Here is a 71,023-nt window from a genome sequence, read left to right as displayed (position 1 = left end):
ACTGCAGAACCTGGAGCACTGGTAGATGTCTGAAGGATCATTCCTAGACCACCTGAAAATCTTTTTGTTTTGCTTTGTTTTTCTAAAGAGACCAAACAGAATCACTCCACACCACTCCATCCCTATTACCCCTTCAACATCGTATAACTTAGCATCCAAGATTAACCAATTCTGGGGGAAAAGAACACCTTACAAACACTTTCTGTGCTGTACAGTCAAAATTATCAAAACATGTTGGAATCCCTACTTCATAAGCATGCCCTGAAAAGTCTGAAAAAACACCATTCTTTTACTGCTCTGGCTGCAAGCTTTACTTCCTAACCTCAGATGTGGGGAGTGCGGTTTCAACGGGGCCATGCTTACCAAGTGGGGAAGCAACACACGCTGTGTGCTATTGCAAGCATGCGCTGCTGTATCGAGGGCTGAGTGAGTACAGGAAATGAAAACAGTTCCTTGTTTAAGGCCAAGTTTGAGCTCTGCCTTAAATTAAGCCCCAGAGTACCCTGTAATATTAGGGTGGGCAACTTGAGGCAGCAATAGCTAATGGTAAGAGATCACGGGAGCTTTAGGTCAAAACATTTGGAAGGCCATAATGTGTCCACCCCAGCTATAACATGTGACACTTCTGTAAGGCATACATGCTACCAGCACTGTATGTATAAGAACCTCATGAAATATTATTACCTCTCATCAGATTCTGTTCCTTCCATGTAAAAGTCAGATTCGGACTTCTCCTGCAGAAACCTGTCCCAGCATTCTTTCTTAGCCTGCGAAAGCGTGTGCAGCATGTCTTTGGAGGTCACTTCCTGAGACAAACCCTTTATCCTCATTAATCTTCTCTCTGGTGAAAGCATAATAATTTAGAATACCAAAAACAAAGGAAAGAGGTTCCCAGTGACAACATGAAAACAAGCAGCCAATTTAAACTAAGGCATTTTCCACCCAACCCTTTATGTGGGCTCACTGTAATCATCACCATACAATAAAAAGTGGGGAATGAGTGATCCTGTGAATATTGATAGGCTACAACTCCCATCAGTCTAAGCCAAGATAATCAGTGATGAGGGATGATGGGAGTTGCAGTTCAATAATATCTGCAGCACCATTATGTTCCTCCATCACTGATTCAAAGCATCCATTTTATCGTTATGTGATATCTGGAGAGTTCTCCTTTATATCCTGATTTCTGTTCAGAGACTCATTTAAACAGCAAAAGTGCATTTTATCTTATATTTTATCCTCATGCCTACAAATATTTGAAAAATGAGCATTAATGGAGATCATTGCAGGAATAGGAATTGTTTGTACTCAGGTTCTGAAAATTCAGTTGCATTTGGAGAAATGACCATTTTGCTCTTTCTCAGCTGGATGATAGCTGAATTGAATTCCTCTCTCTCTCTCTTTGCAATTGAGTTATATAGCTTTCAGGGTTTTATCAAGGAACAAATTAGATAAAATTGGGTAGTCTAACATTTTTTCTCTTTCCTTCACATTGTCTGTTAAATCTCATGAGGTGGTGGTGGTGGGGAGCTTTTACCAGTTCAGTATTCTTTTAAAAAAGAATATCGAATCTTTTTGAAGTCTCAAAACTGTCTGAAAATATATAGAAGAGATGGAGGTGAAATGAACCAAGCTCAGAGAAATATTTTCATTCACCATGTCTGCCAATTTGTGGATTGGGTCAATTGCCTTTAAACAGATTACTTTGGAGTAAATAAGTTGTACATTATACCATTGCCTTTAGTGCTTCACCATGTAAGTAACTGTCAGTAGCAATAAATACGCATGGATGAAATACTTTGTTTTCAGTTGTAAATGAGTTACACTCATAATCTGATGCTGTACTCTTCTCCAAAAAGTTAAAACACCCTTCCTCAACCCAACGCCTTCTAAAGTAGCAGACAAGCAGCACGTTGGCTAGGGAGAGCACAGCAGGTTGGGGGACGCTTGGCCTGTATACTGATAGCCACAACTCCCCCAAATCCACAGTCCCAATTTACTTACCTAAAGATGCCAGGTAGACTTCTGAATCCCTTAGGGGTGCCCAGGGTTTCAGGTCTGTTTGGAACGAGTTGTCCAGGACTTCATTCTGAGGCTCTTTGTGAACGTAAGAATCTGCAAAGGAATCTGCAAATGCCCTGCTTGACTCTTCATCCTGGTCCGGATGCGGCAGGGATGAGCAGATTTCAGCCCAGAGGTCCTGGCTGGGCATAGTGCATGTGGAGTCAAGGCTTTCGATCATGATCATGACGGAGAAATCCTGAAAAGATGCACAGTGTGGCTTATGAGCTGCATGACACAGTTGCCATAGTGACCTATTTCCTTCCTTTTAGCCCACAAAAATGAGATGTCTGCAGAAATTTAATGCTTTGGCAGGGTTTAGGGGGGCAGTTAGTAAGAAGAAGAAGTTCAGTTACTCAGGCAGCTATGGAGCATCCATAGAAATCCAAACACCTAAAAACGTTGGCCAAACTACCATTCGGGCTGCTGCAGAGGTCAGTTGTTCTTTCTAACTCCTAGAAAACCTTGCTGGCAGATTTGAGGATAAGGCTGGGCAGGCCAAGAGGAATCAATGAAACTCACTGAAGCCCTCTGTCAACAGAGGAAAGTAACTGGACTTCATCCTATGTATTTTCCCAATTGTTATAGTAGTAAAGCTCCTAGACAGTATTAGTGATTTACATTTCCATGTTTTGTATGGGAGGGTTTAATAAACCATTCATTTTAAAAGAGTAACTTGCACATTATGAGCAGAGCCGGCTGGAGCCCGGGGTCAGACTAGATGGCCTGGGAGGCCCCTTCTGACTTGCTATGTTTCTAATACCTGCCTATGAAAAAGGAAACAGGAACTGATTTCTTCTTTAATTTAGGACTTTACTTCATAATCAAAGGTTATGATTATGTTAAAATAAAATTCTGATTAATGCCACTGAATGTATGAGTTGCTATATTATAGCAAATTTCTAGGGAAGAACTACTATTTGATCCCATGATTGCAGTGAATGGCAAGAAAGAATTATTGCAATATGGTATAAAAATGAGATGGTCTCAACAGTATTATTATTATTATTATTATTATTATTATTACATTGCATTTCTATCCTGCCATTTTAACTCTGGTGAGGAACCTGAGGTGGCTAACATTTTATCTTCACAAGATTGACCCTGTGGGGTAGGTTGGGCTGAGAGTCTGTGGTTGGCCAAAGACAGTCAGTGAGCTTCATGGCACAATGAGGACTAGAACCCAGATCTCCTGACATTCTAAGTGCCACACGACACTGGTTTTCAACATGCAATTATTATTACTATTATTCCTTCAAGACTTAACTAACACATCATGCAAGTGACGCTATCAATGTGTTTTGGCAGCTAGCATGTTCGGTTTGGTTGATATGCCTGATCAACCATGAGCAGTAAGGCTGGTGAACAATCCATAAGCAGGTTGGCAGGTTTACTTAACTGATACTAATAGGGAAGTCATACTCTATGGATCCTTCAGTAGCCCAGTTGTCATCATCTGAGCACAAAGGGGAAGCACCAGCAGTCTTGAGGAGACCATGGGGAAAACAAAGCAAGCCTAAATGGATTTCAAACCCTAACTTGAGAGAGGTCCGCCTGGTGCTGTCGTTATTTGTTTTTTGGCGCCAGGCGAAGACCTTTTTATTTAAGCAGCATTTTAAATGTTAATATTATTGAATTTTATCTGACCAGGGCGGCTTATTTTATATGGTATGTTTATATTTTATTCTAATGTTTATATTTTAATTTATGATTATGATTATTTAACTTGTTGTTGTAAGCTGCCCCGAGGCTTCGGTGAATGGGGCGGCATAAAAATGTTTTAATAAATAAATAAATAAATAAATAAAATAACTTCACATCTCAATGAGCTCACAGCATGCTGGGGAGGAGGAATGGAGTGGAATATTGTGGCAATGGGAATGGCTGACTCCACAGTACAACATATTGTGCCACTTATATTGCTGTCTATATTAGGAAGTCAGCACTAAAGACAGAATATCTCCCTTTTCAAAAGGATCGAAAGAAATTGGTCTAGATAGTCACACGACAGGCCACTTTAAGGGAGTAAATGTCTTCATTATCCAGGTTCTCTATAAATGTTTATTCTCATATGGGTCACAGTCAAATCAGTAAATTACGGATGATACAGTCTTTCCATTGTGCGAAGCAGCCCTTATAAGCTGTTTCAGGGGGAAAACACAATCAGGTCTACTTCTCTAGACACGGTCCCAGCCCTTCGCACAATGTTTTGGGGTCAAGCCTTCCTCCGCTCCGTGAGACCGGACAGACATCCTTCCAAATAAACCAGGCAAGGGTCAGCCCTGCACCCCTGAAAGATAATGAAGACGAAGTCCGAACAGGTAAAGCCATCTCACAGTCGGCTGCCATCCAGAAGTGTAGGGCTGCAACTATCATTCCTGGGAATGATGGGGAGTGTAGTCCAAAACACTTACAGGGCACCAAGTTGGGAAAGGCTAAACTGGAAAACAGTTTTTTAAAAAGCAGAAGGGGTTTTTAAAGCAATGGACAAGCACATCCAGTTCCCCGCAGGCTCGGGGAGCTGGGCCGAAGCCGCTGGTGCTCTTAAGAGCAACGCTCCGCACAAAGCTCGAGAGGCCGAAACCGACGGACGAACAGGCGGGCTTTAATGGGGGCCTTCACGGGCGGCCGTCGGTGGGCATTCCTCTGCGCCCAGATGGGTCCTCCCGTCCGTCGGGCTCCACGAGCCCCAACGCACCGACGTGCTCCTGCCCGCCTCTGCCCCTACCTGCAACAGCGAGCCCGGCCTCGCCCCCGCCTTCGTCTGTAAGTGTCCGGCAAAGGCAGAAACCTCCGTTAGCCCAGCGTCCTCCCGAAACGGACCAATCCACGAAGGGGCGGAGCCTTGGCCTCCGCTTTTCGTTACTATTGGCAGAAGGACGCATCAATCGCCAACATGCCCGGCGGCGAGCAGGGGGTACAGAGTTTACTGGTTCTCAACTAGACTTCCGGTTTCGATTCGCCTTTGGGAAAAAAAATCATCCGTGTGAGGGAAAAGAAGGGTGGAAATAAACTAGTAATAAAAACTCAATCCCAGTGGTATTCTAGAGAGTCATGAAAAAGCAGGCTTATTCGGTGAGGAAAAATTCAGCGGAAAAGGAGAGCGGGCGTAATTATTCCAAACTTTGTCTCAGCTTCGCTATTTTTTTTTTCTTATGGAGATAATTTCATCAACTTGTCTATTTCTAATCGGAGCCGGAAGTGCAACTGCCGTCTTTCTTAAGTTTATCTCTTTGGAAAACAAGAGACGGCTTCGTGTAGTTCAATGAGACATCTTAAAGCCGGGCGGAAGTTGTCTCTTTTTCGTATGACACCAAAACAGCGATTTCCCTCCCTGCCCTCTTACTGAAAGCACTAATAGGGAGCGGCGGCTGCGAGGGGAGGGGCAGAGCGCGCTAGCATGTGAGTCCAGAAGGACTGGGTGGAACTGCGCAGGTGAGTCCGCGCTCTCAGTCCTTGGTGGCGGGCGCCTTTTCCTGGCACGGTGCTTGGGAAGCGGGCAGTGGCGGTCCTGCGCTGAGTCACTTTCTTGGAGCTGGCGGGTGAGTTCGCACGACACGAATAAGCTACGCAGTGCTCCTGGCAGATGGTCTGGCTTATCGTGGGTTATCCTGCCCTTTCTCCCTTGGTCCACGGACATTGACAAAGCAAGGCTGCAAATACGTTGATTAGTTATTTTGCATTTCTTTAGACAGTTTGTCCTTTTATTGCTAGCAAATGAAAGCCAAAGTAAAACTGGTGGAGCAAGGCCTCAAGCACTTTGAGAAGAGAGGTTTATCAGGACCAGGCAAAGGTTTGCAGTTTTGCTAGGTGGAGGTGCACATTTCTGAAATAGCATCCAAAAATAATAATTTAAAAATGCACACATTAGTGGCATCTTAAATGGTAAACATAACAAGGTGGTGAAGCTGTACTGTCTGCCCATATGTGCTGCTTCTGCACTTTGGAGCACTGTCACTAGCTGCCACTGAGAGACATTGCAAAAAGAATGGAAGAAAAGGTAAAAAAATATATGGTGGGTCATAGCTGGAGTGGAACCGGTGAGCCAGTGATGCTTTAAAGTACCACTTGGACAAAAGTGGAACAGCCCGTTAGAGGCTTATTCACTGCTTCCTTGACCCACAATGAGATTGGCTTTCTGCATTCAGATACCATGAAAACCCATCATATGGTTATTTCCTAGAACAAACCAAGGTATTAGGGTAAAGGGTGCCCTGAAAACTGGTGATCTTGCAGGAAGCAATCCAGGTTGGCATGACACAACAACCCCCATGACAATTTGCCAATTTTGGGTTACTGTATGAGGTGGTGGTGGCTGTATTTGCCTTGGCAGTCACATCCCCCCCCCCCCCCCCCCCCAGTTTCACTAAGCACAAAGAGAAGAGTGGTCAGCCTGGCTAACAACACTCCTCCTACCATAGTTACACATATGGGTTGGAGGATGGAGGGGCAGAACCTCTGGCATGTGGGCCTAATGCAACCCACTGCCCTGGCCTGAGGATTCTGGGACTTAAAGTCCAACTCATCTGAGTGGTAACAGGCAGGGGAGGCTGATACAGTAGTAAAAGAACACCTCATTGCTGCTGCAAGGGGCTCCCAAGCGCAAAGTGGAACATGCTCCCCAGAGGGGTTTACCTGGTGCCAGTGCTTCTTTCCTTTCAGTGTCAGGTGAAAACCTTTTCATTCTCCCAGTATTTTAATTGTTAACCTGTGTTGTTTAGTGGTTTAATTTTAATATTGGATGCTGTGCAACAGTTATTCCAATTTTTATTTTATTGTATTAGTTTGTTGTAAACTGTCCTGAGATGTCTGTGAGGGGACGGTATAGAAAAGTTTTAAACAAACAAACAAACAAACAAAATAGCCTCAATTGATTCTGCCACCTCTCTCCCTGTGGCCCTATACCACAAGTACTCAGTATGCTGTTGAGGTAACTGACAGCAATGCCCCTTTCTTTGCAAATAAGTTGACAGAACTTTAATCACTGTACAGCATTCTGAGTGTCCATGAAAGAACGGTTTATAAAAACTTTAAATAATAAATAAATAAACTTGCTAGCATACCACCAGCATCCCAAATTATTAGCCCTCCCTGTATTTATTTTTGTATCGATTTATACTTGTCACCGTAATGACTTAATGTTTGTATATTTATTTACTTACTTACATAGCTTATATCCTACACTTCCCTATAGACTTTTGTTCCCAGGGTTGGCTAACAATGTAGTAAGAAACAAGTATGCAATAATAATAATAATGCAAAAGGAAAATACTAAAAGAGAGTTTACAAACCTCAAACTGAAACAGCAACAGTTCAGTCCAATAGTATATCTATGTTAAAAACAATTAATGTTAGCGATCTTTAAACCTAAGCAAATGGAAAATATGTAGGCCTGGTATCTATTTGACTCCAACAGGGATGCCAGCAGAGACTCCCTGGGAAGGATATTTCAAAGGCCAGGAGCCAAATATGAAAAAGCTGTCTTGGCAGCCACTCACACTTACTGCACTTCAGATGGCAGGAGTACCTGCTGAAAGGGTTAAGTTATAAATCACAGTCAATGAGAAGCCCAGCATGATACAGCAGTGCAGCATGAATTTGGGCTGTAAGCCAGTAGAGTTTCAAATGTTAAGCCTGTCTCTTTACGTTGGACTTGGAAATTTAATGGGAGACCTAGGTTTGATCATTTCAACACAGAGAAGACAAGAACTCTTGTCGCCTGTCAACAGACTTGCCACTGATCCATGTTGTCTTCACAAGCATCCATACATAAAATGTGTTGCTGTACATATATTCCCCCCCCCCCAAAAAAAACCATCCCTCGCTAACATCATGTGGCATGAATGGCATCTGATGTAAACTAGTCTATTTAGATTTTGTTAAGGAAAAATGTTCTTTCTGTGAACTCCTCCTCCTCCTCCTCTTTTTTGCATTTGTGCGTCTATTCTTAAACTTGGCTGATTCTGCTTGTGGGGCATTTGGTTTCTGTTGGGTGTTACATGATCTTGCCCTACAGAATCTTTTTCTCTTTGCCTCACCATGACTGGCTGGTCAGGCCTGGGAATCTCCTGTACATTTTTGTGTGATGAGCCATACTCTGCCTTTTGCTGCTTTGCTCATGGGACTATTGCTGACACGAACCATGGCTTGGACCTCAAGTGGGAAGACACATGCTGAACTGCTCAACAATCTTTACAGTAAGTGCAGACAGTAGCCTACACCCAGGCTCATTTTTAGCACAGCTATTGAACTATCTGGATATTGTGCATAATTAATCATATGCCTATCTTTAAAAAATCCTAAAATATACTAAATCAAATAATACAACCCTGTAATTCTAAATGAGTGGGAGTTATGTAGCAGATGATCTACCACGTTCAAATCCCTGCCGGCTTGTTGCACGGGGTGTGGGGGCAGAGATGGGGCTCCTTGAAAGGATGTATACTGGATTAGACCAAAGACAGTGCCGCATGCTGTGAACACAGTGGCTGGCCAGCTGCCTCTGGGAAGTCCACAAGCATGACGTGAGCTTGATAGCACCCTCCCGCTCATGTTCTGCAGCAACAGGTACTGACTCGGATGCTGGGAATAAGATGCAGCCCTCTTGATTCATAGCCAGTAGCACATCTTCCATGAATTTGTCTGATTTTCTGTTAAGGCTGTGCAAGTGGGCAAGCATTGTCATGTCTTCTAGTAACATATTGCACTGTTTAAGTAGGTGCTTCCTTTTGTCTGTCCTGAATCTCCATTGGATGATCCCAGGTTGTAATATTGTACAAAAGAGCTGAAATACTAGTACCTGGAGTCATCCAATGAAGTGGAATAATGGGAGATTTCAAATGCTGCATTAGTAAATTATTGTGCAGCTGGTGAAGGGCTGCTCCCTTGGGACAGGACTGATCCCTGCTTAGTTTCACCCAGACGGATGGACAGCAGTTTTTTCTTACTGACCAGCAGTGCAGCCACTGCTTGTTGGCAATTGGCCAGATGAGCAGGTGTCCATCTTAGGGTAGACATGAACTTGTCCAGTTGCAGTTGTCTTATTGTCTTCTTTCTCTTTCTTTAGAAAATGGTGTAATTAAGTCTCAACGTGTCTATGATGTGTTGTTGGCCACAGATAGAGCCCACTATATCAAGTATTTCCCCTATATGGACTCTCCTCAATCAATTGGTAAGAAATGTCATTGGTTGTTGCCACTTAATAGAGAAGTTACTGCACTGTGTGTAGCCTTACTGTCTTTAACCCCCAGATTGGTGCTTTGGCACTAAAGTAACTGAAATGGCTTGCAGATAGTAAGACAGACTCAAAGCAGGAGAGTTTAAGTCTTTGTTTTGTTGAGGTAGACTGAGAGAGTAGGACTTGTGATGTGAAAAATGTCAGTAGAAAATGCTAAAATCATTGTAGTTCTCAACATGCAAAACAAACTTATAAATGGATTTCTTTCAGGATACAAGGCTACAATCAGTGCACCTCACATGGTAAGGCATACTTACATTTTTACTTTTGACATCATCTTTTAAGCAGCATAGAAGGACAGTTACACCTTCATAATGCTCAGCAGAGAAAGTACAAAGGCCACAAATGGATAAATTTCCCTCACCCCAAGTCTCATACCATTGGTTCAACCAACCCATGACTGGCAGGTCTGCTTTTGCAACCTGAGAATCTTTGAACTGAAGATTCGAGAACACTGAAACTGGAGCTTTATATAAGCAAACCACATGCACTACCATAAGCATCTTCTCCCCTCCTTAGAAGCATCTCTGGAGATCACAGCAACTTTTGATACCATTGACAGTGGTATCTTTCTGGATGGGCTGGGAGTTGGAGGCACTGCTTTGCAGTGGTTCTGCTCCTACCTGGCTGGCTGATTGCAGATGGTGTTGCTGGGGGATAGCACCCAGGCCCCGTGGCAGTTACGTCATGGAGTGCTGCAGGGCTCCATCCTGCCTCCATGCTGTTCAACATCTACATGAAGCTGCTGGGAGAGGTCATCCAGAGGTTTGGGCTGAAGAATCATCAGTACACTGATGGCACTCAGCTCTACTTCTTCTACACATCTGATTGAGATGAGGTGGTATCAACTCTGAACTGGTATTTGAGTGGGAATAGACTAGATGAGGGATAATAAATTGAACCTTAATCCAGACAAGGCAGAGGTGCTATTGGTAGGTGGAGCTTCAGTCTGGGGGAGGATATTCAACCTGTCCTGGATGGAGTCATACTCCCCTAAAGGACGGAGCTTGGTGGTGCTCCTGGATCCCTGGAACAGCAGGTGGCATTTGTGGCCAGTAGCACCCTATATCAGATGCACCCCTATGTTTTGTGCTCTAGATGGACAGAAAATGGCAATGGTAATCCATGAACCGGTAGCCTCACATTTGAATTACTGTAATGTACTTTATGTGGGGCTGCTAACTGGGACAGGCCAGTTGAACATATAGCCCTGTTCCTTGTCAATTACACTGGTTAGCAATTGAAGTCTGGTTTTGCTTCAGGGTGCTCACGTTGACATATAAAGCCCCAAACAGCTTAGGTTCTGCATATCTAAAGGAACCCCTCCTCCCATATATACCTGCCCAGATCCTAAGATCATCTACATAGGTCCTTCTCCATGGAAGCAGGGATGGTGGCTACAAATGGAAGGGCCTTCTTGGCTGTGGCACCCCATTTATGGAACCAGCTCTCCAGGGAGGTATGCCTGGTGCTGACACTTTATACCTTTTGTTGCCATGTCAAAACCTTTTTTTATTTTCCTGTAATTTTAATTGCTGAACAGATGATGTGATTTTATATCAGTTTTTATTCAGATTGTTATTGAATGGGTGCAGTGGATCAATATTCTGTGCTGTATATTATTATTTTATTTCCTGTTAATTGTGGGTTTTATCTTTGAAATTATTGTGATTATCACAGATGTTGTTGTGGGGATAAGATGGAGGAGGAGAATGATGTAAGCTGCCTTGAGCTCTTTGTAGGAAAAAGGCAGGATATAAATCGGGAAAAAAAATGTTATTGTTGTTACTGTGTTTTATGTTGTAAATTGTGAGAGTGTTTCCTATAGAATGGTCTATAAAAAACTTTAAATAAATGAATAAATATCAAGGTGCCGCCGCTGCTGCTACCACAGTAACAATGTCCTGTCCATGTGAGTGGCCGAGGTCAACAAGAAACCTTGTCTGTGCCCATCACAAATTAAGAGCCCTGAAATTCAGGTGTGCAGGAGAAATTTCTTAGCTGAAATGTCTGCTGAAGCCGAGTTGAGAGAGAGAGACCTTTATTTGTACTCTGAGAGTAAGACCACATGAACTAGGGATTTTGTAAATTTAGCATGTAAACAAGGAGTTGAAATTGCTGGCTCTTGAGTAGATTTGCATATCTAAGCATGCAGTTTGGTGTCTTTGGGAAAGACATCACAAAGTTGGCTATATAGGAAGTGTAAGAGTTATTTCTTTGTTTTTATAGCATGCTCATGCCCTTGAGTTACTGAAGGAACAGCTAGTGGAAGGAGCAAAAGCATTGGATGTAGGATCAGGAAGTGGATACCTCACAGCTTGCTTTGCTAGGATGGTAAGCAGAATGCACTGTGGATTTCTGTGCGGACTTTTGGGGAGGAGAAATAGTTGGGGGGTGGGTTGCCAAACGGATTCTCTTGTGAAGCTTTTCTGTTCAGAACATACATTCCTTAAACACGATCAGCTATCCAGAGATGCAAGGAATGGACGGCATACAAATTTTAAGAAAGTGAAGCGAACAATCAGGTATACTTGGCACTATTTCAGCTGAAATAGGTATTTGGCTACTGTACAATACTAAATTCAGTAAAGGAAAAGGGATTCACTGAGGGATATTTCAATTTTAACAAAGACCTTTAAACGATGAACTCAAGAAATCCTTCTCTAGAAAATTCTGAAACTGCCACCCATCTGGCATTGCAAAAAGGCACTCTGGGGCCACAAATCCTGGAAGTACGTCCCATTGAATGTGGGGAGACTTACTTCCGAGTAGGCATTCATAGGGATTGTACTGTAGTCTTTTATTGGAAGAGGCCAGTTAGCATATTCCATGATTATGAAGAATGCATGATGGGTTCAGTTGTAGAGAGACTAGCCAATGGGTATTCATTTTCGAGTAACTATGTTACTAGGTGTATCCTTCAGGCATTCTAAAGCAGGCTATAGGGGTAACTAAATGGAATTAGGCATTGGACAAGACTCCTCCTAAGGGAAACCCGCTGTCCTCTTTATAAAATAATGCATTTCTAGCAGTAACACTGCCTGAAATTCATGTGGATGTTCCTACAGGTAGGTCCCACAGGGAAGGCAGTCGGCATTGAACACATTGAAGAGCTAGTTCACGAATCCATCAGAAACGTCAAAGAAGACGATCCAACTTTGTTGAGCTCTGGCCAAGTAAAACTTTTAGGTGAGTTCTCCAGTCTGAAATCTTTAAGCAGATTTCTGTACTGGTAAGCTGGCAGTCCTTCTCATTTGTGAAAACTTCTTTTCCTTGGCTGGGATGGAGCTGATCTAGCACAAACACTAAGATAGGTTGTCTAAAGATACAACAGCAAATTATTCTTAAGTATTGCCCCGTTAAGGATTCACTCAAACTTAATCACCAAATTATTTTTATGATAAACTGAACCAACACTGTTTACCATGGAGAACGCCGCTGCCCATTTGTGCTTTCTCCCATACCTGGAGATCATCTGTGGGGGCTTCCTCATATTACCTTCTTTACTGGAGGATAGACTGAAGAAAAGAAACAGTGCCTTTTATGTTATACCTAATTTCCACTGTTAAATAGCTCAACTCTGGAGATGCTTGCTTGGTGAATACACTGGCTGCCCCAAACTGGAGCAGCACAACAGTGCCTATTTCAGTCCCAGCATCACTCTTCATTGCTCCAAATCTTTGCATGTACACTGAAATGGAAGAACATGAACATACACACAGGGAAGGCTAAAATGAGTTCAGTCTACTGACCCAGTTCAGATTATTGCAGCTCAGTTTGATAAAATGAGACATGAAAAGTATTTTGCCCAAAAGTGTAATCCTTTTCTTTGTGTGGGCTGCCCTGAAACTTGAAATCAGCCATTTTTATCCAAACCAAAAAATTAAGCTAACCAGCTTCAGAATGTCAAGATAGCAAAACAACCTGTGACTTAATATCCTGGATTGTTCCAAAGTTCTGGTAGCCATAGTTCTCTGGTCTTGATGGAAAAGGAAAATAATAAATTTCATTTCTTTACTGTCCAACAGCCAAAGCTTACAGATACAAGGGTGGGCAGCTTTTTTCCTTCTGAGGACCACACTTCCTCATGGTCAAGAGTGGCACATGGGCAGTAGTAAGCTGACCTGCAGATAGCAGTGGGCAGAGCCAGAGGCAAAAGTGGACGGGTCATCCATTTTCTCCTCCTGCCACCGCCTTCTCTGTTTTCCATTTCCTTCCCATGCAGCAGTCTACCAGAGACGGGCATCTCACGTTTGCCAGAAAACTGGTTTCTTCACGTTAGGCTTCTTACTGTGGCTTCTATACCCCGTTTCAGGATCCCCAGTGCTAACATGACCTGCATACAAGTCTCACCTACGTGTAGGTTTCAAGTGAAAGGGGCAGAGGAGATCTATTTAGGGGAAGCTGCCGCCTTCACCACCTTCACTTCACTTTCTGTTTCTACAGTTGGAGATGGCAGGAAGGGATACCCTGAAGAAGCCCCTTATGATGCCATCCATGTTGGAGCAGCTGCACCCACAGTACCAGAGGCGGTAAGAAAGAAACATGCCCATCTGTCTTGCCTCTTGATTCTGACTGGATTCGGGATGGCTTACACAAATAAAATTCCAATACATAACAGTATAACATAAATAAATTAACGACCCACTCTGGCTGCAATTAAAATATGGTAATAAAATTCAATATTAAAACTTGTTAAAATATTGATTAAATAAAAAGGTCTTAACCTGGCGCCGAAGAACATATAATGCTGGCGCCAGGCAGACCTCTCTGGGGAGCACATTCCATAGACGGGGTGCCGCCGCAGAGAAGGCCCTCCTCCGGGTACTCTGTCTCCTAACATCTTTCACAGAGGGTTCCTGGAGGAGGGCTTCTGCTGCCGATCTCAGGGGGCAGGAGGGCAAATAGGGAAGAAGCGTTCCTTTAGGTATCCTGGTCCCAAGCCATTTAGGGCTTTATAGGTAATAACCAGCACCTTGAATTGAGCCTGGATTTCGATGAGAAGCCAACGGAGCTGATAGAGGACTGGGGTTATATGAGAATAACACCCAGTCCCCGACATTTATCACATTGTTAAGCTTAGAAAGCAGCTATGAAAAATATTTGATATTACCTTCTGATCTTTATCATAAGAGCAAAAATAGAATCAAAAAGGGAGAAACTTCTGTGGCCTTTTATTGGTGAACTGACTCCCGCATTCTGTCATGCAACTCCTGCAAACAATATTTCTCTCTTGCCAAATTTCATAGACATCGTCAGCAAGCAAAATATGTAGGAGAAATTGGGTTAGGGTCTTCCAACTCTCTTAAATGCCATATTTTATTCCTTGAGTGTCCTACAGAATTGGATACCTATGGTGACCTTTCTTGCAAGAATAATTTCACATTTTCCGAAGGAATAGAGCTAGATCTGCTCAAGCTTTGGGTCAAGCATTGGAATCAGTTTGACTGAAGTTAGTTGGGATTAATTTAAGACCTCTAAATTTCCGTGTGTCTTCATGAACTATGATTAAAACTAAATCCAATCCATTGTTTTAGTTTGCCTTTGTATTTGATTTTTTTTAAAGACAGGATTCCTTTATTTGCATTAGCCACATACCTTTGCATAGATATTACAAAATATAAAATCAGAACATTAAGATCATAAAGATAATACATGTATACGTACACACTATATATATCTATATATCTATGTATATCTATATATACATACACACTAACACACCAATGTCAAAATTTGAATGAGTCTGTAAAAATCACAATTATAAAATCATATTTGACCTGATTTTAGTTGCTGCTGCTAAAAATTTACCGGAGTGTTTAAAATTTAGCTGACTGTTTAAAACTAACCCTAAAATTTTGCTGACCTGGCACCTGTTTATCCTGGTCTGCAAGAAGAAAAGATACGTAGAAGTCAGAACTGCCTGGTTTCTTAACCATTGAGGGATAAATAAACCCTTTATGTGCATCTGAATAGAAAGAGCAAAACACCAGTACATGGGCAAGTGTTTCAACACTATCACCACATGGGCATATGTGATTTTGTAATGGAAGTCCTATGATATGACTCTCAAGTAACATTGAAGGCATGACATTAAGACACATGTAAAGCCCCTTCTATATTCTGGAACAGTTAGCACTTGCAAATACCATCCCGTTGTTTTTGGACAGCTTGTTAAAATGCACTCATACCAAGGACAGACCAAGGATTTTTCAGTGGCAAACAAATTGTTTTGATGTTCAATATTGTGCATGTGCTGCTTTAATGAATGTCTCACCTTGCCTTAACCAATGGTCAGTAATAGATCAGGTGACAGTACATCTTTTGGACTTAATATCTTTCACCCACTTATTCTCATGAGAGTTCTCCATAGCAAAGGAAAGCAGATTGGAAGGAGCTAAATTCAGCTGTAGCCAAAAATCAAATGTCCTGAGCCAGACCTGTGTAGATACTGAAGGAAGACCACTTTCAGAGAAGCATTTGGAACACAACCTGGTACAGCAAATATTGCCTAAGAAACTTAGACTGTGCAATTTCTATTGATTTTAAATTTGTATTAACCCAGAGTAGAATCCTGTATAGCATCTGAGCTAATGGCTTGTCTCTATACACTTCTAGCACTGCTAGTATAAAATTATGTCCTTTGATGTGGAAAAATTGTCTCAAGATTCTTATGGTATGTGAAGCCTTTTGTACAGCATATTCTTGTTGAGCAGTCCATGTTCCTGATGCCTGAAAAATCATGCCAAGATATTTAAAGACTTTGACCTGTTCAATTGGTTGCTCATCCAAGGACCATTTACAGTCTAAAGCATCCTGAAAATACCATTACTTTGGTGCTGCTGTAATTTACCTCAAGATCTTCCTTCTGGCAATAGTTTGAAGGTGCCTTTAGTTGTCTTCTCACATCCACTTTAGTTTGAGATAGCGATACAGCATCTTCTGCATATAGTAGCACTGAGATGGATTTGGGGGCTAGGTTGTGGGCATGAAATACTGGAGATGTCAAATGCTCGACAATATCATTCACATATAAATTGAATTCTTGCTTTTTCCCTTTTGGTCTCACCAGTTGCTGAATGAGCTGAAACCAGGAGGACGACTAATTCTGCCAGTTGGGCCAGAAGGTGGAAACCAGGTTATGATGCAATATGACAAGACAAAAGAAGGGCAGATTGTGGAAAAGCAGCTGATGGGGGTGATATATGTTCCTCTGACAGACAAGGAGAAACAGTGGCCTCGGTAAAACATTAATATGCTCCTACCTTTCTACACTAATGAAAAACATCCTGTCCCAACTTTGTTGTGGGTGTTGCTGTAATGAAACAGTTATTGAAAAGTATAACTGTCTTTCTTGAAGATAATGTCTTGAGAATCCCAGAAAACAAAGAGGAGTACTTCATAAGGCTATATTAACCATATCTTGCCTTCTTACAATTTAGCCAAAATCGCAAGTCTGCCAAAAAGGTTGCATCTTGTTGGTGTATCATATGTGTGTGTTCATTTAATGCTGTGATCCCATGCACATTTGCAAGTGTGCCTTATTAAACACAGTGGGACTTAGTTTCCAGTGAGCATGCATGAGGTTAGACTGCATACATTCTGCTCTGAATCTCTCCTTCCTGAGGCTGTAAATGACAAGCTTTCAAAAGTATTATTATACTTTTAAAAGGTAACTAAGAACTAAGAATGATTTAGTTCGGATGCTCAGTTCCTGGATTACTAAACTATAATTCACTTGTCAGGAATGAGCTACAAGAATACATGTTTCCCCCTTGCTCCTCCCCTGACTTATTTGCTGCTTATGTCCTGTTTTAGTTAAACCAAGGTTGGCAGTTACGTTCATCATTTAATGTTTAATGAGAACCCATAGCTTGTTCTAGGGTTGTTTAACCCACAAAGGTTCTCATTATCCCTTGGCTGAACCTGACAGGGAGATTTTATTCTGGGTAGTTGAAAAGAGTTACAAAACTGCTTAGCAAGAGTGGCAAATGCTCCTGCCACTTGCTTCCACAATCTCATTAGGGACTGCCTGTTCTGTCCAAATGGCACTTTGGTAGGACTCTCACTTTTCCTCCATTTGTAACATTTTTATTTCTGTTTATTTCATTTATTTATTTTACTTGTATTATTTGTTTGTTGCATTTTGGGGAATAATGGATGTTGCGGAATTTCTGAACTTGCACTGTTGGTCCTTTGTAGGTATGCAAGTATGCACTTATAGCAATGCAGCAGAAGATAGGACTGCATACAGGCTAATTTGCACACCATTGCCAGAGTCTAAGTGCTTAGCTGTCAGTGAAAAAGCACAACGTAAAGGGCAATAAACAGAAACAGAAAATTCATCAAAAGAGGTTGGGGACTAATTATCACCCTCCCGGTAATGTAACACTATTGATTTTAAATGCTGAACTGACAATTCTCAGTGGCCTCCACCTTTTCAGTGCTTCCTCCAATATGCAGCTACTCTAGAAAGAGGGGATATTAACCCCCCCAAAACGCTTTTGGAGCAGTTGCTGCAAGTGAGCAAATTTCTTTATCCATTTACTTTCATTAAATCTATAGGTATTTCTGTATTGTTTTAATTTTCTGCTTTGAAAAGGAGCTGCATAAAGCAAGGGCAAGGGAACTGGTTACTGTTTCCTCTTCTGGAGTAGCTGGAAATCCAGAAGTATTGAAAAGTTGGAGAGCACTAAAAATTGTAAATTCAACTATTAAATTAATTTAGTACATTGGTATTTATTACTTATTTATTACTTATTTCATTTATATGCTGCACCTCTTAGCCCAAGGATTTCTGGGTGACTTACATAGACAACAGTAAAACACTCATTAAACAATTCAATTTAAGCAATAAAATAGTAGCACAATAAAAATATATAACACAGTTAAATAGGATAACAATAAAATTAAACAGTCAATTGATAATAAAAACCATTTAAAACAATCATTTTAAATATTGTCTAGCAAGTAAACTCTCAGCAGCAGCAGCAAGCCATTATAAAAACCAGTTCGCTCACCAAAATGATTACAAAATAGAAATGTCTTCAATTGATGTCTGAAGGAAAAGTGTGAGGGCGCCTGGTGGATTTCTTTTTGAAGTAAATTCCGGTAGTGGGGAGCTACTAGAGAGAAGACCCTTCTCCTGGCCATCTCCCCATTCATTTCATTGTGGGGAGGAACCTGGAGAAGGGCCTCTGATGAAGACCTTACAGAGCAGGCAGGAACATGTGGAGAGAGGTGTTCCCTCAGATATCCTGGCCCCAAGCCTTTCAGGGCTTTGTATGTTTACATCAGCACAAAGGTAAGTTTGTGATATTGCTGCTATCCCATTTTGGTGCAATTATTTTCCTTGCTTTTTACTAGTGTTTTTCAGTTGACAACTAGGAAAATCACAGCTGGCAGTGGTGCACAAATTAGATCATATGCAGTCACGCCTGGCCCTCACTTTGACAGCTGAAACAGACATGTATATTGACCAGGCAAGAACTACACATTCTGAATAAGTGTACACTTGTGCACCTGCAAATAATCTACTAAATAAATAAATGTGTCATTTTCAGGGGCCAAAAAAGAAAGACCCCAGTTGTTTACTCTTGAGACTTTAAAAAGGGCAGCAAAAAGGGTGGTGAACAGAGCAGGGAGGGTGTGTCAGCTGTGGAAGACCCTGGGATACTGGCTGGACAACCAAAGGGACAGGGGAAGGGAAAGGTGAGGATGAAGAATCTTCAGTGAGCTTGATTGTTTGCTGGGTGGATGATAGGTTCAGGAAACCAACCCTCTGATGCTTATTCACAGGGTAGCTTGGTGTGATGTGTGAATTTACCTGTTATCTTTGGGAATATTTTTCATCTCTCTAGCTGTAGGTAAACACTGGATTTAGGAGAAGATTATTTTCATGGTTAGTAATGGTCAATTCTTTCTCTCTAGGGGTGAACTTTAAAAAGACTTAAATCACTTGTAAAGGATCTTTGGAAAACCTGTGAACTACGTTTGGAAGGAATAGGTATTCATATGGCATATATGCAAACACATGTATAAGTGGACCTTTTTGATACTGCCTCAAATACAAGTTTGGGAGAATTTTTTCCACTAGCCCAACAATTTATGCAGTACCTCTAGCCCTAAGAACTCTTGCAGTTGAGGGGAAAAGCAGCACAATGAGTTCAAAAGACAACAGCTAGTATCAGTCTAACTGTCTTATTTCATAGATGTGTATGCACAGGGTTTTACTTGTAAGGAGGAAGAAATTTAGCAATGCATCTGTGCGCTTTCTGTGATAAAGCCTATTTGGTTATCTGAAAATTGGAAAATACTTTCCATGTAGTCTGCTTCTACTGAAAATATACCAGAAATCAATTGCATTTGTTAGAACGTAATAAAATAATGGATTTTGCTTTCCTTCTTTGCATTTATTGTTACATTCATAAGGCAGATTTTCTTTGCCAGATTAGACTGGGGTTTATCTACTGCAGCATCTGCCCTTATCAACAGTCCCCCCACCTGCCTCAAGGTGAACACAAATAGGTCATGATCCTGATAGCCCTCTTCCTTTTGCCTTAGACATTAGTAGTGATAGTATCTAGACATGGTGGCTTCATTCATCTGTTTTGACCAAAGTGAGAATATTGATACACACACTCAGTAAACAGGTGTGTGCCTGCACTTTGCTGCTTGTTAATTCAGGACAACCAAAGGCAGTTCCGCACCTTGTGCTGTGCCAAAACTTTAAAGAACTCAGTGTGTCAGGCACCTACTCTAAGCTTATTGTGACGGAATTCTCCCCGAGAGATTTAAAAAGTTCTGAAGGAATTGCTGATATGTAAGGCATACCTTAGGACAGGAGTGGGGAGAAAACGATCAGGTTGTATTGGTAGATCTCTGGGTAATTTGCAGTAGATCTGTTTATGGCAGTTGCATCTGACAGCAACAAGAATGTTGCATCACCCCTCCTCAATTAACTTACTGAAAAAAGAAAGGCTGGGGTGGAAGAGAATCAGGAGTGGATTTGCGAACAGACTGCAAACTCAAGTCCCGAGCCCCATCCTCGGAGGTGCCCATTCTGTAATTTTGGGTGTATTTTTGCCAAGCGCCATTAATTTGCCCTTGACTCCAGTAGATAGATCTTGAGATCTAGCAAACTCCCCCTAAAAAATAGCAAAAGAGCACATGTGGAATGGGTTAGAAGCTGGGTTTTTCATTGCATATTTAATTTGTTCCAGTTTTGTTTCGAGTCTTGGGCTTACTATGGTTGGCCGCCATGAGCAATATTTATTTTCAGGAGGGAATAGGAAGGAAACCAAAGGGCCTGGTTCGTGCCTCCCGAGCGCCGGGCGAGGAGGGAGGCAGGTCTTCCTGTCGCCCCGCCTGCTCGTCACGGAGGCCGAGCGCGCGATTGGCAAGCTGCGCACCGTCGCGGAGGCTGTCGACGCGGCGTGGGTGGAAGTCGGCGGGCCATGCGGCGCTTCTTGCACCCGCCCGGGCAGCTTTGGCGAGTGTCGCGCTTGGGTGAGGCGGGAGCCTGGCGGTGTGGCTCGCTGGCCGCTGCAGCCTCTTGCCTGGGAGGCAAAAGCATGGAGGAGGCTCCGGTCCCAGAGCTCGGCGAGCGCGGGAGCTCCCTTCCGCCGGCCAAGAAGCCGCGGCTGCTGCTGGAGGCGAAGCGCGAGAAGCGGGCCGGGCTGCCCGAGGAGGGCAAGGGGCGCTACGTGCCGCCTCCGAAGAAGCGGAATCCGGGCGTCAGCTTCAACGAGGTTCACTTCGCTGAGACCAGCTACTACTTCGAGGGCGGCCTTCGCAAGGTGCGGCCTTACTACTTCGACTTCCAGAACTACTGCAAGGGCCGCTGGGTGGGCAAGAGCCTCCTGCACGTCTTTGACACCGAGTTCCGCGCCCAGCCTCTCGAGTACTACCAAGCCGCGGCCAAAGCTGGCCGCCTGCGGCTCAACGAGCAGCCCGTGCGGGACCTTAACGTCATCCTCAAGGTGAGGAGAGGGAAGACTAAGGAGGTTTGCTACACCGACCATCCCCAGCCTGATGCCCTACGGATGGATTGGACTACAACTCCTAGCGTTTCCAGCAGTGCTGAGCTGGTGCAGTGTAGTAGTTAAGAGTGTTGGATCTGGACGCTAGCTTCCACTTGGCCACACACCTCACTAGGAGACTTTTTCGCCAGCCGTTATCATTCATCCTCACCTACCTCTCAAGGTTGTTGTGGGGATAAAAAAGAGAAGAGGAGGAGAATTGTGTGAGCCACCTTGAGTTCATTGAAGAAAAAAAGGTGGGATGTAAATACTGTGCAATATACATAAGAAATAAGTCTCATCCAAAGGTCTTCAGGCTGGGAAAGGCAGAAGGGAAATGCTGAAAGCTTATTGGGCTCTCTGCCACTTAAGACTGTGCCCGTTGTATCTTGAATGTACCCAGAACAGCCTATTGATGTGCAGCGTTGGCATAGAGGGGTGACACGGGTCGTGGGGAGGGAATGGTAGCATGGCTGGACAAGGAGAAAAGAAAAAGGCGGGAGATCCAGGTAGAACTGTCTTATTGTCTGGGCAGATTCTTTTCTAGTTTTAACAGCAAGTACTTTAAACAACATTCAGAAATGGACATAACGTTTCCATAATAGAAATAGCAGCTGTCCATAGAGATCAATGAAAAAATAAAAATATGTAATTGGGATAGGGCATGTGTCAGGCCCACCCCCCCTAGAAAAATCCCTTCAAAATGGTTAGAGAACTGCAAAATGGATAAAGAATCAAGAGCAGTTGGAACCTTGAACAGAAGCACTCTACACTGCAGCATTTTGTTCCGGAGTCCCCTGTCTATTACACAAATACCAAAGGACATCATTGCTTTAGGACACAATACTGCAGTTGTTTTAAATTCTAAAAGTCTAGGTGGCTTTTAATTTCATGTCACTTTGAATGTTTCTGTTATGTTTTAGAACTAAGTATCTTACTTCAGAGGTAAAGATATGAATTGCAAGCCCTTTCTTGACCATAAGCAATCATAGAAATTTGATATCTAAACACCTTTACCTGGTGGATAATAACACATTTGTAGATACTACACCAAAATCTTCCCAGTGTGTTACTAGCTTCCTAACCTGAATATTAAATGCCTCTTTTTTTATTATTAGTAGAGATCTTGTCATAATTCTTTGTAAACAGGCTACTTGAGAATTCTCTGCTCCTACTAATGTATCATAATTGCTTTGCTTGCAGAATAATGACTTTCTGAGGAACACAGTACACCGCCATGAACCGCCTGTCACAGCACAGACTATTGAGTTTCTAGAAGAAAATGATGAGGTTGTGGTTGTAAACAAACCTTCATCTTTACCAGTCCATCCATGTGGCAGATTCAGGCATAATACCGTCATCTTTATTTTGGGTAAAGAGCATAACCTGAAGGAGTTGCACACCGTCCATCGGCTCGATAGGTTGACATCAGGTGTCCTCATGTTTGCCAAGTCAGCTGAGGCATCCAAGAGGATTGATGAGCAAGTGCGACAGCGGCAGGTAAGATCAGAGAATTTTTGTTGTTGCTTGCATTGATAATGTACCCTTCTCCCAAGAAGCTCAGAGTGGCTTGGGAGGCTAACCCTAGGCTAACCCTAACATTAGAAAGGGTTATTCCCCCTTTCTGTATCTTTACAGCTGTCCCATGCTAGACACAGAGGTAGACAGAGAGGTAGGTCAGTTCACCCAAGTGATTTCCTGGTTCAAAGAGATGTTCAAACAGGTCTCCCCAGTCCAGTTGAGATCTATATCTCAATTTTCTTTTACTTATTTTTTCTTGTTCTACAAATTGAAAATATGGATGCAATAAAATTATTATTAAGTCACTCAGTCTTTTCAGGTCTTGTTTCAGACTCTTTGCAGACTGCATGCAATACCTTTTGTGAGTAAACAGCTGCTTGTAGGCTCAGAAATTTGCATAACTGAATTCTTGCATATTATAGGAATAGACAGCCTGGTGCCCTCCAGATCTTTTGGACTACAACTCCCATAAGCCCTGGCCAAGCAATGGTCAAGGATTCTGGTCACTGCTGTTGAAAATATCTGGGGAGCACTATATTGTTCACCCTTGATATATTACAACTTTCTACACTAAGCAAAAATTATATTTGTTGATTTCTTTATCAACCTTTTTGCATGTTATATAATCAGTACTTCATGTTTTCTTTTCTGTAAACATGAATATGAAAAATCTTAAGCTTTTTATTAAATGCAAAGTATTTTTTCAAACTCTTGAGCACTGCAAGGAAAGAGCTGTTTGCATGTGGCTTGGAACCAGAGAACAGACAATACTGATCATCCTCAAATTTAAAAAAGGCCTTTCTCAGCTTGCTTTTGATGAACTTTCAGCTCCTCTACTTGCTGGGTAGACTACAGACTTCAAAACTGAGGTTCTCAGAAAATTCCTTTATGCAAAAATATTATGTATTAACCTTTGAAATGTATAGGCTCCAGAGGTTGAAAAGAGAAACAATTGTTTATTGGGATCTTAAATTTAATGTGCCTTCAGATCCTACCCTGTGTACATGTCTCAGCAAAGTTGCTACATCTTTTCAGGTATAGAAGCTCTGTCTACACTCCCTAGACTTCCATGATGGAAGGAAGTTATAAATGAAATAAAAAGCTATAAAAGGAGCTATAATTGGAATACACAACCCTGCCCCAGCTTGGTGCCCTCTGAATACATTGGACTACAGTTCCTGTCTCTCCCATTCATTGGCATCCAGCACATATAGGGGGTACCAGACTGAAGAAGTTCTGCTAAACTCTGGAGAGAGATGTGTTCTTACCTGTTGACCAAATTAGTATTGACCTCTGTGAAATCTTCTTGACATCTGAGGAACTTCAGGAACCAGTTATGAGTGTTGATCTCTGTTCTTCATGTTCTAAAGTTTTTTCTAGTCTTGGTACAGATTTTCAAACAATGCAAGGATAGAGTAGCATGAGGAAGATAAGCAGGCTGTGCTGAAAAATCAGCCTTCTCCATCTTGATGCTCTGTAGATGCATTGGATTATGAGTTCCATGATTCCCAAAATGATGGTTGTTATAGTCCAATATATCCGGAGGGCTGTAGGTTGGTGAAAGATGGGTTGTTGTTGTTGTTGTTAGCAATAGTGGGTAACTTCCTGTCGTTCTGACACACTTATCTCTTTTGCTTTCTAGAACTGATGTTGATTTTTATTTTTCTTCTCCCTTTCCCCAATAGCTGGAGAAGGAATATGTATGCCGTGTTGTTGGAGAATTTCCTGAAAATGAGGTGATCTGTGAAGAGCCCATCATGGTTGTATCTTACAAAGTGGGTGTCTGTCGAGTGGACCCTAAGGGTAAAGTGTGTAAAACAGTCTTCCAGAGGCTCAGTTACAATGGCAAGACTAGTGTGGTAAAGTGTTACCCTTATACAGGACGAACCCATCAGATCCGTGTTCATCTACAATTTTTGGGACACCCAATTGTGAATGATCCTATCTATAACACCGATGCCTGGGGTCCTGAGAAGGGCAAAGGTGGAAATCTCAATAAAACTGATGAGGAGCTGCTTCGGGCATTGCTGGAGGAACACCTTTCGAAACAAAGTCTGAGTATCTTGGACATTGCTGAGGAAGACCTGAAACCTATCACAGAAGATAATGTGCAGGAGAGTCCAGGGAATTGTGTTAAGCCCAGACAGGCCACTCTTGTAAATGTCAATTCTGGCAGTACTGAAGCATTGAAGGATGTGTCTGAGAGTGAAACATCCGTGTGTTCTCAGGACTTGGTCCCCCAAGTCCAGATGTGCAGGACAGAGAGTGGTGAAATGTGTTCAGCTGAGCAGCCAGATGATAAGGATCCTCTGTGTGCAGAATGCAAAGTAGTGAGGCCAGACCCATCACCCAAAGATCTGGTGATGTATCTCCATGCTTTACGCTACAAGGGAGCAGAGTTTGAATACTGCTCCCAGATGCCTGACTGGGCACAAGACGATTGGGAAGAAACCTGAGATTTTCAAAATGTTTTGTAAAAAGAAGTGTATAGTGTATATTTGAGAGAAAACGTTTTCCCATCACTGTTCTTTTTATCATCAAGTGTAACTGAGGAAAGCAGACCTTTGAATTAGTATGAAAAAGCCATTAAAAACTAAATGCCTTGTTAGGTAGCTTTTACATATGTTTTACATATTTAGGATCTTTTTATTGCCAACAATAAGCTTTGAAGATGCAAAAAAAGAGCTTCTTATCAGACAATACTGCTCTTAATTTGAATTATTATTTCTAAAGTACTTAAAATGTAATGTGCTGTACAGAGATTAAAAAACTTATCCCTCCTTGAAGATTGGATTGCAACAGATTGTAAATAGTAAATGTGGATGATTTGCTCTACATCTGTAGTTGGCAATTGGTGTATTAGCTTTTCATTAACATTAACATTTCTTAGCTATACAAGAATGTTAAGATCTCTGAAATTTCTGATTTTACTTTGGCACTTTGCTATTTTTATAGCTATTTATTTCTGTCCTCCATTGATACCTTGAATTCTTCTCAGTCCCATTTACAAATTAATAGTACATTCACTCCCTCTAGTAATATTTGTATAGTGGCCTTCATATCCACATTGCTGACCTTTTTTAATGGGTTTGATGATAGTTCACATGCACATTCAGCACCAGTCGTGTATAAGGCAGAGGAGAAAATGTGGCCTTGTTCTTGGCCAAATGGTTTAGGGTTAGAGACAAGAATGCCACACTGTTTACAGTTGGCATACCCAAAGATCTGTATTCCCATCCTGTAGGCAACTTTACTGGAACTTCTTGGAACTGAATGATAGAAAGCATAGGAAAAACATAGAAATCAGGAAAAAAAAACAAGTCAGAAGGGGCGTCCTTGTCCTGTCTTCATTAAAAACCCTCACTGATAGGGGTGGCAGAAGAAGGAGGCTGGTGGATTGTTGCTATGCAACAATCTAGCCATGTGCTGCAACAAGCAACCTGTTCTGCAGAAGCAGGCCTCAGGGTGAATGATACATCTGGTACACAGGCAACATCAATACAAACAGAGACAACATACTCTTACCACAAATTTGTAGAGCAGATCTGTCAGTACTGCATGTTTCTAACTTCTTCCTAGCTTATTTTACAGTGATTGGCTGCTTGGGTTCCACTCCTTGATAGCTTCATATAAACATTGCAATAAATTAATTGCACAAAGGGACTCATTAAGCAATTGTAATTATATTTAACCTGTGGAGCAGAATTGTCTTTCATGGCCTATTTAACTGCTTTAGATAACAAGTGCAAAGATAAGAACTATTTTGGCCTCTTGGAAAAATAGCATCAAATGGAATTGCCATTAGGGTGATTTCTGTTATGCACATATTAAAACATATTTTTATGATTGTTTGAGCAAGGTCAGCGTGCTTGGAAGTACCTGAAGGGTCCTGCAAATGCATTAGGATTTTCTTGCTTGATGAAACAATATAGCCCAAGCATGTGATTTCTCCTGTACATTGTTTCTCCTGTAACAATGTACAGGAGAAATCACACTTTTCAAGGACTAAAGTGCTGCAGTTAGAGTGCTTAAATACAGTATATGAAATGCCAAGTAGTACTAATTCTGTTTAAAAGAATGGGAAAAAGTTGTCCAGATTGTACATGCAATGGTATATTGTGCAACGGAACCAGAAAAAAGGGCTTTGCAGGCATGAACTGAAACCACAAAATGCCCTCAGAACTGGTGATTGGTTAAAGTGGTAGGAAATAGAACACTTCTCACAATGAAAAGGGAAATGTTTGAAGATTCCATTGGGATCAGTACTTTTTTATGCTTCCATAAATGAGTGGAAACAAAACTAATTGAGTTTACTGGGGATGTTTTGTTAAGAATATTAAAATTCAGAGCAGACTGTAGGTATCCAATAGTTTCTGTTTAGTCTGGGTGACTGGAAAAGGGAATGACAGGTGGCATTCAGTAACCCTGTTTGTATGAACAGAGCATGCCACCATGGTTTAAGTATGGGTATATGCTGAGCATTTTAAAAATACTCAATCTATGACTTACGTCACTTGAACCCAGGAGACAGAGATTGTGCAAAACAGACCGTAGATTATAGAAGGGCCATCTAACCCTCAAATAACTCCTGCCACCTGGGTTCATGCAATGTGGCAAGCTGGACATCATGCAGAGAAATGGCATCCATGGGTGTGTGGCATGGCATGAAAGCCCCAAAATGAGTAATTCAAGACGGGGGGGGGGGGGCTACCACATGGTATGAACCAGCTCAATAGGTACTATATATGAACTACTAATAGTTTTTGAAGAGGACATTGCATAAATGTATTGTGGCAATTTAAAAAAAAAAGTAGCTACAGTTTTGGTAAACAGTAGGAAAAATACAAAAAATTGGAGCCCAAATATCACAACAAAAATTATATCACTCTAGATATGTTATTTACCATACTATATGCATTTCTGGTCAAAACACCCCCTTAAAATGTAAAGACTTGCTGGGTTCAGACAACACTATTAACCCACTCAAGGGCTGAGTATGGGTTGTTGAGACATGGATTATTGTATGCATCAAGCCACAATTACAATGGTTTGTTGACCACAAACAAGCCACAAAGAGAGTATTTGCTGTTTGGAATGCTGAGTTACCTAATCTACTTATTTATGGGACTGGTTCAAAACTCATGCTTAAGAAGAAAAGCAAACTTTTAGTTTTATAGCCAAAGCAATAATAGTGATGTGAAACTGATGGCAAACTTTCCTGAAGGAAAATGAGCATGAATTTCTGTGACAGAAAATATTTATTTATTTATTTTTATACTGCCCAATAGCCAAACAACTGGCAGAATCTAACACAGAGACCTCCAGTTGCTGATCCTTCTAATACTGCAGTTTGTATGTTTGAACCTAGAAAAAGGGACACAGGAAGGAATTCTCTTCAATTGTCTACAATGATTGCCAGTGGCTCTCCAATATTTCAGGAAGGAAGCTTAATGCAGCACTGTTTTAAGAAAGTAGTGGATTAAAGCCTATTAAAGAACTTAGTTACAAATCTATAGCCCTTCCCTAGCATGAAATTCAAATTTTAAGATCATAGAAGCAGGTTGCTGGGATGGATTTTTGTGGTTTTATAATCCCCCCTTCATATTTTTCCTGAACTCTTATGCTGCATAATACATGAATGAAACTCCTTTGTACCTGTAATTGTTGTTGTATTCAAGGATGGGCAGGGAAGAGGAAGAGCATGGAAACAAAAGCATCAAGCTGAGTACAGGATAGAAAATTTCTACTAGCTGAATCCACTTATGGGATAATTGGATTCAACTGTCACTCTTGTGATGGATACATAATGCACAAGTATTTCACATTAGAGGGTACTTTGAGTGATTGTATAGATGAGAGCTGGGATGAATGCCAGGGATCCGAAATGCCCTTCAGACAAGTTTTAATAACAACAAAATACTGTTTCTAAATTTTCTGCCAAAGAATGCTTCTGTTCCTCTAATTTTCAGTGGAGCAGCCTTGGTAGCCTGTTGCAACAAAAAGCATTTGGCACCTTAAAATTAAACAAACATATAATGTCATAAAGATGAGGTGGACTCGAATTCAATCCATTTCCTCCTGTAGGATCCCCCCGCCCCCGCCAATAAACATTTGAAGCATTATGCCTTAGTCTTTAAAGCTGTAGTCAGATAGCTATGGTATTTCCCTGAGAGTAGCTCAGTGGGGTTTCCGTCTGAGTAACACAGGAGAATATGACACAGTTTCGTATGATACAGAAAGTTATGCTCATTGCAACGCTAAGGTTGTAATTCCAAGCATGTTTAGACAGAAAAGAAGGCCTATAATTCCCAAAAAGTCCCAGCCAGCATTGTGCTCTAAGTGTGAGTCTCATATATGAGAATGGGTGTATAAATATAGTTACGTGTGAGTGTGTGTGTGAGAGAGAGAGGGGTGGGGGGATAAGACTGTAAGTAGAATGTCTACTAACATGACTGCTACGTGGATTATTACATTTTTTATGAGTTGAAAGTTCAAGTAGGAAAAATCCTTGCAACTTTTTGATACTAATTTTCTACATTTGGAATAGTTGTGCACTTGCAAAGAACACATCTAAGTCTGATCTAGGAAAAACCCCCCATGTTTGCTTTGTTTTTTAAATAGGTGCTAGAGTCTTTACCAAAATAAACTTGCGCAGTTAAGATGCAAAGTAAGCTGCCTGTAATCAGTTAATGAAGAACAGTGTCGGATAGAGAGTAAGAAAAGACATGCACATATTAAATAATTTGCACACCAGGCAAAATAACGTTAGCGATACCAACACGATATTGATATTCAGTTAAATGCTTATGGATTTGAGGAGGAAAAGCTTACGACGAGGATGGGATTCGAACCCACGCGTGCAGAGCACAATGGATTAGCAGTCCATCGCCTTAACCACTCGGCCACCTCGTCACAGAAGTCTTCTCTGTTTCCAAGCCTACAAGGAACTGTTCCAGTCCGATCCCCTTTTCTCAATATTGGTCTATTTATGCGAATATACAGTGGCCTTTAAGTAGTGACTTCACAATATGTGCTGCAACTAATATACTGATAAAGAATCACGGTTCCGAAATCGCTCTGTTTGCCCTCGTCTTCGCTACCACCCCTCTGCGGCTGTTCATAGAGCGGTGCAGGCTTCCATGTTGTACGGAAGGAGGGCGCTGCCATGATTTACTGTGTAGAGGCTCGCGTTCAGGCTCTTCTGTGTCGTAGTCAGCAGCGAGGCGCATGCGCGCAGCCTGGCGGTTACTTTGAATCTAGTGGCCGCGGCGGCTACCTTAGCGGGCCGGCGGCAACCGGGAAGTGCGGGTAGGGGTGTCTCCTTCAGCTGTAGGCCGCGGTGGACAGTTCTGACGGAGGGTCTTCCGACCAGGTGAGGCGGAGCGGCGGCGGAGTGTGCAGCCAGGGAGCGGTGGGCCTGGTCTCTTGCGGCAGGCTGGGCGGCAACTTCCTGCGACCTCCCTCGCTCCAGCTCTTTTCCCCGCGGTTCTGAGTCGACGCTCGGGGCCCTGAAGGGGTGTATGCCGCGCACTCCTGAGGAGGTCCTCTTCTCGCCCCCGAGCTGTCCACCCCTCTGCGCTCGCCCTCTGCTTTTCCGTGCTTCGGCTTCCGCCTTGCAGCCCCTTCCTGTGGTGGCCTTCTCAGGAGTAGGTGCCCGTGAGCTAAGTAGGCGAGCGCACTGGATGGCGGCCTGCGCTTTCACAGGTCTGCTCATGAGGGCCGCTTTCCCTGCCTTTTCTCTTCATCGTCGCTCTTTGCTGCAAGACCAGTCTTCTAGCTCGGGTGGCGGAGTGGGAGGCGGGCGCCAGACAACCGCAGTTTCTCTGCATGATTTGGTCTTGATACTTTCGCCTTGACCGCTCAAGTCCCCTGCATGTTTACTCGTAGGTACTCGAGTAAACATGCAGGGGACTTGAGCGGTCAAGTGCGGCGGCACTCACACCCTTGCTCTCTTGTGGGAAATACAGTCTCCGGGTTTCCAGATCTCAGTTCTTAGACTGCGGTGCTTGAGTCGTATCCAATGTTAATCCTACTTAGAACAGAGTAATTGAAATGAATGGGAATGAGTTAAACCAACCTTCCCTAACTTGGCGCTCTGCAGATGTGCTGGACAACAGCTCCCACCCTTCTCCTAGCCAGTATGAGCAATGGCTATCCTAGGTGGGGATAATAAGAATTGTAGGCCAAGGCATCTGGAGGATATCAAATAAGAGAAGACTGAGTTAAACAAACGTTGACTACAACCCATTGGATACAAACCCATAAATTATGTTTTATATAGGGATAATGCACACTTTCAAACTAATGCTATGTGATAACTTGGGAAGAAAAAAATACATTCCCAAGAATTGTGGGAGGAGTTACTTAACATTTATTTTCTTTATGTTTGTCCCAGAGAACCCCAAGGAAACTTCACAGACTTTATTGTTGCACGAAACCAAGTTTTCCAAAATGGACACGATTTTTTCTGAAATGAGTGAGGAAAAGTAAGTTGAGCTTCCAACACAGCCCTTTTCTAACTTGGCAGTGTATTTTTGCTTTTTATTACATGGTTTTAAAGTGTCTATATTACCTAGTTTGTCAGAATATTTGAAGTAGTTTTATGCAAATTATATGTTGTCTGTAGCATTATTGAATGCAATTCATGACAACTGTTTGCCTTTAGAAAAACTCTGACTTATTTTTGAACCTTTTTAAAAAATGTTGATTGCTTTCAACTGTAGAGAACTTTGTCTCGATGTAACAGCACAATGTGGTGACAAATTATGGTTTAATTGATCCATGAATTCAAGGGTTTCTTCCATGATGTCCAAGCTGGTATTTGGAGTTGTTCATGGTTTAAGCAAGCCAAGATTTAACTTGAAGTTATTTAACTTCTGGAGTTGTTCAGAAGTAATAGAAACAACTCACAAATCGGCATTCGAAGGGTGTCACAGTAAACAGGAAGCTGTTTGTGTCCCTGCCATTTGTGGATTAATTAACCCATACTGGGACATCTGAACAAACCCTTTTATAAATAATGAGAAGGATTAGGATTTTGGTTTTCATGCTGAGTATAACTTTTTCCTTTTTTTTTTTTTAGAGACATCACACATAAAAGAAGAGTTTCTTCAGTAAGTTTAAATTGGGAATGATATCTTTCTATTTATTCCTTGTAAAAACAAGCAATGGTATTCATCCTGACAGTGTTTACTTGTAAAAAAGATAATGTAGTATAACATGTAGACACATTCCAATGGACACATTTGCACATCACTAAACCCCTCACTGATAAGAGCCACAGTGCATTGGTTGTCACATGAACAACCTACAGTGAACCTGACAGGTGCTCAGGCTCTCATAGGTTATCCCCCCCCCCCCATCTTCCCATAGGCATCTCAAGGGACACTGTTAATGGACTGAGTTTTCTATCCCTATTTACTCTGTTTGCAACCCATTTCAGGCTCACCACAGTTTTTTCCCCTTTAAACTTTTTTCCCTGGAGATTGCAATCCCTATTCTCAAAGTTACACATAGCACATTCAGGGTGCCCTGGCAGCCCCTTGGAGTGGCCACCTGGGGTTGCTCAAAATTTTAAAAATATTATCAAGAAATATTTGCAAATACTGCTATAAAACATGTATATCTTTATATTTTTTGCCCTCACATATGCAACTGTGAATGTTTGCTTTTGTGTTGTTCAGGAATGATGAGCATGTTTATTAAAACATACACTTAAAAGTTGCTTTTTTCTTGGTGCTGTAGAAAGTATTTTCTGAACTATACCTACTTCCCATTTAGATTTTAAAAGCTCCCCGAACTCCTCTTTGTGACATTGGAAGTGGGAATGAATTAAATCAGGTAAGAACTAAATCTAGGTGTTTTACAAATGAGGCCTGTTTCCAGTCTATGGTAACAGCCAAAAATTCCTGCTAGATTAAAATGGTAATTATATAAGAGAACAAATAACTTATTCTCATATTTGTAGAGAAGAAATCCCAACTCAAATCAGTGAGGCATTCTTGCGTGTAAGTGTGTTTGGGAAAAGGATCCACCCATTCAGGAATATCTTCATAAGGTTTATTTCATATTACGATTTACATTTCATATTCTATCTCCATGTTCCTTGGGCTATATTTTGTGTATTTTATTCCTATCGGAAATATGTCATTTTTTCATCAAGAAGCAGGGTTCTTAGACTGCCATACTCAAACAATTTTTTTATTTCACTTGGGAAACATCCAGATCAGTTATCTATAATGTTAAATCTCCAGCCTCTAGCATGATATGTACAGATTTTTTTTGCAGATATATAGAACTTCCAGTGTTGCACATGATTTCAGACATCCTCATTAGAAGCTTTCATATAAAATAATTTGATGCCTATGAATTTAATATCTGTGTCATATATTCAGGATTTCAATATTGAGAAACGTCAGAAAAACTCTAGGCGTGTGAGTTTTGCAGATACCATAAGGTGAGTTTGCATATCACCTATAAATTCAGTTTTGAATGCAAAGAAATCACTGTGATACTTCATTATGTTAAACAAGTTAACAAAAAAATTCTTGACCATAATTAACATAGATTTTTTTCAAGCAACTAAATACTTACAGGTTGTAATTCATCTTGCAAGGAGAGATGAATTATTACCCTTGCTTTTTGTAGTGCTACTGTTGGCTATATACAGGCTGTAGGCTATATACAGGCTGGTTGTGGTGGAAGGGAGGATGCCTTTTCTTCCCTCCTAAGGGCGAATACCATGCCCCATTCATGGAACTTTATGGAGGATCTAGAGCACAGTTTCTTCTACCTGTAAGTCTCCTATATTTTCCACCTGTGCTTTTGTTCTTATAAAAACCAGTTGAGGAGGAGAAGGGGAAACAGAATCATATCAAAATGTCTTTTAACTAGTAATTTTTGGAGCCTTCTGTCTGCACAGACCTTTAAAATTCAAGTTTGTGCACTTCATCCTGTAATGATTATTTTTGTAGAACTATCCAGTACAGTTATAGGTTTGATTAACAGATTTTTAAACAAAACATACAGGCAGATGTGTTGTTAGAGAGGTGAAGTAGTAGAGAAAAAGCCCAATGTAGAGGGTAGGAGTAAGAAGTAAGCCTTTTATTTATTTTTTATTTACTTAGACTTGTTTTAATTTTTAAGTAGGAAAATTGGTAGCAGATTTAAAACCTACTTAAAAGCATATGCATTATTTTTTAATGTAATGCTTTTAAGGCATGGCTTTAAAATGTGCTTCTTACACTTTACTCCCTCAATATCATTTCTAATAACAGTGTAAGGCAATCTATAGTATTTGATCATTGCAATGGTTAAATGTGCTCCCTTTGAGTTGGGGGTAAGCAGCTAGCCTACTTAGCAGTTGCAACTTGCAGTCTCACAGGAGTGTTCAGTTCCTATTACCCCGTGGCAGCAAGAGCAATCCTGTTTCTGGAGTGGGGAGTCATACAGACACCAAAATAAAGGCTGAACAGTCATTGAGATCAAAGAGGTAAACATAAGCCATTAGGTTCAGATAAAAATCCAACTAGGATCAGTCAGGAGAAAGCAGATAGCTCTCACACTCTCTCAAAGGAAGACCTGTTGGAGCATGATGCCATGGAAGTAGTTCAAGTTGGGATCCTTGCCAAGAAGCCTAGCAGGAACTCCAACTCTCATATAGAATTTTTCCCGCAATGATCATTTCAGACTAAGGTACTTCCCATTGATCTGTCACTGGTCTGAGATCCTTCTGAGATCTTCCAAAGGATTATCTAATTGGAGAAAGGTATGGGGGTAAAGAAGGGGCAGGATCTTGTTGGAATAACACACAGTCTTTATTTTTGTAGCTTGCTTTCAGCTTAGGACATTTTTTCACATCCAACTCAGTCTGGTCTTCAATTCTGCAATTTCATTAGTTTTTAGCTGTAGCTATTTCTTACACTCACAGCTTCATTTTTAGTAGGCTTAGAAAACCAGTTCAAGTAAGTATTACTACTTTGAGTGTATTCAGTACCTTATGGTTTTAGTTATTGTTTCATCAGCTGCTAGATAATGCTGATTCAGAAGAAGAGATTGTTTCCAAGCCCAAACAATAGAAACAGCCCTTTTATATTCTATGCTAATGTTTAAAGTGTTGCATTAGGACTGGGGAGACCCAGGTTCAAATCCCCACATAGCCGGGGAACTCAGTTGGTGACTTTGAACTGATTACAATCTCAGGCTATGCTACCTCATAGGGCTGCTTATAGAATAAAACTGAGGTTGGGAGAAGTATTATATACCCAGCTTGAGGTCCTTGGAGGGAAAGATGGGCTAGAAATATAATCAACATTTTATCACAATGATGTGGCTTTGGTTTTAGCTCTATTTCCCCACCCCATCTTCCTGATTAGCACAGACCAAGGTACATTTGGTAACTTGGGGTAAAGCAGCTTGCTATTCCATCTGAAACACTGAAGTATATTTGTAATTATTGTTTAAATTAAACAAAGGCATTCTTATTTTGTACTGTGTTTATGCACAATGCAATTTATTTTTTTAAAGCAGTAAACTTAGCACAGAAAAAAGAATATTGCGTATATTTCCATTTCCCCTGCAAATTTCAAGCCACCCCCCCACCCCACAAATATGAGTTTAAAGAATTTTTTTCCTAGGGAAGTACATACAAGAAATCACCTGGATTTGTGAGGTTCATATGCAGAGGAATTTGACTCTGCAAGACCTATATTTAGAATATATTTGGAAAGACCTATATCTAGAATAAAGAATGTAGTCTTACCCTAAGATCACATCTGTTTTTTGGCAGAAATAGTTTTGGTTAAACAGATAATCCATTGCTGCCTACATATTTTGAGAGAACCTTTGAAACAGGAAGTATGTCATAAAATGCTATCATAAAAGGAAATTGGGAGAATGTATGTGTATATGTATAAGAGACCTAAGCAATGTGTATGGGGCTCTTTGGAGCTCTGACAAAATATTACTTTGTTACATAACAGATTTTTCTAAGTTAATAAAATTGTCATTGTGTATGTATTTTAGAGTGTTCCCACCAGATCTCCAAAACATTGTGGAATTAAAGCATGGAGGTGAGAAGCTTTGATTGTGTTTATGTTCTTAGTTGATCAGAAATGATTATAAGTCTTATTGTATACTTTACCATTGCCACATGTATTCATCGATAGTCTAAGATTTGTTTCACATTTTGTTTTTTTAATTTTAGAAACTGCAAGAGAAGTAAGAGATCAAGACCCATTTAATAAGTAAGCTGGAAATGAATTACCTAACTTTACAAAATACCCAATGTAAAATTTTACAAAATCTCTTATTCTGCTTATTCTCTTTTTATAGCATCACCAGTGTTAACTGCTTAATGTAGAGCCTTCCAAAGTTCTGATTAATAAGACTACTTTTTATTCATTGAAATTTCAAATGCACTTTACTCATGTATTCTAAATGGGATTTTTCTAGAAGGTATGGATTGCCAGCAGAATTATATTCTTTTAAATTGTCATTTAGAAGAATACAATTCTGCTGCATCTGGAATGATTGTACAGGGGTGCCTTGTAGTTTGAACAACTCTAATTTTGAACAATCCAGAGTTTGAATGTTAGAGACGAGATGAAATCGCTCTGCAGCATCTAAATTCAAACTGTGAGCAAAATGAAAAAAAATGTGGTCACAGTGATAACATCATTGTGCACCCAAGTTAAAACCCTTGATGTCCTGAATCGATTCATTTTGAATTGAAATGTCTTGTCTTGAATCAATTTGTTTCATCTTGACTTGAATCGATTCAGGACATTGAGGCAGTCATGACAGCACTGGGGTAAATGTGTTTGAAGCAAGAGGGAGTATTTTGAGGGAGATTGATGACAATGTTTTTTTTACTGTAATAATCTTTTTTAATTGAAACATTCACTGTATTTTTTAATCACACCTTATATATAACCTCTAACTTAATTTGTTTCAGGAGGCCATATTTGCTGTTTAAGTTTACCGAACTGGGTATTGTTCTGGTCTGGGAATGGATAAATTCACTTTCTATTATTTCTAATGGGGAAAATTGCTTCGGACTTCGAACGATTCAGAGTTCAAATGGCCTCCAGAAATGAATTAAGTTTAAAGTACAAGGCACCACTGTATATATTTCTTTTTCTTATTCCAATTCAGTGTGCCTACCAGTACACAATTTGTACATTGTTGGCATACTGAAGGTGTCTACTGCATAAGAAACTTCATTACATAGCTTTGGAATTGGAAGGCTATTTCAATGATAGAACATTTTGGTGTATTAATATTTTTAACAAAATATTTTGTTATCCAGACACTCAAGTTTCACTATGATACAGGTCTAATTGCAGCACTTATAACTTTCTGTTAATGCTCTTTGATCATTTTGCTGAGCTAATCTTGATAACAATTAAGTGCTTTGTTTTGTTTTTTAAAGAAATGAAGACCCAGAAGATGTGCAGTGTGAGATCACTGGTAAGTATGAAAGTAATTCATTTTTAAATATTCAAAACTTCATTGTTAACTGTGAGTTGAGCTAGAAGAGTATTAAAATATTTTTGTATAATTTCTTTGCTTTTTATGCAATTATTACTAGGCAGTGATATACATTGCATTGGGTGCGTCGCAATGAAGCCTCTGATTCCAATGCACTCAGACTATAAAGTGAGGTAGAGAGTTTGACTGGTAAGAGGACTAAACGATTTGCAGTCCAGCTTCTGTGAAGCAGAATAAAAATGTCAGCTGGATTATGATTTCGGTCTTATATAGACATACTGGAGACAAGGAACAAGTCTTGAGACAAAGGGCCCAGAGAAAAGGTAGCTGAAGGAAGAGAGCACAAGAAGGCAATGAACTGAGAAGGCAGGCCTCTATGCTACATAAGGCAAGAATGAAGCTTGAGAAAAAAGAGAGAGGAAACCAGGGACTGAAGTCAGAAGGGGCTGTAAAAGCAGGAAGGGTCAAACTACTGTAGGAAAGGCAGAGGCTGGTCAAGGGGCAGGATAGCTAAAGGAAGTGCAACTGTTGGTACCAAAATCTGGGGAAACACTGGGCAGAGATGATATGGTTTCTCTACAGTTTCAAAGAGAAAGTAGAACTATGGGCAAAACGATGCATATAGGGCTTGTGGATGTGAAGGGCTATGCGCTACTGGCAGAACGGGAATAGACAAAGAAAATTCTCCCTTTCGTAAGCCACCCCGAGATGTTTGTAGTGGATGACCTATAAAAGCTTTTAATAAATAAATAAAGATCCAATGGACTTGGGGCTACTCCGTCTGTTGTTGTCGAAAATCTGACAAGAGAATTTTGTGGCCTTTGGGTCCTACTGTCAACTACAGTACAGCGAGGTATCAGTCCTTTAAATTGTTGTAAACTGCAAAAGGTATTGTTTGTGGTGGGGCTGGAAGTCATGTATTGATTTGAACTAACCAGCCAATGCTTCAGACTTGTGGATTTAGTTTGCGTCTGTTAAAAGTTGCATGTTACACTACGTAGCATTAAACATTTACCTTTTTTTTACCTTTCTTAAAAGGAATGAATACATTACTTCATGCCCCCATCCAGACGCATTTGCAACAAATTGAGGTAAATATACAAGGTTGTCTTCCATCAACATTATCTAGAATATCTATTTCTGAATCCTATATTAGAAGAGTAAAGAAGATATAGATCCCCAAAAGGAAGTTACTAGATCTTCCATAGACATGTCACCTGGAGAAGCAGAACTCTGTGGTACTGGTAGCATATTCTTTTAGTGTTATTCATTGGCTTCATTGTGCATTTTCTCTTTTACAGATCAGTGATAATGTATAAGTAAACCCATTTTAATCTAGTACTGTTACACCAGTCTCAGTGCTATAAATCCAGAAGTTAGGTGAAAAATAAGGTCTACATTGTTAGCTGGCCTTGCCCTTTCAGTATTTGTGAAACCTGTGTTAGAGATAAGTAGTTCTTAGAAGTGCCAGTAACTTAATTGCTGTTGTTTTTTATAGTGCCCTGATGCAAACACTGGTACAGAATGGAACAAAATGGATAGAACAGTCATATTTTCAGAGGAAAATGAAATGGATATGACATCTGGTCATACCATATTGATTACCCATGACATTGGATTCTGCCAAGAAACTGACCAGCCAAAGAAAATAGATTTCAAATCATTTTCAACTGCGTTAAAATCAAAAAAGGAAGGGTCACAGCTGAACGAATTCAGCTTCTTCAGCTGCCCTATAAAGGCAAATGAGACCTGCTTATCTCAACAGAAGATGAAAACTGAAAACATACAGAAAATTAACTTCAATGACTTTTTGAAAAATTTGAAGTCCTCTCAAATGTTTCCTACTCCCACACCTACTATTCTTCATTCTGAGGCTCCAGAAAGAAACATTAACTCTTCAGACAGTAATGAATATTCTCACTTGCAAGGCAAACGATGCAACAGTACTGCTGCCTTGGGAGAACTTGATAATAAGGAAAACTATATAATGCTTATTCCATCTGATGAGAAAGCTGTTGCACCTGCCTCAAATCAGTTAGGAAGTAAGGAAATGACTCTGGTTTGTAGAGAGGGAAGTATGGATGCAATGACTGCCAATATAGAAAGAGTTTTACCACACAAAACTAGTTCACTTAATATGGTGGATCAGCAAGGGAACCTCAGAGGTGATTATTCAGTCAATTATAACATGCATAATGATAGATCAGAGCCTTCTAGTAATCAACTTGGTGTTCAACAGGACTCAAGTATGTGTACTAATGAACTAACTGTAAGCAGTAAAGAAGATGTTGACAAAATGCAGGCTGTCAGGTTAATTAATAGGGCTGCCTCACTGGCTTCTTTTCATAGAACCAGTACAATACCTGTACCCACTGGATCTGCCACTTCTATGCCTATTCTCCATGGTAATAAATCTGCTTTCTCTGGTTTCTATACAGATAGAGAAATTAGTAAAAGTTGCACAGATTTAATCCACCAAAGAAATTTCAGTGGACTAGGCAATCCTATTCATGGAGCTTCTGAAAAAGAGAGTTATCATATCTCCAGGCTAACAGAAGAAACTTTGTTTAGAGAGGACCATATGGACATTACAAAACATCAAGAATCTACACATTCTTATATAAATAGCATACAAAGTTGTGGAATAGCCGCTCCAAATCAAGAAGCAACTTATGGTGGCATGGAACTGCTAAATCCAAGAATCAGTCCTGGTTCTTCGACATCCTGTCTTCCTGAGAGAAAAGCACATGCTCTGTTTGGTTCATCATCCAGCAAACAGTCAACTCTTTTCTCTCTAAGTCAAGGTTCTAAGAGTTTTGAAAAGGAAAAAGAGAGTTACTTTGTTTCTTTATCTGAGGACATTAGGCAATGTGTTGATGCAACAGGACTAGACAGTAAAATTAATAGAGAAAGTGTTGTTTCAGACTATGCAGTATCCTTAATTCCTGAAGATAAAAGTGGTGTAAGTGTTAACATGGAAATTACTAAACCCATGACATATATAATGGATAATTCTCTGAATACAGCTATATTTCAGGGTTTGCCACAACAAGAAATGAGAGCCTCTAAGAAATGTCTAAGTAGTTCAGATGGTGCTAAGACTATTGTATTTGTCCTGAATGAAGACAATGAAATGGAGATTACTAAGAGCTGTACAGTACCAGTAAACTACAATATGCAGAAGTGTGAGAGAACCCCTCAAGAGCTTTCCTTACACTCTGTAGATAAAACTGGTTATAGTTATTATGATATGGATGAGACTAAGCCCATATCAAGTGCAATAAATCATTCTATAGGAAATGCTGGTGGTCAGTCTGAAAAACCAAGCAATGAGTCTGGTAGGAGGGCTTTCCCTGGCTCAGCCAAAGACAGGACTGTTGTATATTTGCATAGTGATGAGAATGAAATGGACATTACCAGAAGTCACACAGTGGCTTTGAATCATGATGCAGTCATCCAAGGAGAAAAGATTCCTTCAAATCAAACCGCCATGTTTACATGTGGTGATATGGAGATAACTAAACCTGTTTCATCTGTAACTGCTGTGCCAGAGCAAAATACAAGAACTGGTAAGAAAAGAATAACTGAATCAGCGAGTGATCAAACTGCACTATTTTCTCTGAGCAACGACAATGAAATGGAACTTACAAGGAGCCTTACAGTAGCAGTAGAGAGAGTTCCTCAAACTCTATCTCTAAATCCTACAGAGAAAACCAACATGTACTTATGTAACAATAACATGGAGTTAACTAAAAGCGCATCCTTTGGTCCAACAGATAAAACTCTGGTGTTTATGCATAATAATGACATGGAAATAACTAAATCCATATCTCTTCAAGATACTGGTTTCAGGGCTTTGCAACTGAACAAAAAAGAAGTTGACAAGTTCCTATCAGAATCAGCTAATGAACAAGCAACAGTGTGTGGACTGCTGGAAGAAAATGAGATGGAGATTACAAAGAGCCATACAGTGGCAGTAAACCATGACACTGTCCAACAGGTCAGGGAAGCTACTCAAGGACTCTTCTCCATACCTGCGGATAAAGCCAGTATGTTTGTAGACAGTGGTAATGCAACAATAACAAAATCCACAACATTTCTCCCTGCAGATAAAACTGTGAGGTTTTTGTGCAACAATGACATGGAAATAACTAAATCCATATCTTCTCAAGATACTGGTTTCAGGGCATTGCAATTGAACAAAAAAGAAATTGGCAAGTTTCTGTCACAATCAGCTAATGAACAAGCAACAGTGTGTGGACTGCTGGAAGATAATGAGATGGAGATTACAAGGAGCCATACAGTGGCAGTAAACCATGACACTGTCCAACAGGTCAGGGAAGCTACTCAAGGACTCTTCTCCATACCTGCGGATAAAGCCAGTATGTTTGTAGACAGCGGTAATACAACAATAACAAAATCCACAACATTTCTCCCTGCAGATAAAACTGTGAGGTTTTTGTGCAACAATGACATGGAAATAACAAAGTCCCTATCAGATGCATTTCTTAAAAATAGCCAGTACGAATCTTTGCCACAGAAAAGAGAAGATACTGGGAGCATCACATTACCAGGTTCACTTAAAGACAATTCTACTGTTCTTGCACTACATGATGAAATGGAGTTTACAAAGTGCCACACAGTGGCAGTTAATCATGATATTGCTTCCCATTGTGAAAGAACTCCCCAAGTACTGTCACATACTCTTACTGAAGAAACTTTCCCTAAGAATGCACTGAAACTGGGAAATTATGCTGAATGGCAACTCCCTTCACAGAATATGATAGCATTAACTATGGCTGATGGTACAAAAGTTGCCAAAGGGCAGACAGCGCCAACTGATAGCCAAACAGTTGTTAATTGCCCACAATCTAGCCAAGCTAAGAATGTTTTGCCTCTTAATGAGGCATTTACATATTACCAGGGTGGCACAGAAGTCACTGCTTTGCCTACTAATACTGTTGAAAATGGGAACTGGGCTGAATTAGAGGAACAAGAAATGCTGAATGAAAATATACAGCAGACATTGAGTAATGTGCTTACCCCAATGTGTGCGGGGGAAGTACACAATACAGAAGCTGCAAGAAATTGTACCGTTAATATTTATGACCCTAATAATTATGGACCTGGCTTTGAAAAACAGTTATCTAATTCTTCCACAAACTCAAAAGTAAAGATATCTGAAAATACAGCTGTTGAGAACATGGAGATGACTAAAAATTACACAATAGGAATTGAATTTATGTATATGAATGATAAGAATGAAAGCAGCTTGCATTCCCACACCAAATCTAGCTCTGAATTTCCTGCTTCAGTAGATCCTTATGAAAACAAATTGAATGGTTCCAAAGTCAATAAGGATACCCCTGAAAAGTCAATTTATTCTGCTGGTATGATGCTATCTATTTCTCAGGGCATTGTCCAAGAGCAACAGAACCATTTTAAACATCAGGACAACCAGCCAGAATCCTGTATGTCTAAAATTAACACCTTTGCAAAACAAACTGCAAGAAATGTAGTTTCAAATGAAGCAAATAATGTTACGTTTCCAGTTAAAATGTCAGTCCTGGATTCAAAGTCAAGACAGGAAGATAACTTTGCTACAGAAACAGCTACTCGTCCAATTGATGACAGAGTATCTAACATAAATGAGACTTTATTAAGTGAACTGGGTAGTTCTACAAAAGATCAGCAAAATAACTCAGAATTTCCTCCCATGAATTCTTCCTCTTCAGATGAAGAGCCAATCCTTTTGCCTAAACGAACTGGCATCAGCCATTGTCCAAACTTAGAAGACATTGGGAAGAAGTCTGAACCTGTTCTACTTTCACAAGATGTTGGGTCCAGTCTTGGAAAGGAACTGTCCAAACTACCAATGAAGCCAGATGAACCTTTGCAGTTGAGAGAGGACATCAAAAAGGAATCCACTATCACTAAAGAAGGGACCCATACATATTTAAGTGAGGGTGCTTCTCTCAATGTACACTTAAATACTGTATGTACAGATAGCTGTAAAGTTAAAAAAATTCCTCTGAGCATCTTTCCACCTAAACTGCCAAGTAGAATAAAGCCTGCTATTTCTAATGTAGAAGATACTAGTGCCAAATCAGGAGAGAGAACAGCAGTTCAAGATTCAGAAATCTCTTTACTCCTTAAAAGATCCTCAGAAAAAATTGCACAAAATTTGAGTCCCTCATGTTATATAGATGAGGAGTTGCTTCCTGCATGCATAGAGGAAATGGATTCGAACGAGTCTCTAAGCTGTGATGTGATGAACAGCAAAGGGATTCTTGCTAAAGAAGGCCATTTATTTGAGGAATTTGAAACTAATAAGAAACAGAAGAGAACTTGGATTTCAGAGGATGAGGAACTTCAGAAAGAAAAAAAGTTGAAAGTTGATGATGCCTGGAATGATACTGCAGAGTTAAAGCAGGTACGTGTGAATCTATTATTTTGGCACATAGTTACCTTTTCCAATTTGTTAATTCTTCTATGGATTATAGAATAAAGTATCATTACCACATTGCATTATATCCTGACCCTTTCCCCTCTTGCGAGAACCAAAGGCAGCTTACATAGCTCCATTTTATCCTCACAGCAACAACCCTGTGAGGTAACTTGGGGCCAGTGAACTTCACAGCTGAATGGGAACTAGAACCCAGATCTTCTGGGTCCCCAGTCCAAAAGCTATAAATTTTCTAATAATTTTCTGCCTGTGTTAGGGATAGAAATTAATTCAATATTTGTCTAATTTATAAGGCTACTGGAAGAGCTACTGTGGTGTACCTGTATGTGTGCATACATGTTGATTTATCCTAATGCTTTCTTCTAGAACCTAGCTTTATCTTTTTTCTTCAAATGTTTTTTATTTTATTTTCGAAAGAAAATGCAGTGTGAAAAAATTAGGATCATCGAAAAGACTTTAAAAATAATCATAAACAACCTTTTAAATTTTTTTCTGACTTTTTTTCTTTCATTGGATCTGTTATACTTGGTGCAATTAATTGTATCCTCAGTGCTCGTAATCCCTTGAACACAGAGGCTTACAAGCATCAGTACAGAGCAGGAGAAGAGGAGGCAATCTTAATCTCCCTAAACCTCCTGTTCTGCATTTCAGTTAGACGACCTGGACTTTTTTTTGTCATAGAACGCACCAGAACGGCGTTCCTGCACCTTTTTTTCAATGGATTTTACGAAGTGATTTTGATTGGAGTACCAGATCAGCAGCAAACATCATTAACATAGTGCCTGCAGACTGCTATTGTGTCTGCTATCTGCTATCTGATAGTGAGAGATAGCTGCTTGGGATTGGTTGCTGCTCCCTGCTCGGCTTGGGATTGGTGTGTGTGCTTACTGTAGGCAGGGACATGAGTTCCAGCACCTTTTTTTTTTTTTTTACAAAAAAAGCACTGTAGATAACCATTTCTGGAGGTATGGCTGGGGTGCATCTGAGGAGGCTAGGAGGTAGATGGCTGGGATCCTGCCAGAATCCATAATATCCTGCAATCCCCAGTCTCTACCTTTCCCTACTCCCTAGAATGCCCCTGCTCCCCTCCACTGATGTTGTTTTCCTGATCTCAGAGAGCTGTAGGGGGTAGGCAGGGGATTGGAGCATTAACTCCCTGGTGCAAGGTCAAAGCTCTGTCTTTGAACACAGATGTGGGAATACAAATTAGCATTGCACTCCCAGATGAAGTCTCATGGGGGAGGCATAGGGTCATACTCTTAATCATCAAGCATACCACTTACTAGTCCTCTAGGGTTAGGGTCATGAAGAGTGGTTCATAGCTTCAAATTAGGTCTAGTATATACTAATGTACATACAGCTGAACTAAAAAGTATTTCACAGTGTTTAGTGTTGAGTACTGCTCTCACAATTATACTAGCCTTGAAGCAACATATGGATATTAAAGGTAGCAATAACTTACACTTAATGATATTTTAGATCAAGTAGTATGACTTGAAAGTCTGCTGTACTTCCATTGAAAATTCTGTGTGTGAATTTTCTTTGTAAATAAGTTGTATAGTGAAATATTGTATACTTTGATTCTTAAGTAAGCACCATTGAATTCAGTAGGACTTATTCCAAGCTAAGCAAGCACTGTAACAAAGCTTTCTGTGTTTCTACCAACTGTGTGCATAACATTCCACCACTGAAAATCTAAAATTTGCTCCTATTGATAACCTACAATGAACAGGAATATTTTGCATATTTGCAGAGAAATTCTGTTAATATAATATGTATTGAATAATTGCTGTTTTAATTTCAGCCACTCTATAGCACAGTGGTAGCTCATAATCCTGCAGAAACCCTTGATGGTAAAAATGTTCCAGAAGTGATGGCTACAAATCTGGAAAAGACACAAAACAGCAACAGCAGCTCTTTGGACTCAGTGAAGGCTGATATAGACTTCAGTAGTAAGAATTCTTTCTAACCTGATTAATCTGCTTTGGCTAACCTAGTAAATAAAAACACTTTATATTGTTGTGTTATGTGGCTGATGTTTCTCCTGCAGTGATGAAGGGTATCCTGGAATTGCTTGCTTCAGAGGCAGAGCTAAACAAATAAGATGGACATGCTTTTACACAAGTCATTCTCTATATTCCTCTATCTAGTGTTTTCCAAGGGCTCCTGTTTTTCTAAAAGCCATAGGGGGTTTCTCAGAATAACTTACTGTAGTATTGTATTCTGCCCTGCTCTCATTATTCATGGCTCTGCCTCTTTAGGCAACCATACAATGGCCTATGCAATCATTTCAACACTATTCCATAAGTTCTTAGAGCAAGGGAACGGTGGGGTAGGGAGTGGGGAACTGCTCCAAGTAAGGCCAATGTCTATCCAATGCTGGGCAATCTTCTAGAAGCCCCTGTGTCCTATCCCACGTTCTCCAAAGGGCTTCCTGATTCCCCAGAGAGATTTTTAGAAGGTCATATATGACTACAATTGGAAAGAGAAAATGAAAGACTTTCTATGAACTTGTTTTCTTATCTTATGATCCAAACTACTGTTTCTAATGATGTTCTGGAATATTTCTGTATGGTTAGAAGGTATCTAAATATAGATGGTTCCTTATTCCCATACACTTTGTAGTTATGGTGGTAGCATAGCTTACCCTTTCTCCTTCCCTACCTGGTATGGTGTACAAATTAATTCTGCACCCTGAACTGCACAGGGTGAGGTTAAGTTCATAGTAGCCTTTGCTGACTAAGACTAGATGTCTATGTACTTTAGTATTTTATCCCCAAGCACTGGCTAGCAAGTTCACTAGCGGACCCCAGTGGATATAGACATCTCTTGTTTGCCCCACCAGTTGTGGAGGTATACTTTTTCTACTGGTAGATACTTTTTCTACTGGTATTCCTTGCTATTATGGTTCTTGCTGAAAGCTGTCTAAGACAGGGGCATCACCATATACTGTTAGAATAAATTCCATAAGTTGCTTATGTTGGAAGCCTTTTGTTTAGGTTGATGCAAGTGTCAATTGGATTTGTTAGAATAAGGGCCACTGTGGGGTTGTAGCCTTTCCCTTCCTCCCAGGACAAATAAGATGGCAAGGGGAATACCAGTCAGAGCCCCAGCATTGGACAGAAAATGAACACATACACCTGCTCCGAAGGGACAGTGCTCCAACTGCCATTTACTCTCACTTTCTTAATGGAAGGGCATTCTGTACTCTAACATGGTCTCTGACCAAGAGACCATGGGCTGCTGAGCACTTTTGTTGTTAGCTGTTATGGAATAATTTGAATCAAATACACTTTCTGAATAAATATTGATTGACCTTGGATTCTAGAATGTTAAGATATCAATTCCTTTACTCTTTATAACCATTAGAAATGTTATAATCCTCTGTGCTATAGATTGGGCTATAGCAGAGAAAGGAACCCATATGCCAAAATGCCTCCAGGAACATATGTCAGGACCCCTTTTACAGCATAGATTTAGGATGATGGGAGTGGGAAGGGATGGCAAAATCTGTTTCTGATCAGAGACTGGAAATGAAAGATTTCAGCTGAGGAAATCTCCAAACTCTCATCAGTTGGAGATTATTGATTTTGATCTGAGAGGTAGGGAGAGGGTGGTGTGTAGGTGAGAGACGTCAATGGGATATATTGGCAGCTCTTACAAGCTAGAAGCTTTCCAACTCTGGGGTATAAGCAGTTCTCGTTGTGAAGATCTCAAAGATCACCGAGACTTTATCTATTAAAGGATTAGAATTCTAAATTAAGTAAAATATTATGAAAATCCCTTTGCTCTTTTAAGCAAGTCTGCTTCTGATAGAGGGGTATCATCTTGGTATTGTTCTGTTGTGCTGAACAGATGAGGAATTCTTACTCATATTTACATTTTCTTCCTAGTTCAACAAAATAGTGAAATGACTCAGCTTCTCATGGACAGTATTTGTGAACAAAATTTGCAGGAGGTAATACGAAAAGCTTAAAACCTTCTAAGTCCCCTTCTCTGTTACGAAGTATATAACCATGTTATGGAATGCCCTGTTTGTGAGACCCAAGAGGCATCTCTTTCTGTTTTAGATAGATATTCAATACATCTTTATTCACACAGGCTTTTGGTGTTTAATTTTTCTGCTGTTTTGTTTTTGTGTTGCTTTATTTGACGTTGTTCTGTACTGCTTTTTTCTCTTGATTTAATCTTTGTATATTTTAATTGTTTATATACAATTGCATTTTTGTGCAGAAAAGTGGGTTATAAATGACATGAAATTAAAAATAAATATTGGTAGTTTGTGATGTAAACTTTCAAGTAATACTGAGAGCCAGTGTGTTGAAAGGGTTAAGATTATGTGAGACTAGAACTCTGGAGAACTGAGTCATGAAGCTGGCAAGTCACTGGGTGACTCTGGGCCACTCTTAGCCCAACCTGCCTCACAGGGTTGTTGTAAGGATAAGATTGGACAGGGAAGAAGAATTACGTAAGGTTCCTTGAAAGTTGAATGGCAGGATATAAATATAATTAATAAAAAGCCTATTTTAAATAGTTATGCTTGGATTCTTCATTTTCAGAAACTGCAGGAAGGTACTATCACAGTCCGGGAATTTTTTACACTTCTCCAAGTTCATGCTCTGATACAGAAACCTCGTCAGAGTCAGCTCCCACCCAAAGTAAGTATTTACATATACAGATGTACATGTTAAGTATTAATTTGTAAGTCATCCCAAAATTTTTGTAATGATACAACTCCAGTAGCTATCTTTCTGATAAAATCTAAAATAGCAGCTAACATTTCTAAATAAATGTGATGATAATAACAGAAGTTAACTGAGATCCAGTGCTACCTGTATGGAATTTCATAGCTCTTGATGTAACCATTCCGGGCAACCTGCATTTTCATTAAAACTTTGCTAAAGCTTAGTTTTGTCCGTCTTATTGGCACGTCTAATGAAGCCACTGTGCAATTCAAAAGCAGTTCTCTCTGGAATTGCGGCAGCAAGAAATAATATGCTTAAGTTCTGACTGTGGTTATTATCTGTGTATATATCATGACTTTTGGATTCTTAACTGTTGGAGTTTTGTTCTCTGTAGTATGCAGTCACCACACCTCCTACTCCAGAAGATGAAATTCTCAGCCAGTTTATTTATCGTCCCAAATTAGAAGTTTATGAAGAAGACTGTCGTGCTTTCTGTGAAGTTATAGAAGAGTAAGATGTTTTCCATTTTTGTTTGTGCAGTACCCTTTCCTTTGAACAAAGAACATATAACAAACCTGACATGAGTTGCAGTATTTGGTAGTCAATAAGCTCTGCATGGCAATAGTTTCTGGAGTGTTGAAAGCTACCCTAAATAGTGATTTGGACTTTTTTGCCCTCTTTAGAGTGTGTTCAGAACATTCAGGTGATACTAACAGCCATGTTCTCATGTCATCTCTACCACCCTGCTTCCAAGCTTACATAGTGCATGTTATTCATGGAGCAACCCTATGGCTTATTTTCCCCTTTCCCTCCCCTCAGTTCTCCAGCTGGTATCCCAGTACTTTTTCAAATGTTCAAATTGTCAGAAATGTGCAGCTGGGATCATTTTTTCATGTGTTCATAATTTTATTTATTATTATTGTTGGTCTTTTGCAATAGCACTGTTATTGCTGTTGGATATGTGTAGTCTTATTTGGGAAATTTCCTTGTATGTTACAATTGTCAAAAACAGCAATAAAGTCAAGTAGATAAAGTACGAGTACATGGAAATTGACAAAGGAAGAAAGCATATCTAGTAAAAAAGATGATCACAAAGAATGATGGGATTTTGTCATTTTTTCTGAGCCGCTCACCAGCCAATCCTGGCAGCTCAAAATGAAATGTCTCTTCTGGTTCAGGATAATGCAACCACCCACTATAGAGCAAACAATCTCATAATAATAATGAGTTGTCAGGGCAATGTCTTTTGCCCTAAAAATACCCTCTTCCCCATGAGAAAACTTCCATTGCCAGCCAATATCTTTCTGTTTAATTTAATGATCTACTGATAATAAAAAGTCATTTTAAAATTGCTACAATAGTTTGAACTTTAAAAGCAGTGAGGAATAGAATATGTTTTAGCACAGAAACTTAAAGATATTACTAAGAATGCAGCTCTGTGTATTTGGAAAGAAAAATGTCCTACAACCCCCAGCCTCTCCAAGCTGTCATGGTTGGCTAAGAAATGCTGGGCGTTGTAGAACTTTTTTCCTGCCTAAATGCATGGAATTGTGCTCTATGCCTCTCAAAAGGGAAGCATATCCGGAGCCTAATGTTGACCTATATATATATATATTTGTTGACATATAAATGTATTAATCTTTCAGATTAAAGTTGCATGCAGTTGACCAAGATAAACTTCTGGCAAATATGCATAAAAGCCTGTGGGAAGTAATGAGGACCTGTTCTGATGAGGAGGTATTAGTAACTATCTTATGTTATTTGTTTATTTAAAGTTTTTGTATCCTGTCCTATTTGAAAATCATCCTAGGATGGCTTACAAGAAGCACAACAATCAATAAACAAAGCAACAAATAACAACAGTTAACCATGTACATAATAATGTAAATAATTTTGTATGATTGCAGATATTAGGAGAAGTCTGCACCAGTGCTGCAGTTCTTCTTAAGTTTCTTTGTTTGAACTTGGTTGCCCCTCTATTTTTCTTTTTGCCTCACCCTCACATGCGTGGTTACTTTTATTTTGGACAGTGGGCTGTTTTTCTAGTTGTATAACCTAAAAGAAAGCCATGTAAACACTCAGTTATAGCAACAAACTTGCTCAACACTGAGGGCCTTTATATGGTTACACACAGAGAACGTGTATCTACCTGATTTCTGATGACTTTCCCTACCACCACCACAGCATACTTCATTCAGCAGTATCCTGTTGCCCTCTGTAGCATTTGGGGACCAGGTCAGTAGAAGAGATGTCATGGGGGGAGTCTTCTCCTGTCAACCCTGTTATATGAACTATATCTGGATCCAGCCCATTGTGACTGCAGTGTACCTGCTCCTAAACTTTGTGCCTTTGTGTTTACTCATGCTGTTATTATCTCAAATTTCACTACAGTTGAAAAGCTTTGGAGCAGAGCTGAACAAACAGAAATCGTATTTTACCAAAAAGAGTAAAGTACTTGCTCACAGGAGAAAAGCACAGTTATATGCGAAGTTGGTACAGAGTGCTCAGGTAACATTATTTAAAGTAATCATTTAAGATAATGGCTGGGCATTTGTCAATGCATTGAAACTAAGTATATCCTTTATGTATCTCATTCCTGTGGTGAGCTCAGGTCAGCATATATGGGTTGTTCTATTTTCCTCAAATAGATTAGACTGAAAGATGATGACTTAACTCCACTTCCTCTCGGGGATTTGAATTCAAGTCTTCTACGTCTGTACCTGCTGCATATTAAAACTTTACAAAACAATCTGGTATACTCTGCAAAAGATGGATTCCCCCCACCCCACCATATTAGATGCTGTATATTTCTTCACATGTCATTAATAAAGAATAAAATGGAAATTTGTATGGATATAGGATAGTTCTATGAAAGTTGAACTTTTTTTAAATGGCAAAATACCATCATTCAAAACAACTAAGATGCCCTACATTTAGTCTAGTACTACCAGATTGTAGTAGATTCTACTCCAAACACGATCTTCATTTTATGGCATCTCACACTGTTTAGAGAGGAGCGGGGCTTTGTAGGATAACCTTTAGCATTATAGTTAACATTTACACTCTTATTCTCTTTTTATTGTTCTGTTAGTTTGCAGTATACTTTATAACACTTCTTTATTTTCAGTTTAGAAATTACTTGTTCAAGGCTGCAAACTGAACTGAGTTCATATTTGAACTTGAGTCACCTACATCATAACCCAGCAATTCATCCAGTACATTAAACTGTTATTTTTTAAATCCCTCATTCAAATAATTGAAAAGCACAGAAATGTCAATCTTTAATTAGTCTGGTATCTGTGACTGACAGAACTGGCGACTGGTTTATTTGGGTAATGGTGAATGAAACAGGAATGTTGCTGAAATCGTGTAAATACATTATGTCAATACAATGGAGAACTATTGTAAAAATTAGCTTTATTTGGAAGTTAGCTTCGTATTATGAAAGGTTATTGCTAATATCAGTTTTACCTATTACATTATGGTCTAAATATCAATTTTAATTGAAGTTCCAGAGAGAAAATCTACAATCAAGACTAGCAAAAATGGATAAACTCATGAAAGAAATTGATAGCTGTATTGTTGCTTTGAAAACAGGTACAACCTTAAGTTTCTAGACAGCTTAACTTTTATTATTGATTGATTTGATTTGTATTCAACCTTTATATCAAGAAAATGGCACTGAAGTTGACTTACAATGATACGAACTAACAATATTTTAATACAAACTTACTTAAAACAATGATTATTATTACATTGTAAATATATCCCACTATTTTTCCTCTTGGAAGAAACCCAAGGAGGCTTACATACCTCCATTTTATCCTCACAACAACCACCCTGTGAGGTAGGTTGGACTGAGAGTCTGTGATTGGCCCACAATCACCCTGTGAGTTTCATGACCAAGTGAGGACTAGAATCCAGATCTCCTGGGTCCCGAGGCCAACACTCTAACCACCACACCATACTAATACATTTTTTAAAAAAATGAAAATGGCACCCACCCTGCATGCCCAACTTACACACCAAAGGGGATGTTTGAATAAAAATGTATTTCCTTGGCGGTGGAAGAACAGCAGACAGGAATCCAGGCTAGCCTCCCTTGACAGGAAGGTCCACATCCTGTGAGCTTTTATTTTCTGCTACAACAATTACTTCCAATTTCTGGGAATGCAGAAGGGTAGCTATGTCATTCCATTGTAGCAAAGCAGCAGTGTAAAGTTATAAGCTTTGGTGGCTTTGTTGTTGTTAGTCGCAAAGTCATGTCTGACCCATCGCAACCCCATGGACAACATTCCTCTAGGCCTTCCTGTCCTCCACCATCCCCCAGAGTCCACTTAAGCTCACGTTGACTGCTTCAGTGACTCCATCTAGCCACCTCATCCTCTGCCGTCCCCTTCTTTTGCCGTCTATTGTTCCCAGCATCAGGCTCTTCTCAGTGAGTCCGTCCTTCTCATTAGGTGGCCAAAGTATTTGAGTTTCATCTTCACTATGTGGCCTTCTAAAGAGCAGTCAGGGTTGATCTCCTCTAGGACTGACTGGTTTTATTGCCTTGCAGTCCAAGGGACTCGCAGGAGTCTTCTCCAGCATTGGTGGCTTACACTAATAATAATAAGTAGATTAAAGTTCATTTCATCAGATGTCCTTATAAAACATGTCTTGATTTTTAGAAACTGCTCTTTTAGAAGACTCTGAGCCAGATGTCAGTGATACCACTGCAGAATATGAGGCCAAGCTGAGAGAAACTGAAAGAGGTAATAGAACTCCTTTGAAGTACATGTTGCAGAAGTTTGTAGATAAATGTTGGAGAGGTGATTGTTGTATTTGTATAATGTCCACCTTTTTAAACATTTCAGAAATACAAGAGGAACATATCCCTGTGTCCTACCATTGCTTAAAAATTACTTTATTATTTCTAATATTATTTGTTTATTTTTATGCTGTCCAATAGTTGAAGTTTTTTGGGCAATTTACAATGGAGTCGTAAAGCTGTGCAATAAACTACCATAAAAGCATATCAAAATACAAACATTTTAAAACTTTTTAACACCAACATCCAATGAAGATTAGCCATGTAAAATCGGGGATGGGTAATCTCCTCCAGCCCTTGAATATCCAAGTGTATCTTCAAAAGCCTTGGCATAAAGGGCTGCCTTAACCTGGTACCAAGGAAATGACAAGGTTGGTGCCATGCTGGCCTCAGTGGAAAGGTCATTCCATAGATACCAGGCCACCCTCTGAGTTGGCACAAGGAGGAAGGCTTCAGATGTTGAACATAGTGCCCAAGTTGATTGCTGCTGGGAGAGGTGCTCCATCAGGTATTGTGGACCCAAGCCATGAAAGGTTAAAACCAGCACTTTTAATTGGGTTCAGAAGCATACAGAGCAATCAGGTCAGAATTGCTCTTATATATTCAGGCCTACTGGCCCAATTTATTAGTTTGGCTGTTGTTCTTCAAACAAGCTGCAACTTCTGAATGGTTTGTAAGCAGCCCCACACAACGAGCATTTCTCTAATATAATTTAGAGATGACTAGCTCAGATTACTGAAACCAGGTTATTGCTGTCCTGATAGGGGTGTAGCTGGGCTGCCAGCCAACATTAGTAGAAGGTACTCCATGCCACTGAGGCTACCTGAGCCTGAAGAGACAAAGAGGAATGAATGAGAACCACCAAGTTATGAACATGCTCCTTCAAGAAGTACAGTCCCTTCCAGAACAGATTAAACACCTTCCATTCAGTCAGATGATCACCTACTAATAGCATATCAGCCTTGTTTGGATTGAGCTTCAGTTTGCTGCAGCCAGGAACCAGTTTAGCATATCTACAGTTTCATCTACTGAAGATGAGGAAAAATAGGACTGTGTGTCATCTGCATGCTGGTGGCAATGCATTTCCACTCAGTGGTTTCATGCAGATGTTAAATATCATGGGAGACTGAATCCATGAAATTCAATAGTATTTCCCAAGCACCCACTTCTGGAGAAGCCCCTTCAAATAAGAGCAGAACCACTGCAATGCAGTACACCCAACTCAGAGAGTCACCTAGAAGGATACCGTGGTCATGATGAGAGTTCCAGCCAGGAGTATCAACAAGGTCACACATACCATGTCTCTCCTGGCCTACAGAGTGACCAAAGCCATTTCCATGCCAAAACCTCACCTCAATCCTGATTGAAATGGAATCAGACAATCAGTCTCATCCAAGAGTGTCTGGAGTTGGTTGGCAAACACCTGCTCAATAACTTTGCCCAAGAAAGAAACATTTGCTACTGGCCTAAAGTTCTTCAGGTCTTCTGGGTGAAGGAAGGATTTCTTCTGGAGTGGTCTTACCACTATCTCTTTCAGGCAGCATGAGACAACTCACTTTTGCACTCAAGAGCAATCATGTCAAACATCTGGTTCATCTTCATGTTCCACAGATGGCCCATAGTTTCAACAGGAACTCCAGCCATATTAGATGGAAAGCTCCTCAGAACCCTGTAGAAACTGCAGATCAATTAGCCTCAAAGTCATGAACTTTGACTAGACCAAAGCAAGACCAAAGCCTCCACCTTTCATGGAGTCCATGAAATCCTGAGCACCCCAGAAAGATGTGCTTTTCACAAATGTTGACTTCCTCCACAACCAACAGCCTGGGGGACCCCAACAACACATCCAAGATCACCTGTGTCAGGAAATGTTGGGAAAGTGATGAGATGCAGGGTGGAGGTACACTAGCAGGATCCCCAATCTGTCCTGCTGGCTCAATATAGAGAACAAATAGTAGACTATTAGTCAGACAGGGTACCAGAAGAGAGAGATTAAATTGTTATAGGCCACAGCAACCCCCTCACTGATCCTCAAGTCTATATTGATGCTGAACTGACTGCTCCAGTGGACACAATTGGGAGTGGCTAACTTATAGCTGCTTGGACTGATGAAATTCCTCATAGAGATCAGTATGTGTAATATTCAAAGTATACAGGCTGAAATCCAGTATCACTTGTCCAGCTGAATGTATACTGTCAACAAAATGGGTTCTCCATTTCTCTAACATCTCCATAACAGATTTTGGGGGTACAGAGGGAGGGAGATGAAAGGGAAACCCTGTTACATAATTGGAAGTCTGTTTGTGCAATTTTGGATGTGCCCAGTTCTTTGTAAAGCTTGGCTGGATGTATCTTTCTATGACTGTGGGATCATCATATACAAAACCCTACATGTAGGAATTTTATTGAGTACAATTTTGCTTTTGGGGATAAAACTTACCTTTTTGGTAAGCTAGGCCTATTTAATCAGATATAAGAAACAGCTTTGCTTGTTATCTTCTACTTAATTCTTAAGGTATGTTTTTCTCATTCTTAGAACTGGAAAACTATAGAGCCCAAGAGGAAGCAATTCAAAGGTAATAATTAGCCTTAGATTGTGCCCTACATTTTCATCCTGTTGTTTAGCACTATTCATTGAACTGTGTTCCCATGTTTCACTTACTTTTTTTGGACTTCTGCAGAAATCAGTCAAATCTTAGAGAAAAAAAGCAGCAGTTAGTTTCTGAGATAAGCCATCTCCAGAAAGATGCAACCAACTGTCAAGAACTCATGCAGAGTTACAAGTAAGTCAATTCAATTAAAGGTGATTTTACTGTGATGTCACTCATGATCCAAGTAGTTCCATGCCAGTATATCTTATCAGTATGTACTTAAGTTGAGTGGTACTCCTGAGTTTCATCCCTGTCATCAGTGAATCTAGAGTGTAGTTGGGTTATTTTGTAACTCCCTTTCACTTTCAAACATGAATGGCATGGTCTTAAACAGATGATTTGTACTGCTTGGGAAACATATTTATGTTTAAATATATGTTTAAACCTTGTTGAATTCTATGACAAGGTTTCAAGGTGGCTAGACGGAGGGGACGCAGTGGATGTGGTTTACCTGGATTTCAGCAAGGCTTTTGACAAAATACTCCATGATATCCTGGTTGAGAATTGAGGAGTTTTGAGATAGACCAATGCACTGTCCAAGGGATTAGGGCATGGTTGACTGACCGAAAGCAGAGGGTAACCATTAGTGGGAAATCATCAGGATGGCAGCCAGTGACAAGCGGGGTCCCCCAGGGCTCTGTCCTGGAGCCAATCCTGTTGAATCTTTTCATCAATGACATGGAAGAAGGGGTGAACGGTCTGCTGACCAGATTCGCAGGTGATACTAAAACCGGGGCAGTGGCCACAACTCCAGATCCAAAAGGGATCTGGACAGACTGTGGAAGTGGGCAGGAGACAACAGGATGGTGTTTAATGTGGATAAGTGCAAGATGTTGCATTTGGGGCATAGGAATGGGTGTCATACGTACAGGTTAGTGGACAAGTGGCTGGAGAGCAGCACTTGTGAAAGGGATCTCAGGGTGCTGGTTGACTGCAGGCTAAACATGAGTCAGCAGTGTGATGTGGTGGTCTAGAGGGCAAACGGCACTGGTTACATAGCCAGAAATGTGGCTTCTAGATCGAGAGAGTTATTACTACCATTCTATACGATTCTGGTGCACCTGCAACTAGAGTATTGTATTCAGTTCTGGGCCCCTCATTACAGGAAGGATATAGTCAGGTTAGAGTCAGTGCAGCATAGGGCCACAAGGATGGTGGCCGGATTGCAAGGAAAGCCGTATGAGGCGAGACTGAGGGAACTGGATCTTTTCAGCCTGGAGAAGAGGAAACTCAGAGGATATGTTGGTGACATATAGGTATGTGAGGGGGTGTCACATGGAGGTGGGTAGAGACCTGTTCACCCCTGCAGGGAAGGGCAGGACGTGCTCCAGTGGAGCAAAGCTCAGGGAACCAAGGTTCAATTTAGATGCCAGGAAGTACTTCCTGACAGTTAGGACCCCAAGGGTATGGAATGGGTTTCCACCTGAAGTGGTTGAGGCACCATCAATGAGGGTGTTCAAGGATGGGCTGGACATGCACATGGTAGGCATGTCATGAGTGGAGCTGGCTAAAGCCGGAGGTTAGACTATATGGCCTGGGAGACCCCTTCTGACTCACTCTGTTTCTGTGTTTTCATTAGATGTTAAAATTATAGCTGTGTAAGGTAATGGTCCCCCTCTTGGATGTACACCTTAATGTGGTGAGGGGATTTGAGAGTGTCAGTGAAAGAGAGCAGTGTTGCCATGAAGCTAGACTGTCTCACTAGGCTGATATTCTAGCAGGGACATGTAAGAGAGAACAGTCAAAGCTGAGGCACTAGACTAAGAAGTATCCACTCTCTTCAGGAGTAACAGCCACATCAGCAAAAGGGAATGGGTGACTCCAGTGGTGATGTGGCAGAGAAACTTCTGAAAGGCAGCTATTGGGCAGCAACACCGGTGCTTTCACAGACAATGGCAGTGATGTTCAAACCAACCCTGGTTAGCAATATGCAAAAAAAAAAAAAAAAGGCAATGGTAAACTACTTCTGCATCTTCATACCTTGAAAACCCTGTGATGAAACAATCCAAAACGAACAAATGGATAGTGCCAGAAAATAAGATTCCCCACCCCCGCCAGGTTGGAAGGCACATAATGAACTACTGTGGAAGAACAAAGGACAAGTATGAATAGCTCTATCACTAATGACACAACTAGATCAAATCCAAAGTCTAGTGGCTGACATGCACAGAGGTGAAAGGAGAATCCAATGCTGCACAACACGTACATTTGGAACATGGAATGCCAGAAGTATGAAACAAGGCAAGAAATGGAATGGCTAAATATCATAGTACTCAGTGTGAGCAAATTAAAGTGGACTGGAATGCAACATTTTCAGTCGGGCAAACACAAAGTCATTTACTCCAGAAATGACAGAAGAATACTCAGCAAGAAGTAGCCCCAAGGTTGTAAGGGGCTAAAATGCAAAATCTGACCAAGTAATATCAGTCAGAATTAGTGGAAAACCTATCAACATAACCATCATTCAAGTCTATGCTCCAGTGACCAGATGCTGAAAAGAAATTGAAAACTATTATGCAGGTGTCTAAGAATGAATTGATAACACACAAAACAAGACATGCTAACAATGCTGGGTGACTGGAATGCAAAAGTAGGAAATAAAGCATAATCAAATGTTGTCGGAGAATTTGGCCTACGGATAAGATAAAGCAGGAGAATGACTCATAGAATTCTGTGAAGCCAGCAACCTATTCATCGCAAATACATACTTCAATCAACCTCTCAGACAACTGTATAAATGGTCATCACCTGATAGCTAATACAGAAATCAAATAGATTATGCCACTGATTATGTCACTGTATTCTTGCTGCCAAAACAAGAGCAGATTGTAGTAGTGACTCTTAATATGAAAAATCAGAATAAATCTGAAAAAGTTTGCTGACAGAAACATAGTGCCATAATACAACTTAAATGACATTCCTGAGGAACTTAAAGCCTGCATAAGAACAAATTTGCTTTACTCAATTGAGTGTGAGCCTGAAGAACTGTGGACTGAAACAAAAGACATAATTAAGGCAGAATGCCAAAAAGCAACCCCTGTAACAAAAGGAAAGAAAAAGCCTAGATGAATGATAGCCGAAATACTCAGAATTGCCAAGGACAAGTAAGAAGTAAAAGTTGACAGAAATATGGTCATAATCCTGAACGTAACTTTTCAGCAACTATAATACAGAGACATAAATCACTATTACAGCAACCAGTGTGAAGAAGTAGAGACAAAAGAACAAAAAAGGAAGACCTGTTCTAGAAGATACAGGAAATGAAATGGAAATTCAAACCTAAAGTAGAAAGCTGAAAGACAAACAAGGGAACATACTATCCTACCAGAAGAATATAAAGAGAAAGTAGAAGCAATATATAGAACTATGAAGGCGAGATGAAAGGTTGACAGATTCCTTAAAAGGGGAAACCTGTAAGCAAGAGCCTGCAATATTAAAAAGTGAAGTGAAAGTAGCTCTTTAAGCCCTTGCAAAGAATAAAGCACCCAGAGTAGACAGAATTGTAGTAAAACTTTCCCAAGCTGCAGATACTGAATCAGTCCAAATCCTAACAAAAATATTCAAATAATCTGGAAAACAAAACAGTGACCCATAGACTAGAAATGTTCACTATGCATTCTAAGCTATGCATTCTTATGTTGTAAGCCGCCCCGAGGCTTCGGCAAATGGGGCGGCATAAAAATGTTTTAATAAATAAATAAATAATCCCCAAGAAAGAGGAATGCATCAGCCATAGGACCATTGCACTAATTTCCCATGCAAGCAAACTGATACACAGTGTTTCAACAAAGAAAATCCTATATGGAGCAAGAAATGCCCAATGTTCAAACTGGATTCTGAAAGAAAAGAGGCATTAGAGATCACATTGCAAATACCTACTGGCTACTAGACAACACGAAATAAGTTCCAAGGATCAGTCTGTGCTTTATAGACTACAGCAAAGCCTTTTCATGGGTGGATCATGAGAAGCTATGGATGGTTTTGAAAGAAATGGGTGTGTCTCAGCACTTGATTGTCCTGATGCATAATCTGTATCATGGACAAAAAGTTATTGCAAGGACAGAATATGGAGAAACAGAATGGTTATTTATAGACAAAGATATCAGACAAGGCTGTATTTTATTTCCCTATTTGTTCAATCTGTATGCAGAACATATTATAAGGAAAAATGGATTAGAATCACAGGAAGGAGAGAAAATTGACAAAAGACACATCAATAATTTAAGTTATGCGGATGATACAATCTTATTGGCAGAAAATAATGACTTGTAACAACTCCTGCTGAAAATGAAAGAAGAAAGTGCAAAAGCAGGACTGCAGCTGAATATTAGGAAACCAAAAATCATGTCCACAGAAGAACTACTGTCAGCAATGAAGAATTGAAATTCTGGAAGATTTTACATACCTTGACTCAGTCATTAAATTCAAATGGAGACTGCAGTCAAGAAATTTGAAGACGACTGAGACTTGGAAGGGCAGCAATGAAGGAAACAAAAGATCATCAAATGTAAGGATGTTTCACTGGAATCCAAGGCCAACATCATTCACATGATTGTAATCCCGTTTACTATGTGTAAGTGTGAAAGCTGGACAGTATAGAAAGCTGACAGAAAGAAAATTGTGTTCAAAGCAGGGTGCTGGAAGAGTGCTTTGTGAATACCCTGGACCAATGGAAAGACAAACAAGTAGGTCCTAGATTAAATCAAGCCAAACTTTCCCTAGAAGCAAAAATGAAAAAACTGTGACTGTCATACTTGGGATGCATCATGAGAAGGCAAGTCTAATTGGAGAAAGCAATCCGGCAAGGAAAAGTTGAAACCGAAGATGAAAATGAGATTGATTGTTTCCACAAAAGGAGCCACAATCTTGAATTTAGAACAGCTAAGCAGAGATGTCATAGATATGACTTTTTGGAGGGCTTTTATTTATAGGGTTGCCATAGGTCAGAAAAAACTTTGACAACACATAGCAAACAAGACAACAGACTGATAGCTCATGTTAAAGTACAACACAGAAATTAGCTATAATGAAATTTGCTATCTGCACATTGATCCAGGCAATTAAACCATTACATTAAAATCCCCTCCCTTTTTCTATGTATAGTTGTTTGACTGATCCTAGAAAATAAGTGCTATAAAATAATAACCTGCATTGGTGTTCAAATGACAAGAGTAAATTAAAATTTGCACAGCTACTTCTTGAACTCAGAAGCTTGCTTGTGTTTGACAATAACACTGTACAGTAAAAGTGCTATCTTCTTTTTGAAGAAAAAAAAGCTACAGCAATACCATAAGATGTCAGCTAGAAGTAGTCTTCTAATTAAGAACAAATGGGGATTAATAAAGTTGAAGGGAGGAAGAAGCTGTGTATAACCAGCAGATTTTTCCATCTCTAGAGTTCTTCCCTGACTCCAAAGTACCCTAGCACCTGCAGTGATCTTAGGAACAAAGTGGGGGGGGTGGAGCTCCCCCCCCCCGCAAAAAAAAAAAACTTTAGCTGTAAAGTTCATTCAAAGCAGCTTGTGCTAATTTGAAAGGAAGCTACCTCTCCTGACTGGCCTGCATGTAGCTCTCTGTTCACAGGGCTATTCCTTCACTCCTTGATCACATACACAAGGAATGTCTACCTCAGATTAGACAAAAGGTAGTAGGAGTTACTTTTCCCTGTGCATTCACTCTTTCTTTCTTTCTCCCTCTCACCCCAGCTTCTCATATTTGTTAGTAAAAGATCTCTGCAGTTGGTAGAGACTCTTCTACCCTGCTAGAAACCACCTTCCTGCTTCCCTGTTTGTTACTTTCAGTATTCACATATAAATAGTGAGGGTGACTAATATGCATATACAGTGATTTTGGAACTATTATGATTTTATCACATGATTAAGTATATATTAGCACAGAATTTCATTTCCTTTCTCTGTTCATTTTTTAGGACAAGGCAGCATGTTGGGACATGCTGTCAAATATGAGACGAAGATGGAAATACATCTTTGGTTTGTTTGGAGAAAGTAGCTCATGACTACAGAACTCCACTTTTTAAAAATAGTGATTGAATTGCTAGTTTGTGTGTATTCATATCTCATCCCTCCTATTTTTTTTATCATTGATTAATGTCTGATTGCAGAATCGTTTTTCTTTCTCTTTCTAGCTTCTCTGAGTGGGTAGTAAAAGAATGGAATGATCACCAGGCAGTTTTCACCTTTCTTTATGATACTATTGAGCTCACTGTTGGGCTCGAGTTTCCTATAGGTAAGTTACAGAAATAATATGAATTCTCTCTGGTATAAATACCAAAAGAGATACATAAAAGCACCCTTATACTGATCTATGTTTAAAAGTTATCTTGTCTAGGTTGTGAAAATGTCATCCTGCTATATAGTCCCAGATTGCTCACAAAATATCATAAAACTATTTTTTTAAAAGGACACAACACCATGTGGGATTTGATAGTTAAAACTATCAAAGGCAAAACTGTTCCTATTTATACATTTGAGAGCTTTGTTCAGAGAATCAAAACTAAAAATTGCATGGCACTGATACAAACAGAAAATACTTTTTGTCTGCAGTTCAATCTATGTTTATGAAGGATACATTTCAGTTTGTATACCCACAGTATGTGGACAAGATCCTTGGTAATGTGATATTAACTACTTGTGAGTTTGATCTTTGATCATCCTTGCTGAATAGAAAGCTTGGTCAGCTACATAAGAATGATAAGAACTTGTTGTAAACCATCCCGAGATGTCTAAGTATGTGACGGTATAGAAAAGTTTTGAATGAATGAATGAATGATGTGTTTTTCCTTTTGAGGAAGGCATAGGTTTATCGAGTATAAGAAGGCTGTTTTGGGATCTTTTGGATGCCATGTTGGATAATATCTGACCAGTCTCAAATGTATCATTCCTCAGCAAGATATACAAGTAAATACATATAGTGCCATCTCAGCTCTAGGGGATCTTAGATGATGTGAATTATTTTAATCCATATGAACCTAGTTTCAGGTTTTGACAGTGAAACAGATTTAGTCAAACAGTTACCATTTTGTTTCAAGCCACAATTTAACAGTTGGGTGATTATCTTTAAAGCCCCATATAGCTTAGATCAGGTTACCTTGAAGACCAATCCTGCTTATATCCTAAAATCTGATAGAAAGTCCCTTCTCCATGTTCTGTCTGTTTGTGAAACATGGCTGTATGGAATTTGAGATAGAGCCTTCTCAGTAGCTGCACCCAGATATGGGAAACACCTTGACTATAATGTACAATTGGACCTTTATCTCCAGCTTTGCCAATGGTTGAGAACTTGTTTATTTCTGGCATGTTTTTATTCTGTGAGACATACAATGTCCCTGTTATTTAGCTTTAACTGCTGATTGTGGATTTTACTGGATGTTATATGAAATTATGATTTGTATCTTTTGTTGGCTGTCCTAAGGGAAGCATTTGCATTAATAGGGTGGGATATAATGACATGAAGTGGTCAATCTGTGTTTGAGCTTGCCCACTTCAGATTACAGATAGGGGCTTGAATGTCTGAATAGCCCTCCATTCCAGGAACAAAAATCCTTTTGTGCAGAAACCTGCGTGTCAGACATGCTTGGTTTTTTTTCATTCTTGCAAGCCCTGACATGGAATCTGAAATGGGTCTGAGACATGATTGATCACTTCAGTGAAAACTAGGCCTTATTTGGAAGTACTCATGCTATGTTTGCTTTCTCATAGATGGTGCTATTTCCAGCAACAAAGTCTGCCAGAAGATTGTTAGTTTGCACTTTGAATCACTTCTGGATGGTAAGTTTTTGAAGTATTTATGATCCAGTTACTGAGAGTTTTCAACTTCTCATGTAAAATATTAGTCGTGATTAAGAAAAATATGAAAAGCAGCCTATTGTAATGAGTTTTCTATGTTTTTCTATATCTTAATAATGCTTATAAACTTTTATATGGTAGAACATTCAGTCAACAGTGAAATTACTAACCTGAGACAAACAACTTTTCAAACAAAGATATTAATAGAAACCAAGATTTAAATACATTCAAGCTACTAAAACAATTAAAAGTTACGAGACAAAGTAAACAAATCTAAATCAGCAGCAGAGAGCATCCTGAAATGGGCAACTGCCCTATCCATTTCAGCAGGCAGATGGTCTAGGTGCTTCTTCCTGTTTTTCCTAGGAGTGTCCTTTGTTAGTTAGTCTTGCTCTGCTTACCATGTAGGACACCCCACAGAACTCAAAGCTTATGGGAGCTTATATTTTCAGAGTTTTCTCTCACTTCTCCCTTCCTAATTGCTGGCTAAATCTGGTGGAAACTTGTTAGGATTAAGCCTAGCTATGAGAAACACAAGACTATTGTCGGAGTAGGGACCAGTCTGGAAAGACTTGCAGAATGCTAGTGCTTCCAGATTCTCCAGAAACAGCAGGTCACAGATCTAAGAGACTCCTCTCCCCAGCTTAGGCACACAAGCAGTGTCTGCTGTAACCACAGCCATGCTTAGCACCAAAAAGTCAGAAAGCACAGGAACCTGCAGATAAATTCCACCACGAGAGTCTCACCTCATAGCAGAATGGATTCTCTGGCAAATGATCAGTGCAATTGCATCAGTCCCAACTTTCCAGGGATCCAGACATTTCCCCTTCATTCACCTTAGTCATCTACTCCTTTCAGTCCAAATTCCTCTAAAGTAGTTCATAATTTCAGAACTGACAAGCATAGTTCCAGTTCAGAACAGTGGAAGTTATGTTTCTGTCCATATTGAATGGTCTGATGTGAGAATGGCTACATCTAAAGCAGTCAGATTGGATATTTCAAGATATAAGAAGGTAACCTCTACTGAATTATATCAGTTTTACCCTGTCACAAAAAAATATTGTCCCTAGTACCGTTTAGAAGGGTCAGTGTAATGATGTCACATAAAGAGTTAAATCTCCTGGTCAGGCTAGTATCAAAAGAATGGGGAGCTCAAAGATTGAGGAATTCAGAGATCTTAGGGAGTGCTATTTGCACCTGGTTTTCAAGGACTAGGGAGTCATTTACATCTTTTGGTTATCAAAGCCAAAGACTCAGGGACAGGGGAGATGGCAGGGTGGAATGGTTTGGTGAATAGTTTATGACCAGCAGCTGGGGCCATTGGGATGGGCATGAAGAGATTGGAGGATGGGCCCTCACTCCACAGGTCAGCTAATGAGTCGGGGGAATAAAGGACAATGGGTAAAAGGAGTTGGGGTTCCCTATTGGTTAGGGGTCCCGGCTTGCTACCCATCTGCCATTCTGCCAGCCTGCTTCGATGAAGAAATTGGAGGCTGCCTGCACATTTCATAGACCACAGGTAGTTTGTAGAGTAGAGGAGGGCTAGCTTTCTTGTTTTCTTGCTCATAGTGGTATAACAAGACCCTGGGGTCTTGTGGGACATATGATCTGCTTTGTTCTATATTTTTAATTGCTGCTTTCAAACTTCCCCCACCCTTTCCCCTTTTTACCTGTTTTTATTCCACCCTTTTTATCATTACCTTCATCCCTATATTTTAACTTTTTAACAAACCTATTTTTATTCCCGATACCTGGTTGAGTCATGTGCTAAATCCAGTGTCTGTCCAGTGGAAGGGTAACTGAGTGAAATATGGGGCAACTTCAGCCCAGGGATTGGTGGGAGTGGGGAATTCCCTTTGGCCCACTGTTATGGTCAGAAATGGATAAACCCTAATAAAATGAGTCAAATTGCACTGTTCAGAATTATTTAAACTATTCTCTAGAAGATACTACTTGCTTCATCTGTACCTCATGACATAATTACTGACTTCATTATTGTGGGACTTCCACTGCCATTTGGTATGGGCAAATAGCCTATTTGGTTCCAAGAGTTTACATTCTTACCTGGACAGTCACCTACTCAGAGCAACTTTACATCAGTCAGTCACAAAAGACTGAAATAATCAATGGATTAGCTCAAAACTTGGGAAGATATGAGCACAAATACTGAACATTCCATATTAGGATGCTCTCCTTCGCTAAGTGGAAACAAATCTGGACTTACTATGAAAGTTTCTGTGCTGATATTGAGGGTGGGCTTCATAGGCTTCTGATCTTGCTTACTAGTAGGATGGAATTGTGCCTCTTTCGGTCTGTAGGTTGATACTTGAGTGACAGCATGTTTCTTTGTACAAAAATAAATACCTATACCTATATAAAATTAGTATGTCAGGAAGAACACATTTTTTCCCTTGTGTATGGTTTTATACATGCAAGTTTCTGCACGGAGGAGCGTTATATCACCTGAACCTCTACCTGCAATGACAAAGCCCAGAAATTTACCACTTCAGTGAATGTAACGTTTTATGTGGACCAGCTTAAGTGTTTTATAGCTTAATAGAAATGTTTTGACTATAACTTCAATGAATCACAATTTGCTGTTGTTTGTTGCTTCATTGTTCTTTCAGAAGCCAAAGCGTTACCTTCTTCAAAACTAGTACATAAGCTCATTTTCCAGTTTATTAATAGCCAAAGTTCATGGCAGGAGAACTGCTCAACAATGTATCAGCTTTCTCAGGTAACTAATGGGAAACTCAATTTCCAAAAGAAGCATGGAATTGTACAGGGGATCGAAGTACGTAACAGGAGCTTGTGGTATAGAGAAGGAAGTTCAAAATCAACAAAGAATTTCTTAAACAACTGGGTTGGAATTATATAATGCTTGAAAGTAGCAGCACTTGTTACCTTTAATTGTCATTTGGCACTTGTAAAGGCTACAGAGAATGCATGTTGTTGTAATCTGCTTTATTCTTCTGAATTCCACTTTGTGGGGCCTTTAAAATGTTTATATTAAGTTTTCATTTTACACTTGAAACAGTTACAACATATCAAAATCAGTATGTAATCACAATTAATACATAGCAAGATGATTAAGGGAGCTATATTAATCTTTTTACCTGTCCACTTTGCTTTCTCTGTCCTTGACCTGTATCTTGTGCCTTTTGGTGGAATGCAGTCGCATGCCAAATTGGAATTTGAACCACAGGCCAAAAAAAATTCCTGCCCTGGCCCAATGGCTTGGATTAGCTCAGCCAGTAGAAGAGGATTTTTGTACCCTGAGCTATTCTACAGATAACCACAGAGCAGTCGAAAAATACAGAGTACATAGTGATTTTACCCTGCTTCCTTTTTTTTTTCAAACCACAATTTCTTGCACATTTATATGTTTTCTGCTTCTCTGTGTTACATTACCCATATTTCAAATTCTCTAACAATTTTAAAGTCTGGCATGAACTTCACACTTAGGATATGATTTTATAGCTCTTCCCTTAAATTATCAAGACGTCACAATTAGTTGCTCTGATTGTCCAACCAGGTGCTGCGTGACATCTCTCTTGTGGTGAGTCGCTGTCAATTTCTTGGAGAAGAGATCGAATTTCTGAACAGATGGGGTGGAAAATTTTATCTGCTCAAAACTGAAGTGAATGATACAAAGTACGTGCTTAAAATGATATATCAGTGTGCTTATATAATATTTTTAAAGCCGTACACTTAGTAAAATTTGACATTGCATGGCTATGTAACTCAGAATGATTGCATTTACTCTGTGAAAATTTCAGGCACATTTCACCTCTGCAACGGGTGCATTTTTAAGTAGTTCACCATTTTTTCTAAATAGTACTCCAGTTCACTAACAAGGAACACATCATAAATAATATATTAACATTACAATATGCATAACAGAAGTCCTACTCAAACATATCAAATAAAAGGAAAGAGCCAAATTCAGTCATTGTACATGCAGAGCTAAAACAAAACCATATTAGAGCAACTGGTAGACAAAATCAAATTCCAAATTTAAAAGCCTCATCAGGATTGGACTTACCTAGCACCTGAAAGAGAAAATGAAATGCACCAATCAGCTCTTCCAGATAGAGACTTTCACAGACTGTGTGGAATCCAAGGAAATAGCTCTCACCAGAAGTAAACCACCTAATCTCTGTAGTCAGGGTTTAATGTTGGGACAAATTCCCTGAACAAGGGTGACAGGTGCAGCAGAAGAACTAGTTTTCAAAAAGTGTGTGTGGAGGGGGGGGAGAAAGCTAGAGCATAATGCATATGGTCTTCAATGTCTATATACTAAGCCCCAGAGAATGGGAAACAAACAGCATGAACTTGAACTTTGAATACAGGAGTGTGAATATGACCTGATAGGTATAACTGAAACTATCAGATTTCCATGACTAGAATTGAACAATTGAAGGATATAGCCTTTCAAGAACCCTGTTCAGATAAAACCAAATATTTACGCAGATTTCATGTATGTATTGATGATACTTCACTCCAAATCTCCTGATGACCTCTTCCATTCATTTTATGTAGCTGCTAAACATTTATTTTCAGATAATGAAATACCTCAGTAGTGATTCTATATATGTTGTTTCATATGTAGGGTGAAGCTCTTATTCTCTAGTTCTACAGCACTTGCAAAGTTTGAAGTGGAATTCTCCTTGTCTGCGAGTTATCCTGCATCTCCGATAGTTTTCAGCATCCAAAAATGCGCAGGCAGTATTGGGTGAGTAAAACAAAGATGGAGATTTGTGGGCTTTTCATTCTTTTCTACAGTTCTATGGAAGAGTTTCAGTTAAAACAACTTGATCCTGATTACCCTACATTTATACATTTTCTGTTCTCAGCCAAGAAGAAATTTCTATGGCTTTGTCCAGTGTTCCAGTGGGAGCCAACTACTTGAAGAGAATAGTCAAACATATTAGTCATAATCTACTCCAGCATCCTATGATGATACATAAACAGCAAAGAACAGCTATCCAATAGTATATTCTGCATACAGAAGACAGAAAATCGTGTTTTAACTGATCAGTATTGCAGGATTCAGATCACTGCTTACATTTGGAGTGAGCAAGTACATGACTTTTTTTTCCAGAAAAACCTGCTAAAGAGTGTAATTGAGGAATTTCATACGATGCCTTTTATTCTTACTCTAGTTCCTATTTTCCAGTATTGCCTATGGTTACCTTTTTTTCTAGGAAACCAGTTCTTCTGTCACAAAATAGTGTTGTAATTCTAATGTGCAGTTTCAAAGGTCAAATACTGCAGAGAAATCTTCAAGATGTACATATGTATGGATTGCCAGCAGTCATATTTGACCCCTGCGTAATGAATGAGATTCTATTTTTATAACCTTCATCTCAATATTGCATGTAGAAACTAGACGTATGGTTGTTCTAGAAAAGTGGTATCTTGCTTCTAGAATGAGCCCAAGCTTGGTTGCATTCATGCTTGGAATGACTGAATTCTTTAACTTTGGAGAAAGACATAAATAATAATTGCTAGCATGTTCTGAGTGTGGCATTTTAACTTATTCAGGCTGATGTGGCTGCATATTTAATCCATGAAATTTATAGGATAGTATCCAAAATTTCTTCTTGTCTGGTCTGTAATTTCTTGGCAACTGTATATATGTAAAGCGTAGCATTTTTAAATGCTTTTTGAATTTCAACTATTGGTATTTTAAGTTTTTTATTTTTATTTGAGAAGGAAAATATAATAAATATACTTATAATAATAAACATTTTATTTTGGCATTGGCTTAGAACGAAATGCTGCCAACACTTCCTCTTAATTCACTATTTACTTCTAGCTTTTACGGCACAATCCTGTGGCCCCCAGACAGTGCCTGGAGGGCCATAGGAGTTCCTCTAAAGCTCAACACTTTGACAAAATTGGTCAGCTACATACCTTGCAGGGCAGCATGAGATGGAGGCAAACTTTGCTTCTGTGCTTCCTCCACCCTGCACAGGACGCATATAATCTTCCAAGTTCGGGGAAGATTGTGCTCTTAGTGTCCTTGCTCTGTTATTTTAATTTTAGAAAACTATTTGCTCGAAATAGTTGTGGGTCTTGTTTTTTCTGTTTGTCTAGGGTTTTTTCCCCTTAAGATTTTATTAAAATACGTTTTTGTTTAGACAAATTGGAGCAGCAACCTCTCCTTGTTCATCTTCATTGGTTCACGTCATGTGGCTGAAACAGGAAAAATCCATTAGAAATATATTTATATGAAGCTATGCAAAGTATGACACACAGTGGTCTAAACAGAGTACAATCTGTGCAGTATCACATTGTCGTGATTTCCTACTCAAAGCTACCATTAAGCCCTCCTCAGTTCCCGAATTATAGAAATGTTAGGTCCTAACGTTTTGGAGGGGTGACACATTGCTTTCTGATGCTTAGCTATCTTACCGTAGAAGAACCATGGAAAAGCAACTATATTTTCTAGATGAAGATTTAAATGATAATAGCTATGCTTGCACAGCAGAGGGGGCTCCTGCTGCAATATTTCATTAGGGTCTCCACTCTAAGCCTTCAAGTTACTCCTTGCTTTACTGATCAATTAACAAGAAAAAACTGGTTCAGACCACAGTATATACTTGTTTTTCAGAGTGGTCATTCCATCTGCCTATTTGACTATGAAAGATGATAGACATTTTTAAAAATCACATTTTTAAAAAAATCTGGAATGGTGAATATGATCATAGCAGGAACAATGCAGATTTAGTAGTGAAGTTTTTGAGTTTAATCATGCCACACTCTTCCAAATCTTTTCCTAATTTTCTAAGAGTTTACTTGTTTTTTACAAAATGGTTAGTGCTGAAGTTTGAGTATTTACAGTAATGCTGCCCCAAAATGAATTCTATTGCTTAAAACCTCGATCATCTAACAGTATTCTATGCATGTTTAGGCAAAGTCCTTAAATTTCCAGCATTCCCCAGCCAGAGTATGCTGGCATCTGTAGGACTTTTTCCTGTCTAAATATGCATAGGATTGTGCCCTGAACATCTAGAACTGTATGCAACTGCATGTTTTGCTCATTTACCTAAATTCAAATGATTTACTTGATATATGTGCATTAGATTTTCACCCTCTCCTTTCTTCAAGGGCTTAGAACAGCATATATGGTTCTCCCTCCTGTCTATTAATCCTTATAAAAGCCCTGTAAGGTAGAGAGTCCTAGGGAGCTTTTTGTATGAACATGGATTTGAATTCAAGTCATCTTTGTCCTAATCTGAGAGTAATTGCAAATTATGGCAGCCTGGTTAA

General features: G+C 39.9%; 4 protein-coding genes and 1 non-coding gene across 6 annotated transcripts in view; 3 read left to right on the top strand and 2 right to left on the bottom strand.

The window, feature by feature from the left end:
• The window catches only part of CCDC32 (coiled-coil domain containing 32), an 8,789-nt gene extending 3,879 nt beyond the window's left edge, over positions 1-4,910 (bottom strand). Inside the window, exons 1-3 of the mRNA XM_044436955.1 lie at positions 4,790-4,910; positions 2,005-2,260; positions 685-841 (exon numbers count right to left, since the gene is read on the bottom strand). Coding sequence (XP_044292890.1) covers positions 685-841; positions 2,005-2,248 — 401 coding nt within the window. The 5' untranslated portion in view covers positions 2,249-2,260; positions 4,790-4,910. The remainder of the gene's footprint in view (positions 1-684; positions 842-2,004; positions 2,261-4,789) is intronic.
• A 450-nt stretch (positions 4,911-5,360) lies between these two features.
• On the top strand, positions 5,361-19,699 carry LOC123026674 (protein-L-isoaspartate(D-aspartate) O-methyltransferase-like). 2 transcript variants are annotated; one of them, XM_044436570.1, is made up of 9 exons: positions 5,361-5,496; positions 8,117-8,258; positions 9,128-9,232; positions 9,509-9,540; positions 11,528-11,632; positions 12,367-12,487; positions 13,745-13,830; positions 16,371-16,540; positions 19,229-19,699. In XM_044436570.1, exons 2-9 carry the CDS (start codon positions 8,147-8,149, stop codon positions 19,239-19,241), a joined length of 744 nt encoding a protein of 247 aa, XP_044292505.1. In that variant the 5' UTR covers positions 5,361-5,496; positions 8,117-8,146; the 3' UTR covers positions 19,242-19,699. The 2 variants fall into 2 exon arrangements, with proteins under 2 accessions (XP_044292505.1, XP_044292506.1); XM_044436571.1 differs by having other exon boundaries at positions 5,390-5,603.
• A 1,048-nt stretch (positions 19,700-20,747) lies between these two features.
• Positions 20,748-25,625, top strand: RPUSD2 (RNA pseudouridine synthase domain containing 2). The gene is made up of 3 exons (XM_044437149.1): positions 20,748-21,279; positions 22,522-22,818; positions 24,525-25,625. The coding sequence occupies exons 1-3, from the start codon at positions 20,755-20,757 to the stop codon at positions 25,293-25,295; spliced, it is 1,593 nt and encodes a 530-aa protein (XP_044293084.1). The 5' UTR covers positions 20,748-20,754; the 3' UTR covers positions 25,296-25,625.
• A 4,044-nt stretch (positions 25,626-29,669) lies between these two features.
• TRNAS-GCU lies at positions 29,670-29,751 on the bottom strand. Its single transcript has one exon. It is a non-coding gene; the product is annotated as a tRNA-Ser (tRNA).
• Positions 29,752-30,176: 425 nt separating this feature from the next.
• KNL1 (kinetochore scaffold 1) lies at positions 30,177-69,727 on the top strand. The gene is made up of 26 exons (XM_044436832.1): positions 30,177-30,211; positions 31,235-31,325; positions 31,922-31,952; positions 32,620-32,679; positions 33,234-33,295; positions 35,863-35,909; positions 36,044-36,083; positions 37,271-37,308; positions 38,368-38,420; positions 38,828-43,762; positions 45,600-45,747; positions 47,689-47,753; positions 48,355-48,453; positions 48,875-48,990; positions 50,127-50,217; positions 50,872-50,988; positions 51,990-52,077; positions 53,151-53,234; positions 55,827-55,866; positions 55,972-56,073; positions 62,086-62,186; positions 63,659-63,727; positions 66,373-66,482; positions 67,281-67,399; positions 68,358-68,480; positions 68,602-69,727. Exons 2-26 carry the CDS (start codon positions 31,291-31,293, stop codon positions 68,738-68,740), a joined length of 6,912 nt encoding a protein of 2,303 aa, XP_044292767.1. The 5' UTR covers positions 30,177-30,211; positions 31,235-31,290; the 3' UTR covers positions 68,741-69,727.
• Positions 69,728-71,023: the final 1,296 nt, after the last annotated feature.

The sequence above is a fragment of the Varanus komodoensis genome, unplaced genomic scaffold (assembly GCF_004798865.1).
Source record: "Varanus komodoensis strain SLA01 unplaced genomic scaffold, ASM479886v1 scaffold3, whole genome shotgun sequence".
Classification (NCBI taxonomy): domain Eukaryota; kingdom Metazoa; phylum Chordata; class Lepidosauria; order Squamata; family Varanidae; genus Varanus; species Varanus komodoensis.
This window is presented reverse-complemented; position numbering and strand designations above follow the sequence as displayed.

Excerpts from the sequence above, each read along its gene's own strand:
- LOC123026674 (XM_044436570.1), top strand. The coding sequence starts at position 8,147 with ATGAGCCATACTCTGCCTTTTGCTGCTTTGCTCATGGGACTATTGCTG. Across the intron at positions 9,233-9,508 it reads GGACTCTCCTCAATCAATTG|GATACAAGGCTACAATCAGT; the intron begins GTAAGAAATGTC and ends GATTTCTTTCAG. Across the intron at positions 13,831-16,370 it reads CACCCACAGTACCAGAGGCG|TTGCTGAATGAGCTGAAACC; the intron begins GTAAGAAAGAAA and ends TGGTCTCACCAG.
- RPUSD2 (XM_044437149.1), top strand. The coding sequence starts at position 20,755 with ATGCGGCGCTTCTTGCACCCGCCCGGGCAGCTTTGGCGAGTGTCGCGC. Across the intron at positions 21,280-22,521 it reads ACCTTAACGTCATCCTCAAG|AATAATGACTTTCTGAGGAA; the intron begins GTGAGGAGAGGG and ends CTTTGCTTGCAG. Across the intron at positions 22,819-24,524 it reads AGCAAGTGCGACAGCGGCAG|CTGGAGAAGGAATATGTATG; the intron begins GTAAGATCAGAG and ends TTTCCCCAATAG.
- KNL1 (XM_044436832.1), top strand. The coding sequence starts at position 31,291 with ATGGACACGATTTTTTCTGAAATGAGTGAGGAAAA. Across the intron at positions 50,218-50,871 it reads GGACCTGTTCTGATGAGGAG|TTGAAAAGCTTTGGAGCAGA; the intron begins GTATTAGTAACT and ends ATTTCACTACAG. Across the intron at positions 66,483-67,280 it reads CAATGTATCAGCTTTCTCAG|GTGCTGCGTGACATCTCTCT; the intron begins GTAACTAATGGG and ends TTGTCCAACCAG.